The sequence below is a fragment of the Salmo trutta genome, chromosome 36 (assembly GCF_901001165.1).
Source record: "Salmo trutta chromosome 36, fSalTru1.1, whole genome shotgun sequence".
Classification (NCBI taxonomy): domain Eukaryota; kingdom Metazoa; phylum Chordata; class Actinopteri; order Salmoniformes; family Salmonidae; genus Salmo; species Salmo trutta.
Window position 1 is genome coordinate 4,991,076 of NC_042992.1, and position 72,089 is coordinate 5,063,164.

The 72,089-nt window shown below is 43.4% G+C and overlaps 1 protein-coding gene and 1 long non-coding RNA gene across 2 annotated transcripts; one reads left to right on the forward strand and one right to left on the reverse strand.

The window, feature by feature from the left end:
* Positions 1-14,350: 14,350 nt before the first annotated feature.
* LOC115176297 (histone-binding protein RBBP4-like) lies at positions 14,351-33,478 on the forward strand. The gene is made up of 12 exons (XM_029736234.1): positions 14,351-14,507; positions 18,935-19,082; positions 19,210-19,355; positions 22,354-22,527; positions 23,546-23,661; positions 26,025-26,185; positions 26,512-26,638; positions 29,030-29,107; positions 29,205-29,281; positions 32,014-32,071; positions 32,236-32,346; positions 32,451-33,478. The coding sequence occupies exons 1-12, from the start codon at positions 14,492-14,494 to the stop codon at positions 32,511-32,513; spliced, it is 1,275 nt and encodes a 424-aa protein (XP_029592094.1). The 5' UTR covers positions 14,351-14,491; the 3' UTR covers positions 32,514-33,478.
* Positions 33,479-34,088: 610 nt separating this feature from the next.
* LOC115176298 (uncharacterized) lies at positions 34,089-35,804 on the reverse strand. The gene is made up of 4 exons (XR_003872211.1): positions 35,536-35,804; positions 35,141-35,308; positions 34,702-34,826; positions 34,089-34,558 (listed from the first exon to the last, which is right to left on the reverse strand). It is a non-coding gene; the product is annotated as an uncharacterized LOC115176298 (long non-coding RNA).
* Positions 35,805-72,089: the final 36,285 nt, after the last annotated feature.

Genomic DNA, 72,089 nt, shown 5'->3' on the forward strand with positions numbered 1-72,089 from the left:
AAAATGGAGACATGTGCCAATCATTTTGGACCTGACTGAATAATGTCATGATGGGGCATCATGAGTCAAATCTCCATAACCCTCCATGTTGTTGAGGCCCTACGCTCCACTAAGAGACTGAACCCTCCATGTTGTTGAGGCCCTACGCTCCACTAAGAGACTGAACCCTCCGTGTTGTTGAGGCCCTACGCTCCACTGAGAGGCTGAACCCTCCGTGTTGTTGAGGCCCTACGCTCCACTGAGAGGCTGAACCCTCCGTGTTGTTGAGGCCCTACGCTCCACTGAGAGGCTGAACCCTCCGTGTTGTTGAGGCCCTACGCTCCACTGAGAGGCTGAACCCTCCATGTTGTTGAGACCCTACGCTCCACTGAGAGGCTGAACCCTCCATGTTGTTGAGACCCTACGCTCCACTAAGAGGCTGAACCCTCCGTGTTGTTGAGGCCCTACGCTCCACTAAGAGGCTGAACCCTCCATGTTGTTGAGGCCCTACGCTCCACTAAGAGCCTGAACCCTCCATGTTGTTGAGGCCCTACGCTCCACTAAGAGACTGAACCCTCCGTGTTGTTGAGGCCCTACGCTCCACTGAGAGGCTGAACCCTCCGTGTTGTTGAGGCCCTACGCTCCACTAAGAGGCTGAACCCTCCGTGTTGTTGAGGCCCTACGCTCCACTGAGAGGCTGAACCCTCCGTGTTGTTGAGGCCCTACGCTCCACTGAGAGGCTGAACCCTCCGTGTTGTTGAGGCCCTACGCTCCACTGAGAGGCTGAACCCTCCGTGTTGTTGAGGCCCTACGCTCCACTGAGAGGCTGAACCCTCCGTGTTGTTGAGGCCCTACGCTCCACTGAGAGGCTGAACCCTCCATGTTGTTGAGACCTACCTTCCACTGAGAGGCTGAACCCTCCATGTTGTTGAGACCCTACGCTCCACTAAGAGGCTGAACCCTCCGTGTTGTTGAGGCCCTACGCTCCACTAAGAGGCTGAACCCTCCATGTTGTTGAGGCCATACACTCCACTAAGAGACTGAACCCTCCGTGTTGTTGAGGCCCTATGCTCCACTAAGAGGCTGAACCCTCCATGTTGTTGAGGCCCTACGCTCCACTAAGAGACTGAACCCTCCACGTTGTTGAGGCCCTACGCTCCACTAAGAGACTGAACCCTCCGTGTTGTTGAGGCCCTACGCTCCACTGAGAGGCTGAACCCTCCGTGTTGTTGAGGCCCTACGCTCCACTAAGAGGCTGAACCCTCCGTGTTGTTGAGGCCCTACGCTCCACTGAGAGGCTGAACCCTCCGTGTTGTTGAGGCCCTACGCTCCACTGAGAGGCTGAACCCTCCGTGTTGTTGAGGCCCTATGCTCCACTAAGAGGCTGAACTCTCCGTGTTGTTGAGGCCCTACGCTCCACTAAGAGGCTGAACCCTCCGTGTTGTTGAGGCCCTACGCTCCACTAAGAGGCTGAACCCCCCGTGTTGTTGAGGCCCTACGCTCCACTAAGAGGCTGAACCCTCCGTGTTGTTGAGGCCCTACGCTCCACTAAGAGGCTTTTGAGGCCCCCCCCCGTTTGCCCTCAGAACAGCCTCAATTCGTTGGGGCATGGAATATACAAGGTGTTGAAAGCACTCCACGGGGATTTTGGATGTCCTTTGGGTGGTGGACCATTCCTGATACACACAGGAAACTGTTGAGCGTGAAAAACCCAGAAGCACAAACCGGTGCACCTGGCACCTACTAACATACCCTGTTCAAAGGCACTTAAATCTTTTGTCTTGCCCATTCACCCTCTGAATGGCACACATACACAATCCATGTCTCAATTGTATCAAGGCTTAAAAATCTATCTTTATTAACCTGTCTCCTCCACTTCATCTACACTGATTGAAGTGGATTTAACCGGTGACGTCAATAAGGGATCATAGCTTTCACCTGGATTCACCTGGTCAGTCTATATCATGGAAAGAACAGGTCATAATGTTGTATGCACTTTTAAAATAACATCTTGAAGACTCAGTGTTATTCTTTCCCTTAAAAACTTCTCTAGGATAGGTGGGACGGCAGCGTCCCACCTGACCAACATCCAGTGAAAGTGCAGGGTGCCAAATTCAAACTACAGTATTGTAAATATTTAACAATCTTGAAAATACACGTGCAATATGTCAAAATAAAGCTTAACTTCTTGTTAATCCAGCCGCGGTGTCAGATTTCAAAAAGGCTTTACGGCAAAAGCAAACCATACGATTATCTGAGGACAGCGCCCAGCACACAAATGCATAACATATCATTTTCAACCAGGCAGGTGGCGACACAAAAGTCAGAAATAACGATATAATTCATGCCTTACCTTTGAAGATCTTCTGCTGTTGGCACTCCAATATGTCCCAGAAACATCACATATGGTCCCTTTGTTCGATAAACTCCTTTTTTATATCCCCAAAATGTCCATTTATTTGGCGCGTTTGATTCAGAAAAACACCGGTTCCAACTCGCCCAACATACCTTGTAGTTATCTAATGAGTTACCTGTAAACTTTGTCCAAACATTTCAAACAACTTTCCTAATCCATCCTTAGGTATCCTAAAATGTAAATAATCGATAAAATTTAAGACAGAATATACTGTGTTCAATAGCGGATAAAATCAAAGTGGAGCGAGCTACAGGTCGCGCGCAACAAACAAAAAAGTACACTTGGCGTGACTGTCATTCTGAACAGCCGTACTTCTTCAGTTCTCAAAGGAAAAACATCAACCAATTTCTAAGACTGTTGACATCTAGTGGAATCCATAGGAACTGTAACCAAGTGCCTCATAAATCCAGTTTACCATAGAAAACCACTTAAAAACACAGTCAACTCAACAACAAAAACAAAAATCCTGGATGGTTTGTCCTCGGTGTTTCGCCTGCCAAATAACTTCTGTTATACTCACAGACATAATGTTAACAGTTTTAGAAACTTTAGAGTGTTTCCTATCCAAATATACCAATCATATGCACATCCTAGCTTCTGGGCCTGAGTAGAAGGCAGTTTACTTTGGGCATGCTTTTCATCCGAACGTCAAAATACCGCCCCCTATCCAAAAGAAGTTTAATGGCCCCCTATGCATTCAGGTTGTACAACTGATATACAATTAATTTGACACAACGGATGTGTAAATACATCCTGGGGTTTACATCCTGGGGTCTACATCCTGGGGTCTACATCCTGGGCTCTACATCCTGGGCTCTACATCCTGGGGTTTACATCCTGGGCTCTACATCCTGGGGTCTACATCCTGGGGTTTACATCCTGGGGTTTACATCCTGGGGTCTACATCCTGGGGTTTACATCCTGGGGTTTACATCCTGGGGTTTACATCCTGGGGTTTACGTCCTGGAGTTTACATCCTGGGGTTTACATCCTGGGGTTTACATCCTGGGGTTTACATCCTGGGTTTTACGTCCTGGAGTTTACATCCTGGGGTTTACACCCTGGGGTCCAGATCCTGGGGTTTACATCCTGGGGTTTACATCCTGGGGTCTACATCCTGGGGTCTACATCCTGGGGTTTACATCCTGGGGTTTACATCCTGGGGTTTACATCCCCGGGTTTACATCCCGGGTTTTACATCCCGGGGTCTACATCCCGGTGTCTACATCCCGGGGTTTACATTCTGGGGTTTACCAAGCACCTCCAGTATCACAGCCATCACCACAGCAGTCAGATAACTTGCAAAGCAAGACTCCAAGCCAAACGTACTGCCAGCCAAACACGTTGAATAGCAGGTTTATTCATAGGGTCACAGTCATCATGTGACTCCCTAATGGATTACAATGGAAACCTTGTAGGCCGATATAGGACACTTTTATCCAAAAGTGAATAGTTTTAAACTGCATTTTCCTCATGATGTAAAGTATGTGTCAAAGAAGTCAAGCTGGGAACCACTATGTCTAATTCTCCAAACAGATTTAATCCATCATGTGGCGCCTGTCCTTATTCTCATGACATTAAGGGCAGTGAAAACAAGGAACACTATATTATGGAATGTATCACTGCTGCTCCATCCTGTTCTAATCAAAAAATGTTTATTTAACCTTGTTTTAACTATTTAACATGACCTTATGGTGAGAGTGACAGATGTGATGATGAAGTGAGACTAGATGATTGGTTTATTATTTACATTCTTTAATTCAAGTTCTCCCTGTACACGTCTCCCTGTACACGTCTCTCTGTACACGTCTCCCTGTACACGTCTCCCTGTACACGTCTCTCTGTACACGTCTCCCTGTACACGTCTCCCTGTACACGTCTCTCTGTACACGTCTCTCTGTACACGTCTCCCTGTACACGTCTCACTGTACACGTCTCTCTGTACACGTCTCACTGTACACGTCTCTCTGTACACGTCTCTCTGTACACGTCTCTCTGTACACGTCTCTCTGTACACGTCTCACTGTACACGTCTCTCTGTACACGTCTCCCTGTACACGTCTCTCTGTACACGTCTCTCTGTACACGTCTCCCTGTACACGTCTCACTGTACACGTCTCTCTGTACACGTCTCACTGTACACGTCTCTCTGTACACGTCTCACTGTACACGTCTCTCTGTACACGTCTCTCTGTACACGTCTCTCTGTACACGTCTCACTGTACACGTCTCTCTGTACACGTCTCACTGTACACGTCTCTCTGTACACGTCTCACTGTACACGTCTCTCTGTACACGTCTCACTGTACACGTCTCTCTGTACACGTCTCTCTGTACACGTCTCTCTGTACACGTCTCTCTGTACACGTCTCACTGTACACGTCTCTCTGTACACGTCTCACTGTACACGTCTCTCTGTACACGTCTCCCTGTACACGTCTCCCTGTACACGCCTCCCTGTACACGTCTCCCTGTACACGTCTCCCTGTACACGTCTCTCTGTACACGTCTCCCTGTACAAGTCTCCCTGTACACGTCTCCCTGTACACGTCTCTCTGTACACGTCTCACTGTACAAGTCTCCCTGTACAAGTCTCCCTGTACAAGTCTCCCTGTACAAGTCTCCCTGTACACGTCTCCCTGTACACGTCTCCCTGTACACGTCTCCCTGTACACATCTCTCTGTACACACAAAAACAACCCTAATATGAATGAAGAAAAGATCCATGGAAGGGTGATCCAAAGGGGAATGTTAGTTGATTGTATCTACACAGTGAAAAACATAGCCAAATTTGGCTTTGTATTCACACACATCCATTCCCTGCTCTCAAGCAAGAGGACTGAGCTCATTACATCCCCCATGGTCTTAATAACTTTAATATATGAAGTTTTGACCAGTTCAAAGCCAGGCTGAAACTCTCCCCAAAAGAGTCTTTAGCAACAGGATCATATCGCCCTGTCAGGTTACAATGTGTTTTAAACATCAAGGAGTAAAACTGTGGTTTAACTGGGACCACTGTGGGTTAACTGAGACCACTGTGGGTTAACTGAGACCTCTGTGGGTTAACTGAGACCTATGTGGGTTAACTGAGACCTCTGTGGGTTAACTGAGACCTCTGTGGGTTAACTGAGACCTCTGTGGGTTAACTGAGAGCTATTCTTCGATTTTCAAGGAACGGCCTTGCATGTACTGTAAGTCCATCTCTAGTGAGGAATTAGCTACAATATCTGCTGTACAGAAACTATTCCACAATGGGTGGTGAGTGGTGCCACATACAGTGCCTTGCAAAAGTATTCATCCCTCTTGGCATTTTTCCTATTTTGTTGCATTACAACCTGTAATTTAAATGGATTTTATTTGGATTTCATGTAATGGACAAACACAAAATAGTACAAATTGGTGAAGTGAAATGAAAAAAATAACTTGTTTCAAAAAATTTAAAACAGAAAAGTGGTGTGTGCATATGTAATCACCCCTTTGCTATGAAGCCCCTAAATAAGACCTGGTGCAACCAATTACCTTCAGACGTCACGTAATTAGTTAACCTGTTTGGGATAGGGGGCAGTATATTCACGTCCGGATGAAAAGCGTGCCCAAAGTAAACTGCCTGCTACTCAGGCCCAGAAGCTAGGATATGAATATAATTGGTAGATTTTGGATATAGAACACTCTAATGTTTCTAAAACTGTTAACATTATGTCTGTCAGTATAACAGAACTTATTTGGCAGGCGAAACCCCGAGGACAAACCATGCAGGATTTATTTTTTTGAGTTCACTGTGGTTTTCTATGGGAACGTAGATTTCTGTGGCACTTGGTTGCAGTTCCTATTGCTTCCACTAGATGTCAACAGTCTTAGAAATTGGTTGATGTTTTTCTTTAGAGAAATGAAGAAGTAAGGCTATTCAGAATGAGGGTCCAGCCTAGTGCGCTCTAATGTTTTGGTGCGCGCGACCTTGAACGTGCTTCACTTTGTTTTCATCCAGGTATTGAGCACAGTTTATCCCATCTTAAATTTTATCGATTTATTTACGTTTTAAAATATCTTAAATTTGATTAGGAAAGTTGTTTGAAATGTTTTGACAAAGTTTACAGGTAACTTATTAGATATTTTGTAGTCATGTTGGGCGAGCTGGAACCGGTGTTTTTCTGAATCAAACGCGCCAAATAAATGGACATTTTGGAGATATAACGATGGAATTAATCGAACAAAAGGACCATTTGTGATGTTTCTGGGACATATTGGAGTGCCAACAGAAGAAGATCTTCAAAGTTAAGGCATGAATTATATCTTTATTTCTGAGTTTTGTGTCGCGCCTGGCGGGTTGAAATATGATTGTCATGTGTTTGTTTGATGGGGTGCTGTCCTCAGATAATCGCATGGTTTGCTTTCGCCGTAAAGCCTTTTTGAAATCTGACACAGTGGCTAGATTAACAAGAAGTTAAGCTTTAATTTGGTGTATTGCACTTGTGAATGTATGAAAGTTAAATATTTATAATAATTTAATCTGAATTTCGCACTCTGCCATTTCACCGGATGTTGTGGAAACGTTCCGCTAGCGGAACCCCTAGCCATAATTAAATAAAGTTCACCTGTGTGCAATCTAAGTGTCACATGATCTGTCACATGATCTCAGTATATATATACACCTGTTCTGAAAGGCCCCAGACTCTGCAACACCACTAAGCAAGGGGCACCACCAAGCAAGCGGCACCATGAAGAGCAAGGAGCTCACCAAACAGGTCAGGGACAAAGTTGTGGAGAAGTACAGATCAGGGTTGGGTTACAAAAAAAAATATCAGAATCTTTTAACATCCCACGGAGCACCATTAAATCCGTTATTAAAAAATGGAAAGAATATGGCACCACAACAAACCTGCCAAAACTCACGGACCAGGCAAGGAGGGCATTAATCAGAGAGACAACAAAGAGACCAAAGATAACCCTGAAGGAACTGTAAAGCTCCACAGCGGAGATTGGAGTATCTGTCCATAGGACCACCTTAAGCCATACACTCCACAGAGCTGGGCTTTATGAAAGAGTGGGCAGAAAAAAGCAATTGCTTTAAAACTTCTTACGGCTAGCGGGACACCTGTCGACAACTTCCGGTGAAATTCAAATAAATTATTATAAAAATTATGGATATTAAACATTTAGCTACATACAAGTGTCTTTTATCGGTTAAAAGCTTAAATTCTTGTTAATCTAACTGCATTGTCCGATTTACAATAGGCTTTACAGCGAAAGCATGCCATGCAATTGTTTGAGGACGGCGCCCCACATCAAAATATTTTTCAACCAGCACAGGTTTCATAAATTCACAAATAGCGATTTAAATATTCACTTACTTTTTTTACATTTTCCTCTGATTTGCAATCCAAAGGGTCCCAGCTACAACATGCAGTGTCGTTTTGTTAGATAAAGACATTCTTTATATCCCAAAAAGTCTGTTTTAGTTGGCGCCATCGATTTGAGTAATCCACACGTTCAATGTGCAGAGAAAGGAATCCAAAAAGCTACCGCTAAACTTTGTTAAAACAAGTCAAAATACGTTCCTATTTAACCCTCAGGTACCCTAAAATGTAATTAAACTATAATATTCCATACGGAAAGAAGAAGTATGTTCAATAGGAAAACGATATTAGCAGGTGTGCGTCCTCTTCATCGCGTACGCACAGACTGATTTCCAACTCTGAGTCTTAGTACTAAAACTCATTATTCTTCCTCGTTTTGAAAGAAACGAGTCTGAAACCTTGACAAAGACTGTTGACATCTAGTGGAAGCAATAGGAATTGCAATCTGGGAGCTGGATTTGGATACGCCCCTATACTTTCCATTGTAAGAGCATGGGCTCTCAAAAAAAAAAAGAATTTGGTTGGTTTTTCTTTGGTTTTTCTCCTACCATATCTATTGTGTTATAGTCTCCTACATTATGTAATCATTTCTACAAACTTCAGAGTGCCTTCTTTCCAATGGTACAAATTATATGCATATCCTGGCTTCAAGGCCTGAGCAACAGGCAGTTTACTTCGGGTGCTTCAGTCAGACAGGAAGTGGAGAAAATAGACTCTAGCCTGAAGAAGGTTTAAAGAAAAAAATAAGCAAACATGTTTGGTGTTCGCCAAACGGCATGTGGGAGACTTCCCAAACATATGGAAGAAGTTACTCTGATCAGATAAGATTAAAATTTAGCTTTTTGGCCATCAAGGAAAACGTCTGGTGCAAACTGGTGCAAACTGGTGCAAACCCAACACCTCTCATCACCCCAAGAACACCATGTTTTACAACGGCAGGGACTGGGAAACTGGTCAGAATTGAAGGAATGATGGATCACGCTAAATACAGGGAAGATTTGAGACTGGATTAGAGGTTCACCTTCCAGCAGGACAATGACCCTAAGCATACTGCTAAAGCAACACTCGAGTGGTTTAAGGAGAAACATTTAAATGTCTTGGAATGGCCTAGTCAAAGCCCAGACCTCAATCCAATTGAGAATCTGTGGTATGACTTAAACATTGCTGTACACCAGTGGAACCCATCCAACTTTGAAGGAGCTGGAGCTGTTTTGCCTTGAAGAATGGGCAAAAATCCCAGTGGCTAGATGTGCCAAGCTTATAGAGACATACCACAAGAGACTTGCAGCTGTAATTGCTGCAAGAGGTGGCTATAAAAGTTTTGACTTTGGGGGGGGGAGTGAATAGTTATGCACGCTCAAGATTTCATTTTTTTTGTCTCATTTCTTGTTTGTTTCACAATAAAACATATTTTGCATCTTCAAAGTGATAGGCATATTGTGTAAATAAAATGATACAAACCCCCCCAAAAATACATTTTCATTCCAGGTTGTAAGGCAACAAAATAAGAAAAATGCCAAGGGGGGTGAATACTTTCACAAGCCACTGTAGACATAATAGTTTTGCAGTTAAAAACACATGTTGCCAGTTAACGTACATGAGGACCTGTCTAATATAATCTAGTCAGCCCTCTGATCATGCAAGATCAATCCTCTATCAACCCAATGTCACAGGAAGGCCAAAAAAGATCATCAAGGACATCACCTGTTCACCACGCTACCATCCAGAAGGCGAGGTCAGTACAGGTGCATAAAAGCTGGGACCGAGAGACTGAAAAACAGCTCAAGGCCATCAGACTTGTTAAATAGCCATCACTAGCCATTACTCATCCCTGCACCTTAGAGGCTGATGCCCTATTTACGATGGCGCCGGAGGGGAGGGCTGCCATCTTATCGGCTCTTAACCAACCATACTATTTTTATTTTTTTTAAATTGCGTTGTTCGTAACTTGTTTAGTACATAATGTTGCTGCTACTGTCTCTTTTGACCGAAAATTGCTTCTGGACATCAGCACTGCGATTATTCAACTCAAACTGGACGAAAAGTTCTTCAATGAGTCGGACGGGATGGATATACTACACACACCCGACCAGGCCCAGATGATTTGCTGGAAAAGGAAACAGGGATTTTGTGGAAAAAGATCAGGGTGCCTTGCAAGGATCAGGCAACAAGTGACTAGTCTGCCTTTGCTTTCCGTCCTGCTAGCTAATGTTCAATTACTGGAAAATAAATGGGATGAGCTGAAAGCACAAATATCACACAAATGGGACATTAAACACTGTAATATCTTATGTTTCACCGAGTCGTGGCTGAACGACGACATTAAGAACATACAGCTGGCAGGTTTTACACTCCATCGGTAGGACAGAACAGAAGCCTGTTAACAAACTATAGTTTTGGCAAGTATTCACTGACATTTTCAACCTCTCCCTGTCTGAGTCTGTCATACCAACATGTTTCAAGCAGACCACCATAGTGCCTGTGCCCAAGAACACTAAGGTAACCTGCCTAAATGACTACCGACCCATAGCACTCACGTCTGTTGCCATGAAATGCTTTGAAAGGCTGGTCATGGCTCACATCAACAACATTATCCCAGAAACCCTAGACCCACCCCAATTTGCATACCGCACCAACAGATCCACAGATGATGCAATCTCACTCTACACTGCCTTTTCCCACCTGGACAAAAGGAACACATATGTGAGAATGCTATTAATTGACTACAGCTCAGCGTTTAACACCATAGTGCCCTCAAAGCTCATCACTAAACTAAGGACCCTGGGACAAAACACCTCCCTCTGCAACTGGATCCTGGACATCCTGACGGGCCGCCCCCAGGTGGTGAGAGTAGGCAACAACACATCTGCCATGCTGATCCTCAACACGGGGGCCCCTCAGGGGTGAGGGCATGGCCAGGCATGACTCCAACACCATCATTAAGTTTGCTGATGACACAACAGTGGTAGGCCTGATCACCGACAACAATGAGACAGCCTATAGGGAGGAGGTCAGAGACCTGACCGTGTGGTGCAAGGACAACAACCTCTCCCTCAACATGATCAAGACAACGGAGATGATTGTGGACTACAGGAAAAGGAGGACAGAGCACGCCCCCATTCTCATCGACGGGGCTGTAGTGGAGCAGGATGGACTGTAGTGGAGCAGGATGAGAGCTTCAAGTTCCTTGGTGTCCACATCAGCAACAAACTAACATGGTCCAAGCACACCAAGACAGTCGTGAAGAGGGCATGACAAAACCTATTCCCCCTCAGGAGACTGAAAAGATTTGGCATGGGTCCACAGATCCACAAAAAGTTTTACAGCTGCACCATCAAGAGCATCCTGATGCGATGCATCACTGCCTGGTACGGCAACTGCTCGGCCTCTGACCGCAAGGCACTACAGAGGATAGTGCGTACGGCCCAGTACATCACCGGGGCCAATTTTCCTGCCATCCAGGACCTCTATACCAAGCGGTGTCAGAGGAAGGCCCTAAAAATTGTCAAAGACTCCAGCCACCCTAGTCATAGACTGTTCTCTCTGCTTCCGCACGGCAAGCGGTACCGGATGCGCCAAGTCTAGGTCCAAGAGGCTCCTAAATAGCTTCTACCCCCAAGCCATAAGACTCCTGAACAGCTAATCAAATGGCTACCCAGACTATTTGCATTGCCCCCCCTCCACTCTTTTACGCCGCTGCTACTCTCTGTTATTATCTATGCATAGTCACTTTAATAACTCTACCTACATGTACAAACTACCTCAATTACCTCGACACCAGTGCCGTTGGACATTGACATTGACTCTGTACCGTAATACCCTGTATATAGCCTCCACATTGACTCTGTACCGGTACCCCGTGTATATAGCCTCCACATTGACTCTGTACCGTTACCCCCTGTATATAGCCTCCACATTGACTCTGTACCGGTACCCCCTGTATATAGCCTCCACATTGACTCTGTACCGGTACCCCCTGTATATAGCCTCCACATTGACTCTGTACCGGTACCCCCTGTATATAGCCTCCACATTGACTCTGTACCGGTACCCCCTGTATATAGCCTCCACATTGACTCTGTACCGGTACCCCCTGTATATAGCCTCCACATTGACACTGTACCGTAACACCCTGTATATAGCCTCCACATTGACTCTGTGCCGGTACCCCCCTGTATATAGCCTCCACATTGACTCTGTACCGTAACACCCTGTATATAGCCTCCACATTGACTCTATTCCGGTACCCCCTGTATATAGCCCCGCTATTGTTATTTACTGCTGCGCTTTAATTATTTGTTTTTCTTATCTCTTACTTTTGTTTTGCATTTTCTTAAAACGACATTGTTGGTTAAGGGCTAGTAAGTAAGCATTTCACTGTAAGGTCTACACCTATTGTATTCGGCGCATGTGACAATTAACATTTGATTTTGATTTGATATACATAGACATAGAATAATTGATCACTTTAATAATGGAACACTAGTCACTTTAATAATGTTTACATACTGCTTTACTCATCTCATATGTATATACTGTTTTCTATTCTACTGTATTTCTACTGTATTTTAGTCAATGTTGTTTGTCCTAATATGTATATATAGCATCATGGAGTCCCTCTTCCCTCCTCACCACCCTGGGTTCTTAACATGCCTGCTACATCTGGTGGCGGAGTGCTGGAACAACATCTCTGTGTTCCGGGCCAGACTGGGAAGTTTCTCTGGGTCCACAGGTAAATGGTAGGAAAGTTATTGGTTGGCCACACTCCAAGTGCTGATCAGACACAGCTGGTTGGATGGCAGTGGTAGGGTTAGGGTTAGGTTAGAGGGTCCTGTTCTGCCCCACCAGTCCGCACTCTGGGAGCAGCCCCCCTCAACTGGAGACTCTGAAACAGAAGGACAGGAAGAGATCAGGACCAGACACACTGTGATCTTGGAAATCAAAGATCTTTACTAAAACGTTACTAGTTCTAGTGAGGGAGAACTAGCATAGTTTTAGGAAGTGAGACAGACACCCACTAGCTATATGTCATCCTGATGGGTGGTGCTGAATGAACAGCGCCACCAGCAAGGTAGAGGAAGAGCAGGAACTCAAACAGCAGGTTGCTGTCCAATGGGAGGATCCGGGAGGGACGGACAGATTCTGGGGTGTTGAGGACTGAGAGGGGCGGGGCCGAGAGACCTACTGCTCCAAGACGGATGGGGACATAGACGTAGTGGGTTAGTGTGTGTTACTGCTTATTCCACAAAATAACTTTATGCGGAGAAAAAAGTGCAGGAAAAATATTTCCCAGGACATTAAAGCTTGTTGGTGAAACCTAGTCAATTTAGCGGGTAATCTTTCAGGAAAAATTTTATTTCAGTAAAAACTGAAGACCTCCCTACTTATTAAACACGTATTAATACCACATTGATAATGTATTGAGAAAACATATTTTCAACCAATTGATCTTGGAAGTGTTATTTATGTCAACAAAATCCAACACTTCCGAACCTCCTTCACCTATTTTATTACAGAGGACTGACTTTTTTTTAGTTTGTGAGACTTATTTTTTCCAGATAAAATCAAGAAACTACTTATTGATCTCTTTACAGGTAGAGGGATTTACAAATAAAGATAATGAGGGGTACACAAAGCAAGACAGTCCCTCTGCCTTGGACAGAGGCACTCTCCCAAGTATAGAAAGATCCATTTGTAGCAAATTATTAAATATGTTCTTGCTTTTCTTAATTTTAGGAGAGAAATGAATATGTTGTCTGACAAGTGTTTTTTTTTTAATAGATGTATTCCTAAATATTTAACACAGTCCTTTTACAGGAATATTTTATATTTCTTTATCATCAGAGTCAAATTTTGATTTCTCTGTTAAAAATGGATAAGCCATGCAGATTTGCATCATTCAGAATATCTAGAGGTAGAAGTTCCACAACCAAAATGAATAAAAAGGGAGAAAATGGGCATCCCTGTCGTACACTTCTGTTGATACTGAATATTTTGGATGTATTACGGTTTAGTATCACAGAACTATTTATATCTTTGTAAAAAAAAGCTAATGACTTGTTCACAGAAACCAAAAAGTTTAAGAGACCGAAAGAGAATTTCATGTTCAATTATGTCAAAGTCTTTACAGAAGTCCAAAATTAAAACAGCATCTGAGTCAAATTGCATCTGAATAATGTAAAAGGTCCAAGACTAAACAAATATTGGAGTTTATGTCACGGCCCTTCATAAATCCTATTTGAGTCTAATTTATAATATTATCTACTCCTTTCTTTAATCTTTTTTGGCAGAAACCAGAGCAATCAACGTGTAATGTTGAATCAATATTTAATAACATAATTTGTCTCCAAGTGTCAATGGGAGAAGGGTCTTTATCTGGCTTCAGGATCAGTGAAATAAGGCCCTGTTTCATAGTGGACACAATATCACCATTTTCAATTCAATCTTGAAACACACAAAAAAAGTAAAAAAAAAATAGGGTAATCTAGTAACTTCCAAAAGTGCCTATAGAATTCAACTGACAGACCATCAGGTCCATGTGAAACTTCCGCATTTTGTGTTTTGGTACCAAAATGACGTCAGACCAGGCTCTCTTGCTGATTGGTGGTCCAGCGCCTCTTTGCCCTGTCGGTTGTTAAGCGCATTTTGTGACATTTTAGCCAACTAGCTAATGTGTCCCCCCCATTGGAGTTAGCCTGACGAATTCAAGATTCCCCTAGTCTGTCCCGTGGGATTCGTTATAATGGCCGACAAGGAAGGTAAATGGTCATCTTGTTGCTATGTTACTGTTCACATAGTGTTGATAACATCTTGCTAATCAGCTAGCTAACAGATTAATTCTAACGTTAGCTTGCTAGCGTGCTAATGCGCCGGGTTTTGCACCACTCTTTTTTTTTACGGAAGTCTGGTCGGAGACATTTAAAACACACTTGCGGCTTGCTCTCTGGCCAAAGATACTCGTTTAGTCTGTGCTCTGACTTTATGTAGCTAGCGAGCTAACCAGCTAGTTACGAAGGTATTCCCATACCTTGTCTTAGCTTAGGCAGCTACCTGGTTAACTTTGCTAGGTGGCATTGAAGTCTGATCAAACTGTATTCGTCACGTACAGTTTACAGGAGGAATAAAATATGTATTGAAATGGTTACGTGCTAACTCCCTAAACATTGCAGTACAATAATCAATAGTAAAAAGTCAACTAACAACAGGTCAGTGACGTTAGAAGGTAGCTAAAATGCATAGTAATAAACTGATATGTACACAATATAATACACCGTTAGGGATGAGTGATATTATGATAGTATCGACGATTATTGACAGCGGTTGTCGATGGTGAAGACCTCGTAGTTTAACAGATGATGGTTTTAGCCTATTTGAACTTGATTGAGAATAACACCAAAGCGGCTCAAAATGTCCAGTCAGAAAATATTCTCTCTCTTTCTCTGATGCATGGCCCTATACCCTAAAGTAAACCTATTCAGTTTTTATCCATACATACAGGTCCGTCATTGCTGGCACCCTTGATAAAAATGAGTAACAAAGCAAATTATATATATTTTTTTATGCTAATACAATTGCTCAGAGAAATATATTTTTATTTAAAAAGTAATGAAAATAATTATTTAAAAGTTAAGGGTTAAAATTATTGACACCTCTGTTTGCAATACTCTAGCACCCTCCCCACTGCGAGGATAACGGCACAGCCCTTTTCTGAAAATGTTTTCTGATATTGGAGAACACCTTCACCGGGATCTTAGACCAGTCCTCCATACAAAATCTTTACAGATCCTTAATATCCTTTGTCTGTGCTTGGACTGCCCTCTTCAATTATTGTTGTCTCTCAACAATGACAAGCCAGTAGCGGACGATATTTCCACTCCTATTTGCTATGTTTTCAATTTAAGCCTACTAGAAAGTGTGTTCCTCCAGGCCTGGAGGGAAGCAAAAGTCATTCCACTACCTAAGAATAGTAAAGCCCCCTTTACTGGCTCAAATACCCGACAAATCGGCCTGTTACCAACCCTTAGTAAACTTCTGGAAAAACTTGTTTGACCAGATACAATGCTATTTTACAGTTAAACAAATTGACAACAGACTTTCAGCACGCTTATAGGGAAGGACATTCAACAAACACAGCACTTACACAAATGACTGATGATTGGCTGAGAGAAATTGATGATAAAAATATGTTTGGGGCTGTTTTGTTAGACTTCAGTGCTGCTTTTGACATTATCAATCATAGTCTGCTGCTGGAAAGGACTAGGGCCTGTAGGACCTGCCTTGTTGATAGTGTTGTTAAGAAGGTAGAGCAGCGCTTTATTCCATTAAGTGTAAAGTGTAAAGCCACTTGTTATGGCTTTACACCCCCTGCTATAATGTGGATAAAGAGTTACCTGTCTAATAGAAGACAGAGGGTGTTCTTTAATGGAAGTCTCTCCAACATGGGGCAGCAAGGTAGCCTAGTGGTTAGAGCGTTGGGCTAGTAACAAAAAGGTTGCACGTTCGAATCCCCGAGCTGACAAGGTACAAATCTGTCGTTCTGCCCCTGAACAAGGCAGTTAACCCACTGTTCCTAGGCCGTCATTGAAAATAAGAATTTTTTTCTTAACTGACTTGCCTAGTGAAATAAAGATAAAATAAAAACATCATCCAGGTAGAGTCAGGAATTCCCCAGGGCAGGTGTCTTAGGCCCCTTGCATTTTTAATCTTTACTAATGACAAGTGTCTATGTATGCGGATGACTCAACCCTATTGCAGTTAGTTTCAGAGTGGGTGGCAAGGAATAAGTTAGTCCTAAATGTTTCAACAACTAAAAGCATTTTATTTGGGACAAATCATTCACTAAACCCAAAACCAACTAAATCTTGTTATAAATTATGTGGAAATTGAGCAAGTTGAGATGACTAAACTGCTTGGAGTAACCCTGGATTGTAAACTGTCCTGGTCAAAACATATTGATACAACAGTAGCTAAGATGGGGAGAAGTCTGTCTATAATAAAGCACTGCTCTACCTTCTTAACAACACTATCAACAAGGCAGGTCCTACAGGCCCTAGTTTTGTCAAACCTGAAACCTGGACTACTGTTCAGTCGTGTGGTCGGGTGCCACAAAAAGGGACTTAGGAAAAGTGCGGTTGGCTCAGAACAGGGCAGCACGGCTGGCCCTTAAATATACACAGAGAGCTAACATTAATAATATGCATGTCAATCTCTCCTGGCTGAAAATGGAGGAGAGATTGACTTCATCACTACTTGTATCTATGAGAGGTATTGACATGTTGAATGCACCGAGCTGTCTGTTTGAACTACTGGCGCACAGCTCAGACACCCATGCATACCCCACAAGACATGCCACCAGAGGTCTCTTCACAGTCCCCAAGTCCAGAACAGACTATGGGAGGAGCACAGTACTACATAGAGCCATGACTACATGGAACTCTATTCCACATCAGGTAACTGATGCAGCAGTAAAATAAAAAAACGGATAAAAATATACCTTATGGATCAGCGGGGACTGTGAAGCAACACAAACATAGGCACACACACAGATTTAATACTGTAGATATGTGGTAGAGTAGGGGCCTGAGGGAACACAGTGTATTGTAGATATGTGGTAGTGGTGGAGTAGGGGCCTGAGGGAACACAGTGTATTGTAGATATGTGGTAGTAGAGTAGGGGTCTGAGGGAACACAGTGTATTGTAGATATGTGGTAGTAGAGTAGGGGTCTGAGGGAACACAGTGTATTGTAGATATGTGGTAGAGTAGGGTCCTGAGGGAACACAGTGTATTGTAGATATGTGGTAGAGTAGGGGCCTGATGGAACACAGTGTGTTGTGAATGCGTTGTAATGTTTTTTTTTTATGTTGCTGGACCTCAGGAAGAGTAGCTGTGGGGGTCCATAATAAATACAAATTAAACCACAGGTTTTCAATAGGGTTCAAGTCCGGAGACTGAGATGGCCATTGTAAATGGAGATTTCCTTTTTTTGGGGGGGGGTTATTGTCTTGCTGGGAGATCCACTTGTAGCTAAGTGTCAGCCTCCTGGCAGACACAGCCAGGTTTTTGGATAAAGTGACCTGTTACTGGGTAAAGTTCCTGATGCTGTTAACCTTAACAAGGGTCACAGGACCAGTGGAAACAAAATAGCCCCTTAACATCAAAGATCCAGCACCATATGTACAAGCTACTTTTCTGCATTTGTTTTTTCAACACCAAAACCCCCACCACTGTCTCTATGTTCATGTCATCTGACCATAGCACTGATACCAATCCAAGTGCCAATGCCGTTTATCAAACTCCAGGCAGTGCTGTGGTTGGATGGTCTATAGAGCTGGGCCTCCCGTGTTGAGTCAGAGTAGCCTACCACCTAGCTTGCTGCGGCTAGCCAAACTATGCAATGCAATGTTTTTTTTATTTGGCTAGTTATGTCCTCTTTATTCAAATGTCACTTGTACAGAAAGTTAACGTCATACACTTGAGTGAACAAAACATTAAGAACACCCTGCTCTTTCCATGACAGACTGACAATGTGAATCCAAGTGAAGGCTATGATTCCCTTATTAATGTTAATTCCTCTTCAGTGTAGATGAAGGGGGTTTAAAGAAGTATTTTCAAGCCTTGAGACATGGTTGAATGGACAAGATGAGATTTAAGTGCCTTTTTAACAGGGTATGGTAGTAGGTGCGCTGCGTTGCGCACCGGTTTGTCAAGAACTGCAACGCTGCTGGGTTTCCCCCCATGATTAACAGTGTCCCGTGTGTATTAAGAAGGGTCGGACACCCAAAGGACATCCAGTCAACTTGATACAACTGTTGGAAGCATTGGAGTCAACATGGGCCAGCATCCCTGTGAAATACACCTTGTGGAGTCAGTGTCCCGATGAATTGAGGATGTTCTGGGGGGGGGGGGGTGTTCTTAATGTTTGGTATACTCAGTGTATGCTGCATCCTACTCAATGTTACACTATCTTCTGTTGACAACAGAGACAGCTCACCACAGTGTCAGAGACTGGAACTGCAAAAATCTACAATATATCTGAAATTAGCTAACATTGCCCAACATTCACACCATAAATGTTCTCTCTCTCTCTCTGTCTCTGTCTCTCTCTCTCTCTCTCTCTCTCTCTCTGTGTGTGTCTCTTTCTCTCTCTGTGTGTCTCTCTCTCTCTCTCTCTCTCTGTCTCTCTAGGTGTTTTTGATGATGCAGTGGAGGAGAGGGTGATAAATGAGGAGTATAAGATCTGGAAGAAGAACAGTCCATTCCTCTATGACCTGGTGATGACCCACGCTCTGGAGTGGCCCAGCCTCACCGCACAGTGGCTGCCGGATGTATCCAGGTATACACGCACAACGCTAACAAGACATCTCAAAAACACACCTTAGTTTTGGCCTTAAACTACCCACTGATGCCACGTTCTCCGGTCCCGCGTCCTCTGTTTGGTTGCTGTCTTGTTTGTTTACCAGGCCTGAGGGGAAGGACTTCAGCGTGCACCGTCTGGTTCTGGGGACGCACACGTCAGACGAGCAGAATCACCTGGTCATCGCCAGCGTTCAGCTGCCCAATGACGATGCCCAGTTTGATGCTTCGCACTACGACAGCGAGAAAGGCGGTGAGACACTCTTTCTTCTTACAGACACACGCAAGGGGTGTGAACGTTAAAACAGAATTTAATCTTTAACGTTAAGAGAAAGAAAAAAAAAACGAACGCAAAAACAAAGTTTTTATTTTCTCCACAACATTAAAATCACAGTGCATTTATCACCACACTAACAGGTCCAGAAACATAAACAAACAGGCCTACCTAGCAACGCTGGAACGTTAGGCAGAGGATAGGCCTACCTAGCAACGCTGGAACGTTAGGCAGAGGATAGGCCTACCTAGCAACGCTGGAACGTTAGGCAGAGGATAGGCCTTCCTAGCAACGCTGGAATGTTAGGCAGAGGATAGGCCTACCTAGCAATGCTGGAACGTTAGGCAGAGGATAGGCCTACCTAGCAACGCTGGAACGTTAGGCAGAGGATAGGCCTACCTAGCAACGCTGGAACGTTAGGCCTACCTAGCAACACTGGAACGTTAGGCAGAGGATAGGCCTACCTAGCAACGCTGGAACGTTAGGCAGAGGATAGGTCTACCTAGCAACGCTGGAACGTTAGGCAGAGGATAGGCCTACCTAGCAACGCTGGAACGTTAGGCAGAGGATAGGCCTACCTAGCAACGCTGGAACGTTAGGCAGACGATAGGCCTACCTAGCAACGCTGGAACGTTAGGCAGACGATAGGTCTACCTAGCAACGCTGGAACGTTAGGCAGAGGATAGGCCTACCTAGCAACGCTGGAACGTTAGGCAGACGATAGGCCTACCTAGCAACACTGGAACGTTAGGCAGAGGATAGGCCTACCTAGCAACGCTGGAACGTTAGGCAGAGGAGATACGCATCTCAAATGATTTGCCAGGGATATAAACTGCACGTCATCGTGGTTAAGTTGGGTGGGCGAAAAGCGCTGATTACAGTAATGATTACAGTTGATATGTAGCCATTGTCAATGACCCTACTTGAGTCACAAGGTCATTTGCTAATTGAAAGACTGCGAGCGCCGTTTGAGCCGCGGCTCGCGCTACTGAAACATTTAATATCACTGTTCACCGTTTACTCCTGTTTCAACAAAGTGTTATTCCCTTTATAAATACAGTTAACTTTGTTATTCCCTTTATAAATACAGTTAACTGTGTTATTCCCTTTATAAATACAGTTAACTTTGTTATTCCCTTTATAAATACAGTTAACTGTGTTTAGAAAGCTACAATTTATTATTTTTAACAAGTGTATATAAAACTCCCCAAATGTGGGTATATTTTACCCTGTTTGATTTGTGAGTTTAAACTTGGTCAGAAGGCTTCTGTTGAACATGGAACAAGAAAAACAACAGACTAAGGAATCTGCTCTTTGCCTTCAACAAAACAATGTTTTTTTTGTAGCATATTTCAGTCTAGGTTACAAGGCCCCCCCCCCCCCCCCCCCCCCCCCCCAAACCTAGGTAGGTTCTAATCAAAATGGCGCACTATTGCAGTTCCCCAAAGATAGATAACATGCATTAATTGTTCCAGAGCTGCAGCTCATTGTTGGAACACATTTCCCTACTTTAATCAACCAGTCCGTATTGAATCTGTGATAAAGCTGTTGTGATTTGCCAAGGAATGTAGCTTGTCTACAGTTTTTGTTAAGTGTATGTCATCAGTTACATGGGGCAGTCGTTCCTGGAGGCCTAGTAGGGGTTTGGTTGTGCTGCGTTCGTATGTGTAGAGAGAGAATGGTTGGATCAGAATGGCGTGAGAGACCTGATTCCTACTGTGGTACCTGCCCCAAGCAGATTCCTGACCCCTACTGTATTACTGTGGTACCTGCCCCAAGCAGATTCCTGATACCTACTGTATTACTGTGGTATCTGCCCCAAGCAGATTCCTGATACCTACTGTATTACTGTGGTACCGACACCTACTGTATGACTGTGGTACCTGCCCCAAGCAGATTCCTGATACCTACTGTATTACTGTGGTGGTATCTGCCCCAAGCAGATTCCTGACCCCTACTGTATTACTGTGGTACCTGCCCCAAGCAGATTCCTCATACCTACTGTATTACTGTGGTACCTGCCCCAAGCAGATTCCTGATACCTACAGACTTACTGTGGTACCTGCCCCAAGCAGATTCCTGATACCTACAGACTTACTGTGGTACCTGCCCCAAGCAGATTCCTGATACCTACTGTATTACTGTGGTATCTGCCCCAAGCAGATTCCTGACCCCTACTGTATTACTGTGGTACCTGCCCCAAGCAGATTCCTGATACCTACTGTATTACTGTGGTACCTGCCCCAAGCAGATTCCTGATGCCTACTGTATTACTGTGGTACCTGCCCCAAGCAGATTCCTCCTACCTACTGTATTACTGTGGTACCTGCCCCAAGCAGATTCCTGATACCTACTGTATTACTGTGGTACCTGCCCCAAGCAGATTCCTGACCCCTACTGTATTACTGTGGTATCTGCCCCAAGCAGATTCCTGACCCTTACTGTATTACTGTGGTACCTGCCCCAAGCAGATTCCTGACCCCTACTGTATTACTGTGGTACCTGCCCCAAGCAGATTCCTGACCCCTACTGTATTACTGTGGTACCTGCCCCAAGCAGATTCCTGACCCCTACTGTATTACTGTGGTATCTGCCCTGATACCTACTGTATTACTGTGGTACCTGCCCCAAGCAGATTTCTGATGCCTACTGTATTACTGTGGTACCTGCCCCAAGCAGATTCCTGATACCTACTGTATTACTGCGGAAGAACTTCATTACCCCCTATCGGTCATACCATGCAATAGGATTTGACGTGGAATTTTATGAAATGTTATCGTTTTTAACGGAAACCTTTAGATTGCAGTTTTTAACGTGAAAACAAATGTTCCATTTGTCACATCCCTAACACACACACACACACACACTTCTCAATGCCGTCCAATCCAAGACCTCGGCTTGGAAAGTGAAGGAATCTACTTTGCAGTAGTACATAATGATAATAAACAGTTGCTTTCCTGTCTCCTTCTCTATGTAGAGTTTGGAGGTTTTGGCTCAGTGAGTGGAAAGATAGAGATTGAGATAAAGATCAATCATGAGGGAGAGGTGAACCGGGCCAGGTACATGCCCCAGAACCCCTGCATCATTGCTACCAAGACACCCACCTCAGACGTACTGGTCTTCGACTACACCAAGCATCCATCCAAACCTGGTAAGGCCTGAAAGGGAAGGGCCTGGTTCCATTTAGCTGTTCCCTAGCTCCTTCCCCTTTAAGACCTCCTTCCCCTTTAAGACCTCCTTCCCCTTTAAGACCTCCTTCCCCTTTAAGACCTCCTTCCCCTTTAAGACCTCCTTCCCCTTTAAGACCTCCTTCCCCTTTTAATACCTCCCTAACGCCAACCCATGCACAGATCTGGGAGTAAGTGTAAGCCATTGGATATTGGCTGCAAGTGTTTTTCCGTGGGCTTCCATTTGGTTTAGGAGAACCGCTGCCGCAGTAGTATGTCATTGGTTGAAGCTCGATGTTAAATTCAAAACATCTCTTTCATCATATCTATGCCAATTTGACACCAATGTCGATGAGTGATTGGAGGTACGGTACACAACTGTACCCTCGTCTGGCCATTTACAGAGAGGCGCGTACTGGATTATTAACAGTTGTTAGCTATTAAAGATTTTGCGCCCACCTAGCTCAAATTCTAGACGTCGAATTAAAACAAGATTATAGCGTCCATAATGGATGTAAAAAAAATAAAAAAATTTTTTTTAAATTGTCAGATTGATTAAAAGTTTGTTGGTGCAGTTTTTATAAAATGTATAAAAAAAATATATATATTTTTTAAATAAAATGTATAATTTATCGCTCTCACGTTTCTGTCCGTTAAGAACCAATGACGTGCTACCTTTTTTGTAGCATTTCTGCCAATTTAAAAACATATTTTTTCTCAGCCGACGCTCAGATGTTCTAACACCGGGTCGAGCAACTCGAGTTGCTACTGTAGTAGGTCAAAGCTGTGTACTGGAAAACCTTGGTAGAGCATGGGTGGAATAGGCGTTGTGGTGCTCGGGGAATTTCCTTGCTTTTTCGTCTTCAGACCGATGCCTACTTCTCTTTTTTTTTTAAATGTTGTTTTGTTTTTAATTGTACTATATTTTAGGTAACATGTCCAGTTCAATAAAAGGACAACATGGTAGCCAATATAACCAGTGTGTCTTGTCCTCTTCCACAGACCCTTCAGGAGAGTGTACTCCAGACCTGCGCCTGAGGGGACATCAGAAGGAGGGCTACGGCCTCTCGTGGAACCCTAACCTTTCTGGGTGTCTCCTTAGTGCTTCAGACGACCATGTAAGAGAACACACCCACAATGCAATTGGTAACCAGTAAGGCTGACATACCACAACACACAGATCATCTCAAATCATTACAGGTGAAGGAAAGGAAACACCTTTAGCCTGTTGAAATAAAACACTCCTCTTTTTCTGTCTCTCTTTCTACTCAAAGTTGCTTTATTGTCATGAAATTCAGGCAGGATGTATTCCCGAAGCATCCAAAACATTTCCAATACAAGACCTACAGATGGAAACAAAAAAACATATTAATGGGAGTGTTTTCTTCGACTGTGGAGGGTCTGGGTCGCTGTGGAGGGTCTGGGTCGCTGTGGAGGGTCTGGGTTGTTGTGGAGTTCTGTGGAGGGTCTGGGTTGCTGTGGAGGGTCTGGGTCGCTGTGGAGGGTCTGGGTTGCTGTGGAGGGTCTGGGTTGTTGTGGAGTTCTGCGGAGGGTCTGGGTTGCTGTGGAGGCTCTGGGTCGCTGTGGAGGCTCTGGGTCGCTGTGGAGGCTCTGGGTCGCTGTGGACGCTCTGGGTCGCTGTGGAGGCTCTGGATCGCTGTGGAGTTCTGTGGAGGGTCTGGGTCGCTGTGGAGTTCTGTGGAGGGTCTGGGTTGCTGTGGAGGGTCTGGGTCGCTGTGGAGGCTCTGGGTCGCTGTGGAGGGTCTGGGTCGCTGTGGAGGGTCTGGGTCGCTGTGGAGGGTCTGGGTTGTTGTGGAGTTCTGTGGAGGGTCTGGGTCGCTGTAGAGTTCTGTGGAGGGTCTGGGTTGCTGTGGAGTTCTGTGGAGGGTCTGGGTCGCTGTGGAGGGTCTGGGTCGCTGTGGAGTTCTGTGGAGGGTCTGGGTTGTTGTGGAGTTCTGTGGAGGGTCTGGGTTGTTGTGTTCGGGGGGGGGGGCTGTGTCGTTCAGTTGGGGGGATTGCTGTGTAGTTCAGCTTCCACACCACAACCCTCCACTGTGGAGTGAGGATCACTATTATGTGGAGGCAATTAAGTGTTATAAATAAATGAAAGTAAAGTAATATGTACAGTACCAGTCAAAAGTTTGAACACACCTACTCATTCAAGGGTTTTTTCTTCATTTTTACTATTTTCTACATGTTGAATAATAGTGAAGACATCAAAACTATGAAAAAACACATGGAACAAATCAAAATATATTGCATATTTGAGATTCCTCAAAGTAGCCACCCTTTGCCTTGATGACAGCTTTGCACACTCTTGGCATTCTCTCAACCAGCTTTACCTGTAATGCTTTTCCAACAGTCTTGAAGGAGTTTCCACATATGCTGAGCACTTGTTGGCTGCTTTTCCTTCACTCTGCGCTCCAACTCATCCCAAACCATCTTAATTGGATTGAGGTCAGGTGATTGTGGAGGCCAGGTCATCTGATGCAGAACTCCATCACTCTCCTTCTTTGGCAAATAGCCCTTACACAGCCTGGAGGTGTGTTTTGGGTCATTATCCTGTTGATAAACAAATGATAGTCCCATTAAGGGAAACCAGATGCGATGGCGTATTGCTGCAGAATGCTGTGGTAGCCATGCTGGTGAAGTGTGCCTTGAATTATAAATAAATAACAGTGTCACCAGCAAAGCACCATCACACCTCCTCCTCCACGCTTCACGGTGGGAACCACACATGCAGAGATCATCCGTTCACCTCCTCTGCGTCTCACAAGGACACCGCGGTTGGAACTTAAAAGCTCAATTCAAGGCACACTGAACCAGCAAGTCTCTTCTTATTGCTGTACTTTGATTTGTTTAACACTTTTTTGGTTACCACATGATTCCATATGTGTTATTTCATAGTTTTGATGTCTTCACTAGTCGAACTAAAGAAAAACCCTTGACTGAGTAGGTGTTCTAAAACTTTTGACTGGTACTGTACATCCAAAGAATAGTGTTTATCTAATGGTCACTCACTGTCCCTCACTACGACCTGATGAAACATATTTATCTAGTGGTCGGTCACTCATTGTCCCTCACTACGACCTGATGAAACATATTTATCTAATGGTCACTCACTGTCCCTCACGTGTTGGGGAAGCCTATAACCTGCTCACCAAACCTCCCCCTATACCGCTTTGGAGAAGTAAAAAAATGATCTTGTTTAAGATACTACAAAATACCTTCCCCAGATTAATGCTGACACAAATAGCCCGGTATTTATAAGGGTCTAATTTGTCTCCGCTGTTATATATTGTGGATATAAGCCCAATATATATATATATATATATATATATATATATATATATATATATATATGCTCTCAACCACAGGATTTGGTGCTTATTCTTGAAATTCAAGTGTTTTTTATTTTTTTATTTGTTGGTTCTAATATTTTGAAGATTTTCTATGTCTCGTTCGCTCTCTCTCTCTCTAGACTATCTGTATGTGGGACATCAGTGCAGTACCTAAAGAAGGGAAGATTGTGGATGCTAAAACCATCTTTACAGGACATACTGCTGTAGTGGAAGATGTATCCTGGCATCTCCTCCATGAGTCACTGTTTGGATCTGTAGCGGACGACCAGAAACTCATGATGTGAGTTGTTCAAACCTGGCAATCTGTTATTAAAATGAACTCTGAGCAGAGGTCAACTGTTGGTCCCTAACCTTTGATCTCTCTCCCTCAGATAGAATGGGAATCTTACTTGCTTATTAATCATTTCCATAATCCAGAATTTGTACAGAAACAGTCCATAACAAGATTATTTTATAGGTTGGTTTTATTTAAATGTACAAAAAGGCATAATGGTGTTATTTAGTCGTTTCGATACAGAAAACTGTATTGCACTGCAGCAACGGACTGATTTTTAGAGGTCAACTCAACCATCTGTCCCTTAACCTTTGACCCCTTGTCTCTTTCAGCTGGGATACTCGTTCCAACAACACGTCCAAGCCCAGCCACGCTGTGGACGCCCACACAGCAGAGGTCAACTGTCTCTCCTTCAACCCCTACAGTGAATTTATCCTGGCCACCGGCTCTGCAGACAAGGTTGGTTTTCGTAACGCTTTACTTGAAGGGGAAGCAAGGGTTGGAACTAGTTAAGGGAACGGAACCGAAAGCAAAAGTGATCTATACTGTTACCGCAACAAAACTATTATTTTGAAAAGCATGGGGACCGGTTAACAACTATCTTTAACGTTCTGGGGATTCTTTCCCAGTCCCACAAAGAAAACGCAACAAAGCACCCTAGGCAAAGCACTCACTTTTATCACTTCGATTCATATTCCAGTGTTCTGCCTGCCAGCTGAAAACCTTTTGCCAGTGTGTATGTGTGTAGGTTACCGGCCCATCCCTCTGAAGCATGCATAGTCTACTGTAGCTACTGACTTTACAAGCATGATTCAGAAATTAGGGAGGGAGATTTTATTAGAGGAAGGCTTTCAATTTTTCAATGCTAGTTTAAGGATACTATAGTTATCACATTTTCACATTGGATTTATTAACTACAAAAAGGTAAGACTTTAAAAAAAAAAAATTATTTTAATTCTGGTGCTGCTCTGCACACAAGCTTGTTAGCTAGCTAGCGAACGTTAGCTCTGATCTAGCTGTCAAGCTCTAGCCAGAATTATGTGTATTGGAACTGATAGTCATGATAGAAAATCCTTAATAGAAAATGACTCAAGTAAATGTCACCCAGTAAAATACTACTTGAGTAAAAGTATTTGGTTTTAAATATACTTAAGTATCAAAAGTAAATGTAATTGCTAAAATATACTTAAGTTTCAAAAGTGAAAGTATAAATCATTTCAAATTTCATATTATGCAAAGTAGACGGCACCAATTTCTTGTTTTTAAAATGTATGGATAGCCAATGGTACACCCCAACACTCAGACATAATTTACAGATAGCCAGGGGTACACTCCAACACTCAGACATAATTTACAGATAGACAGGGCCCACACTCCAACACTCAGACATCATTTACAGATAGCCAGGGCAACACTCCAACACTCAGATAGTATTTACAGATAGACAGGGCCCACACTCCAACACTCAGACATCATTTACAGATAGCCAGGGGAACACTCCAACACTCAGACATCATTTACAGATAGCCAGGGGTACACTCCAACACTCAGATAGAATTTACAGATAGCCAGGGGTACACTCCAACACTCAAATATAATTTACAAAAGATGCATTTGTGTTTATTGAGTCCTCCAGACCAGAGGCAGTAGGGATGACCAGGGATGTTCTCTGTTTAGTGAGTCCTCCAGATCAGAGGCGGTAGGGATGACCAGGGATGTTCTCTGTTTAGTGAGTCCTCCAGATCAGAGGCAGTAGGGATGACCAGGGATGTTCTCTGTTTAGTGAGTCCTCCAGATCAGAGGCAGTAGGGATGACCAGGGATGTTCTCTGTTTAGTGAGTCCTCCAGATCAGAGGCAGTAGGGATGACCAGGGATGTTCTCTGTTTAGTGAGTCCTCCAGATCAGAGGCAGTAGGGATGACCAGGGATGTTCTCTGTTTAGTGAGTCCTCCAGATCAGAGGCAGTAGAGATGACCAGGGATGTTCTCTGTTTAGTGAGTCCTCCAGATCAGAGGCAGTAGGGATGACCAGGGATGTTCTCTGTTTAGTGAGTCCTCCAGATCAGAGGCAGTAGAGATGACCAGGGATGTTCTCTGTTTAGTGAGTCCTCCAGATCAGAGGCAGTAGGGATGACCAGGGATGTTCTCTGTTTAGTGAGTCCTCCAGATCAGAGGCAGTAGGGATGACCAGGGACGTTCTCTGTTTACTAAGTCCTCCAGATCAGAGTAGGATGACCAGGGATGTTCTCTGTTTAGTGAGTCCTCCAGATCAGAGTAGGATGACCAGGGATGTTCTCTGTTTAGTGAGTCCTCCAGATCAGAGGCAGTAGAGATGACCAGGGATGTTCTCTGTTTAGTGAGTCCTCCAGATCAGAGGCAGTAGAGATGACCAGGGATGTTCTCTGTTTAGTGTGAGTTGCACCATCTTCCTTTTCTACTAAGCATTCAAAATGTATCAAGTACTTTGGGTTGTCAGGGGACTTAAGTACTTTACATCGTCGGTCGGAACAATGGAATGTAACGAAAGAATGGTTCTGTTCAGAACGAAAGGATTGGAAATGATTTTGGTCCCAATCCCTGACTATGGGGCTACACGATGCTTATAACCTGTTATGACAGCTGCGTGTCCGTTTATCCACTGGCTCTGCAGACAAAGTTGGTGTTTTGTATTCATGACACTGTCAGAGCTACATAACACTGTTATAACAGCTACATAAAACTTGTAATTTTTATTGATGTAATTAAAAATAAAGGCCAAAGGCTTATTTCCATAAGCCATGACATGTCATAAGGGTTACGTAACAGTAATGACGGCTGTATGTCATCACATGCCTGTGTTGTCTCTCCTCAGACTGTGGCTCTGTGGGACCTGCGTAACCTCAAACTGAAGCTCCACTCGTTTGAGTCGCACAAAGATGAGATCTTCCAGGTAGGACACAGTTTAGCAAGACTTTGTTTAGTCTCGTCCTCTAAGCCCTGTGATTGGTCCTGTGTCTGATCTGAGCTCGCCGATTTGGCTGCTGCAGGTCCAGTGGTCGCCTCATAACGAGACCATCCTGGCGTCCAGTGGTACTGACAGGCGACTCAACGTGTGGGACCTCAGGTAGGACATAAAGACTCTTAGCACCTTTCACTACAATAGTAATGCAGGAAGTATTCACACTTGACTTTTTCCACATTTTGTTGTTACAGCTTGAATTTAAAATGTATTAAATTAAGATGCTTTGTCACTACACACAATACCCCATAATGTCAGTGGAATTACAGTACCAGTCAAGTTTGGACACACCTACTCATTCAAGGGTTTTTCTTTATTTTTACTATTTTCAACATTGTAGAATAATATTGAAGACATCAAAACTATGAAATAACACACATGGAATCATGTAGTAACCAAAAAAGTGTTAAACAAATCCAAATATATTTGAGATTCCTCAAAGTAGCCACCCTTTGCCTTGATGACAGCTTTACACACACTTGGCATTCTCTCAACCAGCTTCTTTTCCAACAGCCTTGAAGGAGTTACCACATATGCTGAGCTCTTGTTGGCATCTTTTCCTTCTCTCTGCAGTCCAACTCTTCCCAAACCATCTCAGTCGGGTTAAGGTTGGCTGATTGTGGAGGCCAGGTCCTGATGCAGCATTCCATCACTCTCCTTGGTAAAATAGCCCTTACACAGCCTGGAGGTTTGTGTTGGGTCATTGTCCTGTTGAAAAACAAATGATAGTCCCACTAAGCTCAAACCAGATGGGATGGCGTATTGCTGCAGAATGCTGTGGTAGCCTTGCTGGTGAAGTGTGACTTGAATTCTAAATAAATCACTGACAGTGTCACCAGCAAAGCACCCCCACACTATCACACCTCCTCCTCCATGCTTCACGGTGGGAACCACACATAAGGAGATCATCTGTTCACCTACGCTGCTTCTCAAAGACACAGCGGTTGGAACCAGAAATATCAAATTTGGACTCATCAGACCAAAAGACTGATTTCCTCCGGTCTAATGCCCATTGCTCGTGTTTCTTGGCCCAAGCAAGTCTGTTCTTCTTATTGGTGTCCTTTAGTAGTGGTTTCTTTGCAGCAATTTGACCATGAAGGCCTGATTCACACAGTCTCCTCTGAACAGTTGATGTTGAGATATGTCTGTTACTTAAACTCTGTGAAGCATTTATTTGGGCTACAATTTCTGAGGCTGGTGACTCTAATGAACTTATCCTCTGCAGCTGAGGTAACTCTGGATCTTCCTTTCCTGTGGTGGTCCTCATGAGAGACAGTTTCATCATAGCCCTTGATGATTTTTGCGACTGCACTTGAAGAAACTTTCAAAGTTCTTGAAATGTTCTGGATTGACTGACCTTTATGTCTTAAAGTAATGATGGCCTGTCATTTCTCTTTGCTTATTTGAGATGTTCTTGCCACAATATGGACTTGGTCTTTTACCAAATAGGGCGATGTTTTTCTGCTATCCCCTACTTTGTCGCAACACAACTGATTGGCTCAAAAGCATTAATTTGTGGAATTTATTTCCTTCTTAACTTTTAACAAGGCACACCTATTAATTGAAATATATTCCAGGTGAATACCTCATGAAGCTGGTTGAGAGAATGCCAACAGTGTGTAAAGCTGTCATCAAGGCAAAGGCTGGCTACTTTGAAGAATCTCATATAAATATATTTTGATTTGTTTAACACTTTTTTTTTGGTTAACTACATGATTTCATATGTTATTTCAGAGTTTTGATGTCTTCACTATTATTCTACAATGTAGAAAATAGTACAAATTAAGAAAAATCCTTGTATAATCGGTGTGTCCAAACCTTTTAATTACACTTTGGATGGTATATCAATACACCCAGTCACTACAAAGATACAGGTGTCCTTCCTCTCCGGCAACTGAGTTAGGAAGGAAACCGCTCAGGGATTTCACCATGAGGCCAATGGTGACTTTAAAACAGTTAGAGTTTAATGGCTGTGATGGAAAACTGAGGATGGATCAACAACATTGTAGTTACTCCACAATACTAACCTAAATTACAGAGTGGAAAGGAAGCCTGTACAGAATAAATAATATTCCATAAACATGCAAATCCAAAACAACACATTACTGAGTACCACTTTCCATATTTTCAAGTGTTGTGGTTGCTGCATCATGTTATGGGTATGCTTGTAATCAGCAAGGACTGGGGAGTTTTTCCCAGGATAAAAAATAAACGGAATGCAGCTAAGCACAGGCAAAAACCTAGAGGAAAACAACATGATTCAGTCTGCTTTCCACCAGACACTGGGAGACATCCACCATTCAGCAGGACAATAACTTAAAACACAAAGTCAAATATACACAAGTTGCTTACCAAGATCACATCAAATGTTCCTGAATGGCCTAGTTAGTTTTAGATTTAAATTGTCTTGAAAATCTATGGCAAAGACTTGAAAATGGCTTTCTAGCTATTATCAACAACCAACTTAACCAAGCGTGAATAATTTTTGTTCAAAGAATAATGTGCAAATATTGTACAATCCAGGTGTGCAAAGCTCTTAGACTCACAGCTGTAATCTCTGACAAAGGTGACACTAACGACTCGGGTGTGAATACTTATGTAAATGAGAGATTTCTGCATTTCATTTTCAATAGATTTCTAAAAACGTGTGTTCATTTTTGTCATTATGGCTTTATTGTGTGAAGATGGCTGAGGGGGAAAAAACAACAAATGACAATCCGTTTTGAATGTAGGCTGTATCACAACACAGTGTTCAATAAGTCAAGGATACTGTGTACATATTATTGTATTATCTCTAGGCCTTCGGTAAAAGTCATTGCTGTGTTTTTGTTTTGTAGTAAAATAGGAGAGGAGCAGTCTGCAGAGGATGCAGAGGACGGTCCCCCTGAGCTACTGGTGAGGTTTACAGTGATGGCACCTTCCGAAGCTTCATGTTCCGTTGATAGGGAACTTGTTCCATTGAAAATGATTGGTTTGACCAGGAGTTGAGCAGCAGCTAGGCCAGGAAGCAATAGTGAGGTAAACACTGTCAATTGAAGGTTTCCCAACCCTTTCCCTAGTTCATCCATGGAGGACACACAGCCAAGATCTCTGACTTCTCGTGGAACCCCAACGAGCCCTGGGTCATCTGCTCTGTGTCTGAGGACAACATCATGCAAGTCTGGCAGATGGTGAGACACACACACACACACACACACATTCAAGGTCTCACCACACACACTCACACAGTCTCCCAGGTTTACTCCCTCCACACCACCTCTGTCTCTCCCTCCAGGCTGAGAACATTTATAACGATGAGGATCCAGAAGCAGGAGGAGACCAGGAAGTCACAGCCTGAGTGATCCAATCAGGCGTGACTCCACCCCCTTTCCAAATCCAAGTACTCCGCCTTCCTTTTGTACTCTGAACAATATCATGAGGCACAAAATGCCGCTGGGTTGTCCCCCAATAATGTATGCGTTCACCTGAAATGCGCACTCATTCACTACTTCCCACAAATCTAAAAGGATTGGATTGATGGAGGTATGGGAATGTTCTACCCTATTTCTTATACCACTTATTTCCTTTCAAATCAGTGAAGAGAATTGAACAAGTGTATACTTTGTGAGGAAGGTGAGATCATTGGGACGTAGCCAGAAACTACTTTTCCCTTGACTCAACAGATGAAGGTGTCACAGGAGCAAACTCCTCCCTCTGTCTCGCTTGCTTGCTCGCTCTCTCTGCATTGTAAAAGAGTAATTTATTGTCTAAGAAAAATCTCTCTCTTCTAGAACTGGTTTTGTACTGTAATATAAAGAGTATTTTTTTATAATCCCTCGATTGCCCCCACCCCACCCGTGGCGATACGACAAACTCCCATTTGACTAATTCTGTTAGAAGCGCCATTTCCCGCTGAATAGGATACAGCCAATAGTGAGTCTCTGTCCCAGTTCTTCTTCTTCTTCTTGTTTAACAATGATGGTTAAAGAGCTGAGTTAGTATCCTCTCTAAGAAACTACTATCTGTACCAACCATTATGCAGAATGTCACATTTACATTCAATAGGCCCATGAAGCCAGATAATTAATATATATGAATATATATATTTTTATCATTTTGTGTTTGGTTGAAGTGTTTTAGCTAGTCCTCGGTGGATGTGATGTCTGTTTTTGGATATTGTAATGTCTGTTTTTGGATATTGTGATGTTTGGATTTTGTGATGTCTGTTTTATTTTATTATTATTATTATTATTATGTCTTTTCCTTGTCATCTTACTCTCCTCTATTCAGATGTGCTTTCTGAATAAAATGTTTTTCCATTCAGCTTTGACTTGGCGTTCATTTGAAATGAGAATCATGATGGGTTAAATGTTTTTTTTTTCCGTTATTAAGCTTGTTGACTCTTAATTCACTCAGCTGATAATGCTTTGTTCTTTATCTAATACTCACGGGTCAATTCCACCTGAGACTGCCCCCGCTCCAGTGTGTCACCAGTGTTTGTTACGTGAGCTATATTGTTCTATTTATTGGTGAAGTATGTTTCCATCAGGTGAGTGAGCAGAATCAACAACGTCTGCATCATCAAGACAGGTGCTTTGTGGGAAGGTGTTAACCCATGTTCAGTTAGCCATTGTCATGTAAATGAAATTAAAAAGTAGTGCTCTACATAGGGAATAGGGTGCCATTTGGTACACTGCGTCTGGGCTCACTCTCACTCCGTTAGCCTCTGTTATTGTTTAAAAACATTCCACCATGTTGCCCTTATATGCACACCATCCCTCTCCCTCCTTCTGTCCCATATGGTACCCTAATCCTCACATAGTGCACTACTTTTGACATAGGGCCCTAATCAAAAGTAGGGCCCTATGTAGGGAATAGGGTGCCGTTTTGGAGCACAAGTCCCTGTGCTCTGACTCATCACTCACACAGTTTAGTTTAAAAGGACACCTTTTATTTGTTGCACTATGAAGAATGCATTACATCTATCTTCAGACTGTTCCAGAACCTTCTTCTCTACAGATGTTTTACCATGTCTTTTTAAATATAGAATGAGAATGATGGCGAGCTTGTTTTCTCTAGATACCCTTCCCAATCTGATGGGAATTCCCTGCAGATTTCAGCTACCAGTGTACAAAACTGCCTTGCTTTTTCCTGGTTTTCTACTTCCTGGTTTTCTACTTCCTGTTTTTTTTTTTTTTTTTTTTTTTTTACAATCGGGTAGAACCTTCTGAAAGGTGTATTAAAGTACATTTGTAAGGATGGTATGATTGTTGGAAAGGAGTAACTATGAACTGAGAAAAGGTTGTTTGTGTCCTGTAACCTAAACTGAAAGACTTATTTGTCCCGGTGATTTTCTCTTGCACTCTGGTTACATCATTCTTGTTATTGTCTTTGACAATACCTCTAAAGAGGAAACAAAACACCAGATTACAGTCAATATTTACAACCTTGTTAACCATATTATAAACTAGTGTCTAGTTACATTATAATTCACTGATTCTAATAGCAAATGTGAGTTAGGAGTGTGAAACGGTCAATTGTCTCACCTGTACAGGTAGAGTTCTTTAGTAAGTCTGTCTCTCAGTTCCTCCATCTCCTTGGTTTCCCTCTTCTGGATTTGTAGCTTTGTCTTCTGCTCTCTGTTAGTGTCCTCCAGCCTGTCCTCTGTTTCCTGTGGGGAGGGAGACGGAGGGCTAAATACGGCTTCAGAAACGTTTCATAAACCTGCCATAAGTGTTCATAAACCTGACATGAGTGTTTATAAACCTGACATGAGTGTTTATAAACCTGACATGAGTGTTTATAAACCTGACGTGTTAATAAACCTGACATGAGTGTTTATAATGAACTGATAGGCTGGTGTTTTAATCTATGTCTGTGTATGTTGGAGGGATTTGTTATGAGTGTGAAGCATTTCTGGACAGCCTTGTAATTCCTACCCTGTCTACTGGACCTTATTCCATCTCTCCCTTCATCCCTCCATACCCTGTACTACTCCATGTCCTCTCTCCTGTGGGTCTCTCCTCCAGGCAGGCTCTCTGCAGCCCCAGCCTCTGTCCCTCCTCCCTCAGGGGCCCCCGATGGGCCCTCAACTCCTGGGCCTCTGACGTCCTCTCCCTCCGCTTCAACAGGGCCAGCAGCATTGGCTCATACCTGGGGGAGGAGGAGAGATGATGATGCATTTAGTTGCACCTGCCATAACATCTGTAAATATGTGTACGTGACCAATAAACTTTGATTTGATTTAATGGAAGTTGGTATCATGATAAATAAGTATTGATTATAGTATCAATCATGATAATTGTGTACATCATAACTGTTGTGTCAATCCTAGTGCCATGCTTAACTAGAGATCACCTTTGAGTTATGAGAGAGAATACCTTTCCTCCAGGGCCTTGAGACCCCCCCTGCAGGTACTGCTGTATGTCCCCACACGAGGTCCTCTTGCTCTGGGTCATCTCCTCTATGGGGTTGGGTGTCTGGCTGGGTGTCTGGAGCTGGGACTGCAGAGTGGAGAGCTGGGTCTGGTGGGTGGAGAGCTGGGTCTGGTGGGTGGAGAGCTGAAACTCAGAAGAACCCGCATTGCCTTCTCTGGTGGGTGGAGAGCTGGGTCTGGTGGGTGGAGAGCTGGGTCTGGTGGGTGGATTGTTGGGACTGCAAGGTGGAGAGCTGGGTCTGCAAGATGGAGAGCTGGGTCTGGTGGGTGGAGAGCTGGGTCTGGTGGGTGGAGCGGAGTTGAGACACCTCCCCAGTCAGCTGGATGATCAGTGTGTCGAGTTCCATCTGGGGAAGAGAGAGAGAGGGAGGGAGAGGGACATGAGAGAAACTCAGAAGAACCCGCATTGCCTTCTCTGAGCTCTGATGAAGAAGTAGTTATTCTCGAACACAGGTGGTTCTGAAACACCAAGGTTCCAGAATTCTCTGACGGTTCTGGAGCACTCTATTCTGGAACATTTAGAATGCTCCAGAACACTCTCATAGATCCTAACTCCCCGGAATTATATAGAACGCTCAGAAGGTTCTAGAATGCACATAAGGTTCTGGAACATTCAGAAGGTTGTCGAACGCTCAGAAGGTGCTGGAACACCCAGATGTTTCATGAATACTCATAAGGTTCTGGAATGGTCAGAAGAACACTCTTGTCCCTCCCTAACTGTTCCTTGTTGAGCTGGGCCACCTCACGCTGCTGGGTTGCCAGGATGACCTGCTTGTGAGCACACTCCCTGGCGACAGAGAACAGCCTCCTCTTCAGCCTCCTCATCTTCTCCTGAAGACACTGCCTCTCCAGACGCACACTGGACAGCCTCCTCTTCTCCTCACTCCTCTCAGCCCTCAAAGACTGCCACTCCCTCATCCGCGCCTCCCTCCTCCCATCTGCCTCAATATTCAGCCGCTGCCTTAACTGTGCCGCCTGCCCTCCTTCTCTCCCTTCCTCTGTCCCCGTCTTCTCCTCTCTTAGTGCCTGCAGCTCTCCCATCAGTTCACCCCGTCGCTTCTCCATTCTCCCCACCTCCTCGATACACTCCTCCAGCACAGTACCCAACTCCTGCACGGAACCCCTCAACTCCACCCTACCTCCACCCCTCCCCTCAACTCCACCCCTCCCCTCAACTCCACCCTACCTCCACCCCTCCCCTCAACTCCACCCTACTTCCACCCCTCCCCTCAACTCCACCCCTCCCCTCCACCCCTCCCCTCAACTCCACCCTACCTCCACCCCTCCCCTCAACTCCACCCTACCTCCACCCCTCCCCTCAACTCCACCCCTCAACTCCACCCTACCTCCAACCCTCCCCTCAACTCCACCCTACCTCCACCCCTCCCCTCAACTCCACCCCTCCCCTCAACTCCACCCCTCCCACCCCTGTCTCTAGTTGTTGATCTCCCCTCAACTCCACTCCACCCCTCCCCTCAACTCCACCCCTCCTCTCAACTCCACCCCTCCTCTCAACTCCACCCCTCCCCTCAACTCCACCCCTCCCACCCCTGTCTCTAGTTGTTGGCCTCCCATCATGTCCCCCTCTATGTCCCCGTCTGTGTCCTCTTCACACACCATGGACATGGGTCCTCTTGTGTGTCTCTCCACAGTCTCCTAACTCATCTGAATGTCTTTTTGTCGAGATAGCTTGATAGCTTGGGGGCTCAAATTGGCCAAAGGTACTGCCCAAATATGGTTTCAGATCCACACCTCTGCCAGACTCCAGTCCTTCAGTCTTGGTATTCCCCACAGACTCCATGAGTCCTTGTGTTGCTAGTCCTCTCTCCATGAGTCCTTGTGTTGCTAGTCCTCTCTCCATGTGTCCTTGTGTCCTCTCTCCATGTGTCCTTGTGTTGCCAGTCCTCTCTCCTCTCTCCATGTGTCCTTGTGTCCTCTCTCCATGTGTCCTTGTGTTGCTAGTCTTCTCTCCATGTGTCCTTGTGTTGCTAGTCCTCTCTCCATGAGTCCTTGTGTCCTCTCTCCATGAGTCCTTGTGTTGCTAGTCCTCTCTCCTCTCTCCATGTGTCCTTTGTGTCCTCTCTCCATGTGTCCTTGTGTTGCTAGTCTTCTCTCCATGTGTCTGTCTTGTGTTACCTTATTCATGTTGTGGTTGGGTTCGCCATATCCTTTGGGTAAGCTAGGGTAAGTCCACTCTAAAGGGTCAAAGGTAATCCCTGCCTCCTCCGTACAGTTCTCTAACATGGCCAGCATCCCCATTAGCTCTGTCTGATACTCAGCCATAGTGCCACTCAGCTGAGTGCCTGCTGAGGTAAGAGGAGGCAACTGAGGCTGGACAGCGGATCCTGTGGCTCCACTCTGATCCAAAATGGATTCCACCTCCTTCAGGTGACTTTGGCACTGGCTCCTAGACTCCTCCATGTGTGTGTCTGTGTAGGTCAAGATGGAGGCACCTGTGTGACAATCATTACCACCACGCTCCTCATCATAGCATCCATCTTCTGTATGTCTGACTGGTTCTGGTTCTGAGCTGGCCCAGTCAGGTGTGTGTCTGACTGGTTCTGGTTCTGAGCTGGTCCAGTCAGGTGTGTGTCTGACTGGTTCTGGTTCTGAGCTGGCCCAGTCAGGTGTGTGACTGACTGGTTCTGGTTCTGAGCTGGTCCAGTCAGGTGAGTGTCTGACTGGTTCTGGTTCTGAGCTGGTCCAGTCAGGTGTGTGTCTGACTGGTTCTGGTTCTGAGCTGGTCCAGTCAGGTGTGTGTCTGACTGGTTCTGGTTCTGAGCTGGCCCAGTCAAGTGTGGGTCTGACTGGTTCTGGTTCTGAGCTGGTCCAGTCAGGTGTGGGTCTGACTGGTTCTGGTTCTGAGCTGGTCCAGTCAGGTGAGTGTCTGACTGGTTCTGGTTCTGAGCTGGTCCAGTCAGGTGAGTGTCTGACTGGTTCTGGTTCTGAGCTGGTCCAGTCAGGTGAGTGTCTGTGTACCTGGTGGACAGGCGGGAGTTGAAGAACACACCTGTCATGTCCTCACAACTCTTCAACAGGTCATCCATCTCCCTCAGGTGTGGCTGGATCTGTCCTAACCCATTAAGGTGTGGCTGGATCTGTCCTAACCCATTAAGGTGTGGCTGGATCTGTCCTAACCCATTAAGGTGTGGCTGGATCTGTCCTAACCCATTAAGGTGTGGCTGGATCTGTCCTAACCCATTAAGGTGTGGCTGGATCTGTCCTAACCCACTAAGGTGAGGCTGGATCTGTCCTAACCCACTAAGGTGAGGCTGGATCTGTCCTAACCCACTAAGGTGAGGCTGGATCTGTCCTAACCCACTAAGGTGAGGCTGGATCTGTCCTAACCCATTAAGGTGTGGCTGGATCTGTCCTAACCCATTAAGGTGAGGCTGGATCTGTCCTAACCCACTAAGGCGTGTGTTGGTGTGGGTTGTCGTCGACAGGTAAGGCCCAAAAGATTCTGTAGTTTCTCCTACACAACTCCTAAACGTGGTGTCCATGTCCTTAAACTGGGCTTGTGTCTCATCCAGGTGTGTCTCTCTGTAGGTATCCGATAGGGAGGTATCCGATAGGGAGGTGTCCGAGACTGAGCCAGTCAGGAGTGTGTTTGTACTGATGAACAGCGGATCCAAACAGATTTCGGGGTCCATCGGCAGCTCAGACTCTTGATCCTACATGCCCTGTGATGAAGAGGAAGAAGATGAAGACAAATGTTGCAGAAGTTGTGATTAATCAAATCAAATGTTATTTTTCACACGCGCCAATTACAACAGGTGTAGAACATACTGTGAAATGCTGACTTACAAGCCCTTACCAACAATAAACTCTATTAATATCATATTATAAATGTATTAATAACATATTATAACTCTACTAATGATAAATTATAACTCTATTAATGATAAATTATAACTCTATTAATAACATATTGTAACTTTATTAATATCACAACTCTGTTAATAACATATTATAACTCTATTAATATCATATTATAACTCTATTAATATCATATTATAACTCTATTAATAACATATAACTCTATTAATAACATATTATAACTCTATTAATAACATATTGTAACTCTATTAATATCTCATAACTATATTAATAACATATTATAAATATATTAATAACATATTATAAATATATTAACATATTATAAATATATTAATAACATATTGTAACTCTATTAATAACATATTGTAACTCTATTAATAACATATTGAAACTCCATTAATAACATATTGTAACTCTATTAATAACATATTATAAATATATTAATAACCTATTGTAACTCTATTAATATCACATAACTATATTAATAACATATTATTACTCTATTAATAACATATTGTAACTCTATTAATAACATATTATAACTCTATTAATATCTCATAACTATATTAATAACATATTATTACTCTATTAATAACATATTGTACCTCTATTAATAACATATTATAACTCTATTAATAGCATAGCTAGTTGTGACTTTCTATCTCCTGAACATCTGATCAAATAGAACAACCCTCTGTTATCAAGGAGGGCTTTCTAACATGGTTAATACACAACCCTCTGTTACCTAGGAGGGCTTTCTAACATGGTTAATACACAACCCTCTGTTACCTAGGAGGGCTTTCTAACATGGTTAATACACAACCCTCTGTTACCTAGGAGGGCTTTCTAACATGGTTAATACACAACCCTCTGTTACCTAGGAGGGCTTTCTAACATGGTTAATACACAACCCTCTGTTACCTAGGAGGGCTTTCTAACATGGTTAATACACAACCCTCTGTTACCTAGGAGGGCTTTCTAACATGGTTAATACACAACCCTCTGTTACCTAGGAGGGCTTTCTAACATGGTTAATACACAACCCTCTGTTACCTAGGAGGGCTTTCTAACATGGTTAATACACAACCCTCTGTTACCTAGGAGGGCTTTCTAACATGGTTAATACACAACCCTCTGTTACCTAGGAGGGCTTTCTAACTTGGTTAATACACTTGGCAGACTTGGTGGCGTTGCCTTTGAGTGCTGTCTAAGTGAGCACCCTGTAAACTGAGGTTGATGGTCAGGAACAGATGAAGGGGTCAGGCGGGGTAAGGGTTATGGGGGGGGGTTATTACAGCAATATGCAAAAAACAACTGTCTCATTCTTAGGAACACACACATTCACTCAGATCCTCATACTCAAGCATTCACAAAAACACTGTGATGCCCTCTGGCCTGGCTGTGACACCCTCTGGCCTGGCTGTGACACCCTCTGGCCTGGCTGTGACACCCTCTGGCCTGGCTGTGACACCCTCTAGCCTGGCTGTGACACCCTCTAGCCTGGCTGTGATGCCCTCTAGCCTGGCTGTGACACCTTCTAGCCTGACTGTGACACCTTCTAGCCTGGCTGTGACACCCTCTAGCCTGGCTGTGACACCCTCTAGCCTGGTTGTGACACCCTCTAGCCTGGCTGTGACACCCTCTAGCCTGGTTGTGACACCCTCTAGCCTGGCTGTGACACCTTCTAGCCTGGTTGTGACACCCTCTAGCCTGGCTGTGACACCCTCTAGCCTGGCTGTGACACCCTCTAGCCTGGCTGTGACACCCTCTAGCCTGGTTGTGACACCCTCTAGCCTGGCTGTGACACCTTCTAGCCTGACTGTGACACCTTCTAGCCTGGCTGTGACACCCTCTAGCCTGGCTGTGACACCCTCTAGCCTGGCTGTGACACCCTCTAGCCTGGCTGTGACGCCTTATAGCCTGGCTGTAACACCCTCTAGCCTGACTGTGACACCTTATAGCCTGGCTGTGACACCCTCTAGCCTGGCTGTGACACCCTCTATTCTGGCTCTGACACCCTCTAGCCTGGCTGTAACACCTTATAGCCTGGCTGTGACACCCTCTAGCCTGGCTGTGACACCTTATAGCCTGGCTGTGACACCTTATAGCCTGGCTGTGACACCTTCTAGCCTGGGCTTGTATAAGCATGCATGAAAACCTTCGGCTCTGACACTCTGACTACTAGCATAGATTACATTACAGAGTACATTATCATAACACGTCATGTGGCAGAATCCAATCAATGGACAAGCTATTCATAACGCCTCAGGAAGACCAGCTGTAATGACAGAGCTTGATAAAGCTAGGCAGAGCTAACCTTAGCCTTCTCTGCAAGTTAAGAAATGCAGACTCGTTTGTGCTCTTTTGACCTATCTTAAAAGTGTTTTTAGTTTCTTTGTGATCCCACCAAGTAAACAAAAGTCAACGTTTCTAAGCAGGACCTAATGTTCAGCAGTGACCCCCATAAAATAATTAGTCATGTATTACACACGACTCAAACGTAGGTCCTGACAATCATCGTCAACCTTTTGAGATTCACTGATACCTAGTCTGTTCCCTGTGTCAATCTATGTGAATGAGATTCACTGATACCTAGCCTGTTCCCTGTGTCAATCTATGTGAATGAGAATCACTGATGCCTAGTCTGTTCCCTGTGTCAATCTATGTGAATGAGAATCACTGATACATAGTCTGTTCCCTGTGTCAATTTATGTGAATGAGAATCACTGATACCTAGTCTGTTCCCTGTGTCAATCTATGTGAATGAGAATCACTGATACCTAGTCAATATGAAGTATCAATATTACGTGAGGACCCCTGTTTTCAGTGCCAGTTTCTCCGTAGAAGTTAAACTAACTGCAGTGTCACCAGACTGGGATTGACAGTTACCGTGACAGGCGTGGCAGGGGAACCATCTGTCTCTCTCTCTCTGTGCCTGGGCAGGATACCCTTGGAGAGGACACATTCCTACAGAGCCTCTGCTGCTTAGATGATGTCTGACTCTGTTCACAAACAAGCTTGTCCTGCAGTTAGTGAACATCCGTTAACTATTCTACAGTTTCAATTCACAGACTCTACTAATTAGTTTATATCCCACAGTTCATGTCTGTTCACAAACAAGCTGTCCCAGAGTTGGCTATCCTGATTCAGAGAGGAAAAAGCCACACCAGTAAAACTATTAGTAGGATGTTGTAACTAACGAGTGTTGAGAAAAGTAGTGATTATCCCACTGGCTCACTGACCTCTTCTGATCCTGTTTGAAGACACTCGTTATGAACTCGCCGTTCACCAGACCGCTCAGAAACATTTCTCTTCTGCCCTCAGTCCTATCCTCTGTATATCCACTGGACAAATCTTATACAGTGGATCTGAGTGAGGGAGAGCGGAAGAGAGATAAAGAGGAAGGGAGGGATGAAATGGGGGGGAAGAGAGAGAGAGAGAGAGAGAGGACTGACCTGGCCTCTTTTCTAACAGTTCCTGTGCTGCTATGCGTCACCATGACTACCCTGATTCTGTTTGTTTATTAATAAGCACTGGTCCACAGGGAGAAAGAGGAGAGAGTGTGGACTGGGTCTGTAGCCCACAGCCAGAGAACAACTGTAACGTGTACGCTGGGAATCGGGATGGAAGTACAGAGAGGACAAATTGAACAAGAAATAAAACATAGTACAAAACAAGAAACAGGAAAAGCGTACAGACATGAAACAGAAACAGAGTCAGTGACACCTCAGGAAAGAACCAAAGGGAGTGACAGATATAGGGGAGGTAATCAGGAAGGTGATGGAGTCCAGGTGGGTGTCATGAGGTGCAGGTGCGTGTAAAGACGGTGGCAGGTGTACGTAATAATGAGTAAACTGGCGACATCGAGCGCCGGAGAAGGGGAGCAGGAGACGACGTGAAGAATCGTAAAAATAAAATATATTTTTATTTGTTTACATTTTTTGGGTTACCACATGATTCCATATGTGTTATTTCATAGTTTTGATGTCTTTGCTGTTATTCTACAATGTAGAAAATAGTAAAAAGAAAAGAAAAACCCTGGAATGATTAGGTGTGTCTAAACTTTTGACTGGTACTGTGTATGTACAGTGCATTAGGAAATTATTCAGACCCCTTCACTTTTTCCACATTTTGTTACGTTACAGCCTTATTCTAAAATTGATTAAATTAATGTTTTTCCTCATCAATCTACACACGATACCCCATAATGACATCACAATACCCCATAATGACATCACAATACCCCTTAATGACGTCACAATACCCCTTAATGACATCACAATACCCCATAATGACAAAGTGAAAACTTTTTTTATTTTTTATTATTGCAAATGTATTACAAATAAAAAACAGAAATAACTTATTGACATAAGTATTCAGACCCTTTGCTATGAGACTCGAAATTGAGCTCTGGTGCATCCTGTTTCCATCTGTGGTAAATTAAATTGATTGGACATGATTTGGAAAGGCACACACCTGTCTATATAAGGTCCAACCATTTGACAATGCATGTCAGAGCAAAAAACAAGCCGTGAGGTTGAATTAATTGTCCGTAGAGCTCCGAGATGTGTCGAGGCACAGATCTGGAGAAGGGTATTGTGTCTACAGCATTGAAGGTCCCCAAGAACACAGTGGCCTCCGTCATTCTTAAACGGAAGAAGTTTGGAACCAAAGACTCTTCCTAGAGCTGGCCGCCTGGCCAAACTGAGCAATCTGGGGACAAGGGCCTTGGTCAGGAAGGTGACCAACAACCCGATGGTCACTCTGGCAGAGTTCCTCTGTGCAGATGGGAGAAACTTCCAGAAGGACAACCGTCTCTGCAGCACTCCACCAATCAGGCGTTTATGATAGAGTGGCCAGACGGAAGCAACTCCTCAGCAAAAAGCACATGCCCGCTTGGAGTTTGCCAAAAGACACCGAAAGAACTCTGACTCTGACCATGAGAAACAAGATTATCTTGTATGATGAAACAAACATTGAACTCTTTGTCCTGAATGCCAAGTGTCATGTCTGGAGGGAAACAGGCACCGCTCATCACCTTGCCAATACCATCCCTACAGTGAAGCATGGTGGTGGCAGCATCATGCTGCAGGGATTTTTTTCAGTGGCAGGGATTGGGAGACTAGTCAGGATTGAGGGAAAGATGAACGGAGCAAAGTACAGAGAGATCCTTGATGAAAACCTGATACAGAGTGCTCAGGACTTCAGACTGGGGTGATGGTTCACCTTCCAACAGGACAACAACCCTAAGCACACAGCCAAGACTATGCAGGAGTGGCTCCGGGACAAGTCTCTGAATGTCCTTGAGTGGCCCAGCCAGAGCCTGGACTTGAACCCGATTGAACATCTCTGGAGAGACCTGAAAATAGCTGTGCAGCAATGCTCCCCATCCAACCTGACAGATCTTGAGAGGATCTGCAGAGAAGAATGGGAGAAACTCTCCAAATACAGGTGTGCCAAGCTTGTTGCGTCATATCCAAGAAGACTCGAGGCTGTAATCTCTGCCAAAGGTGCTTCAGCAAAGTACTGAGTAAAGGGTCTGAATACTTATGTAAATGTCATATTTCCCCCAAAATTAAAAGGTTGTTTTTGCTTTGACATCATGGGGTATTGTGTGTAGATTGATGAGGGGGGAAAAAAGTTTGAATCAATTTTAGAATAAGGCTGTAACGTAACAAAATGTGGAAAAAGGGAAGTGGTTTGATTACTTTCCAAATGCACTGTATGTATATATCAATTTAACCTGAAGAGAGTCCACAAGTGTGTCAATCTAATGAACATAATAAAAACATCCACATCAGCAGCAGATCCACAAGGTGACTGTATAGTTCCCTTAAGGAAAAGCACCTTTAGTAAATCCGCTTTCTCTGTGAGAGCTTCCCATGTCTGGAATACACTGCCATCAGACACACATAACTGCACCACATATCACACTTTCACAAAATGCATGAAGACATGGCTAAAGGCCAATCAGATTTGTGAACATAATCACTAGCTGTGTATTGCCACTTTCCATGTTGTCTGTAGCTTGTGAGGTGTGGAAACACTTTGTTGTTTTTATGGATTTTGTCTTGTTGCTTTTTGTTCTATGTTGCTCTGTCTGTATGCTACATCTTGCTTGTCCTATGTTGCTCTGTCTGTATGCTATGTCTTGCTTGTCCTATGTTACTCTGCGTGTGCTCACTGTTCTATGATTGTCTGTATTGTAATTGTTTTTAATAACCTGCCCAGGGACTGCGGTTGAAAATTAGCCGGCTGGCTAAAACCGGTACTTTTACTGAAACGTTGATTAATGTGCACTGTCCCTTTAAAAATAAAATAAACTCAAAATCCGTCAGTTTAAGGGACGCACATTTACAGAACGGTTACCTGGAGGAAAATGGGAAGGGGCTTTTTAAATTTCACTCAAGGGGATGATTTAGTATTTTTTTAATCTAGTCCAGGGGAGGGTCATGTAATTTGTAATTGATGAAATGTCAATATTTATCAGTGTTTTAGAATTAGATGCTTATTAGGCTACATATTGATGTGTGCCCAATGTTGTCCTTCATCTCTGATTCTCCACTGTATCAATTGCGCTTATAGGATATTTAGTGTGGTCTCAATCACATGATCCATAGCCTATAGGTTATAGTCTACGAAGCGCATGCTCAGAGAAGCACAGAGCAAAGTTATATTTCTAAGATAGCTGCTGGGATGGTGTAATTAAAACTAGGCTGCATTACACACTACAAAGGAGTCCCGGCCTGCTCTGCTCTTACTGATCCAACACGTTTTCATGTGCTGCCAAACCAATGGCTGTGCTGCCTAACCAATGGCTGTGATGCTTAACCAATGGCTGTGCTGTGTAGGGCTACGGTGGCAGTTCAGGAGGAGAGTCAAAGGTTCTTCAGAATTTTGGGGGGATTAGCCCAAGTCCAAAAAATGTTACTACCTTGCACATGGACTAGCCTAGTGACTATATTCTGTTCACTTTGAGAAGAAGAGCACAAAGCTGAGAAGGGGGACCAGAGGTCAACTTTGATAGCTTGCAATTTAATCCAGCCGCTTTGTCAGATTTCAAAAAGGCTTTATGGCAAAAGCATACCGTGCGATTATCTGAGGACAGCGCCGCGTAGAAAAGCATTAAAAACATTTTCCAACCAAGCAGAGGCATCACGAAAGTCAGAAATAGCCATAAAATAAATCACTTAACTTTGAAGGTCTTCCTCTGTTTGCAATCCAAATGGTCCCAGCTACATCACAATGTCACAAAATGTGCCGTGTTGAATTGACCAAAATGCAGCGGGTATGTGGATACTCATTCTTTTAATAATGGAAAAAACGAAAAGCATCCACAGGAAAAACAAAACAATAAACAGTACTCACGACTAGACAGTGTTGCAGGCTCAATAAACGCAGTGCTCACCAACAATTACCCACAAACACACAGACAAACACACCCTACTAATATAGGACTCCCAATCAAAGGCAACTCAACACACCTGCCTTCAATTGGGAGTCCAATCCCAATGAACTCTACATTGAAAACAAACCTAGAACCTATACCCACAACTAACTAACTAAACCTAGAAATACATAAACACAGAGCAGTGCCCCAACCCCCCGGAATACATAAATAAAACAACCTACTACCTACACCACCACCCCAAACCCTATAAAACAAATACCCTCTGCCACATCCTGACCAAACTCCAACAACAAATAACCCTTAACTGGCCAGGACGTGACACACAAATGGTCGTTTTGTTCGATAAAGTCCTTCTTTATATCCCAAAAAAGTCAGTTTAGTTGGCGTGCTTCATTCAATAATACACCGGTTTCCCTCGTTCAAAATGCATACAAAATGAATCCCAAACATTACCAAAAAACGTAGTCCAAACAAGTCAAACGACGTTTCTAATCAATCCTCAGGTACCCTAATATGTAAATAAACAATACAAATTGAAGACAGAGAACCGGAGACCATTACCGGAGATAAATAAGGAAGTGTGCGCCCTCACCGGAACGCGCTACAAACACTACAGCCAAAATGGGAGCCATTAAGAAAAACGACAAATTCTAGCTAATTTTTCAAAAAACAAGCCAGAAACTCTTTCTAAAGACTGTTGACATCTACTGGAAGCCTTAGGAACTGCAATCTGGGAGGATTTCCATTGATTTTCCCATAGACAGGCATTTTAAATGGTGTTACCTCCAAAAACAAAATTCCCGGATGGATTCTCCTCAGGTTTTTGCCTGCTATATCAGTTCTGTTAGACTCACAGACATTATTTAAACCGTTTTGGAAACTTTAGAGGGTTTTCTATCCAATAATACTATTATTTACAAATCCTAGCTACTGGGCCTGAGTAACAGGCAGTTTACTTTGGGCACCTCATTCATCCAAACTTCCGAATACTGCCCCCTATCCCTAAGAAGTTAACAAGAAGTTAAGCTTCTAACCAATGTATAACACTTGTATTTTCATGAATTTTTAATATTACCAATTTTGTATTTAGAATTTCGCGCACTGCAATTTCACCGGATGTTGTCGAGGCCGGGCGCTAGCGGTACGCCTTTCCCAAAGAGGATATACCATAATTTTATTTATTAAAAACAATACTGTTGAAATCGGAAGTTTACATACACCTAGGTTGGAGTCATTAAAACTCGTTTTTCAACCACCCACAAATTTCTTGTTAACAAATTATAGTTTTGGTAAGTCGGTTAGGGCATCTACTTTGCGCATGACACAAGTAATTTTTCCAACAATTGTTTACAGACAGATTATTTCACTTATAGTTCACTAAACAGCTTGGAAAATTCCAGAAAGGATGTCATGGCTTTAGAAGCTTCTGATAGCCTAATTGACATCATTTGAGTCAATTGGAGGTGTACCTGTGGATGTATTTCAAGGCCTACCTTCACATTCAGTGCCTCTTTGCTTGGCATCATGGGAAAATGAAAAGAAATCAGCCAAGACCTCAGAAAAAGAATTGTAGACCTCCACAAGTCTGGTTCATCCTTGGAAGCAATTTCCAAATGCCTGAAGGTACCACGTTCATCTGTACAAACAATAGTACGCAAGTATTAACACCATGGGACCACACAGCCGTCATACCGCTCAGGAAGGAGACGCATTCTGTCTCCTAGAGATGAACATACTTTGGTGCGAGAGGTGCAAATCAATCCCAGAACAACAGCAAAGCACCTTGTGAAGATGCTGAAGGAAACAGGTACAAGTATCTATATCTACAGTAAAAGTCCTATTTGGACATAACTTGAAAGGCCGCTCAGCAAGGAAGAAGCCACTGCTCCAAAACCACCATAAAAAAGCCAGACTACGATTTGCAATTGCACATGGGGACAAAGATAGTACTTTTTGGAGAAATATCCTCTGGTCTGATGAAACAAAAATGTAACTGTTTGGCCATAATGACCATTGTTGAAGTTTGGAGGAAAAAGGGTGAGGCTTGCAAGCCGAAGAACACCATCCCAACCGTGTAGTACGGGGGTGGCAGCATCATATTGTGGGGGTGCTTTGCTGCAGGAGGGACTGGTGCACTTCACAAAATAGATGGCATCATGAAGAGGGAAAATTATGTGGATATATTGAAGCAACATCTCAAGACATCAATCAGGAAGTTAAAGCTTGGTCGCTAATGTGTCTTCCAAATGGACAATGACCCAAAGCATACTTCCAAAGTTGTGGCAAAATGGCTAAAGGACAACAAAATCAAGGTATTGGAGTGGCCATCACACAGCCCTGACCTCAATCCTATAGAAAATGTGTGGGCAGAACTGAAAAAGCATGTGCGAGCAAGGAGGCCTACAAATCTGACTCAGTTACACCAGCTCTGTCAGGAGGAATGGGCCAAAATTCACCCAACTTATTGTAGGAAGCTTGTGGAAGGCTACCCAAAATGTTTGTCCCAAGTTAAACAATTTAAAGGCAACGCTACCGAATACTAATTGAGTGTATGTAAACTTCTGACCCACAGGGAATGTGATGAAATAAATAAAAACTGAAATAAATCATTCTCTCTACTACTATTCTGATATTTCACATTCTTAAAATAAAGTGGTAATCCTAACTGACCTAAAACAGGGAATTTTTACTAGGATTAAATGTCAGGAATTGTGAAAAACTGAGTTTAAATGTATTTGGCTAAGGTGTATGTAAATGTTCAACTTCAACTGTATTTTTGTTGATGTATTTATCGGCGTTATTGACCTCACTATAAGCCAAATTCGAGTAACTTACATTGTGATGCTGAAACTTGAAGCAGCAGCCTCGGCACAATAAATCAGAAATGGACAGTTCATGGTGCTGAAAGGAGGCAAATTCGAGTAGCCTAAGCATAATTAATTTCAACCGTCTTTATTTTAATTAGTCTTTACTAACAACAAGAGGGCTTTGTTTTGGAGTCTATCTTTCCTATTTAAGAAGTAAGAGGTAGGTCTACCTGTTTGACAAATTAAATTAGGCTATAGGCCGTTATATATAGGCTGTTATATCCATAGATTTATCAGTCAATTCCTCCACCCACAATGCATTTTTTAAATCACCTACCTCTGTGTTAGTGAAGGCCTGTTAAGTTAAAACCAGGACCTGAGTTAAAGGGGTCCGAGAAAGTATGCCATAGGCCTTCTATTAAACAAAATAGCAAAAAGCACAGGCCTACCCCTTGTTCGCTTAAGATTTGGATGAAAATAAAACGGATGCGATTGTATAAAGTGATCTATAACAGCGCTTTGGTCGGTGATGCTAGAAACAAGCTGTAAAATACCCGGGAAAAATGTGACTCTGATGCATATGGGGGTTGTCATGACTGTCCTGGGGTGCTCCCGAGTGACACAGTGGTCTAAGGCACTGTGTCTCAGTGCTGGAGGTGTCACTACAGACAACTGGTTCGAATCCAGGCTGTATCACAACCGGCCGTGATTGGGAGTCCCGCGGCGCATAGTTGGCCCAGCAACGTCCGGGTTTAGCCGGTGTAGACCTTCATTGTAATTTAGAATTCGTTCTTAACTGACTTGCCTAGTAAAATAAAATCAGAATGGGTCAGATCAGCTTGGCGGGGATGACACTAACCAGACCCTCTCTCGCCCACAGAGGGGGGAGGAAGCTGCTAGATGGTTGTAAATTACAGAAGAAGAGGACTCTTTTTTCCCCCGCCAGAATTAACCAAAGGAATGTCTTTGTTAACAGACAGTCTTTCCGCCGAAATTCTAACAGTTTCTAAAGCGAATACTTGAACAATATTGCTAACAGAAGAATGTGGTCAGAGATGATCTATAGAAATCTGTCACATTGTTTTTTAATTTGTGATGTCATTAAAAAGGTTACAAAGGAAATACTTTAACCTGAGAAGTATTTATACCACATGTATGAAGTTTCCATCCTTAACGTTGTATATGAAATATGAACAACTATGAAAGTATTTTTGTTAAGATAAGATTTTAGGAGCCATAGGATAATCTATTGCCTAATAACCTGTGCATACTAAGTAGCCACGCCCTTGAGTGAGGTCAGAGAGCGTGTCAGCTTGACGGAACCGCCCCTTTGAATGATCAATATAAAATGGTTATTATGCGTAATAATGTCGACAGTTGGACTGTTACCTGTAACCAGAATTGCCAATGCATTACATTACATTTTTGTTAAGCAATTATTATTTTAGCAAACAATTATTGTGATTCCTCATATGTTGTCCGTAACATCCTTAACCCCCATGCAACAGATGTTGCATATTTAGTTATTTGCAAAAAGGGACAATTTAGTTGCAAACAAGACATACTATCGATACATTTTTTTCAGAGGTCTGATTTTGTCAATGTAACCCTTATTATAAACAAATTTCACTCCCTAAGCTAGGGATATCTGATCTGTGGCAGGAAGTGGCCGAGCTAAAGCGCTGTTTGTCAGACCAGGAGACATCTGATGTCACGGTTGTCGTCGGTGAAGGAGGACCAAAACGCAGCAGGTACGTGTATGCTCATCTTGATTTTTAATTACTCTCAAAAAATGAACATACAAAAATAACAAAGAAACGAACGATCAACAAAACAGTCTGGTAAGGCACAAGGCTAAACACAGAACAATCACCCACAAAATCCAAACACAAACACACCCTACTATATGGGACTCTCAATCAAAGGCAGATAGACAACACCTGCCTTCAACTGAGAGTCCCAACCCCAATTAACCTAACATAGACATACACTTACTAGACTCCACATAGAAATACTTAAACATAAACCAAAACCCGGAATTACTAAATCAAACACCCTTTTAACAAAACACACCACCCTGAACCACATAAAACAAATACCCTCTGCCACGCCCTGACCAAACTACAATACTAATTAACCTTTATACTGGCCAGGACGTGACATCTGATCCCGAAAATTGATCCTCTCACGAAAACGTCTGTAGCGTCTGAATAGTACAGATGTTATACTGCAGTATATATTATATCAGTTTAATAATGCAGATGTTATACTGCAGTATATATTATATTAGTTTAATAATGCAGATGTTATACTGCAGGATATATTATATTAGTTTAATAATGCAGATGTCATACTGCAGTATATATTATGTTAGTTTAATAATAGATGTTATACTGCAGTATATCTCTCTCCTCTCCTCTCCTCTCCTCTCCTCTCCTCTCCTCTCCTCTCCTCTCTTCTCCTCTCCTCTCCTCTCCCCTCCTCTTTCTCTCCCCTCCTCTTTCTCTCCTCTTTCTCTCCTCTTCTTTCTCTCCTCTTCTTTCTCTCCTCAAGGCTATTCGCTAAAAGAAGTGGCAATAACTCTCATGACATTTTGTTCTTGGAGCACAATGTTGAAACACTGTGTCCAGAACTGGAAACACCCTCACACACATTTTGATCACACACACACACACACACACACACACACACACACACACACACACACACACACACACACACACACACACACACACACACACACACACACACGCACACACACACACACACACGCACACAAACCAGGTGGGACTCAACTGAACTCAAGTGAAACTCCACAGCACAGCAAGGACAACAGCCAACACACTCATCAATGACTGTCAGAGTTACTATGGTTACGTTAATCCCACGCCTGGACTCTGCAGACATCTCCCTGACCTTGGAGGGAGAAACACACACACACGCACGCACGCACACACACACACACACACACACACGCGCGCACGCACGCACACACACACACACACATACTCTCTCCCTCTCTCTACCTCTCTCTTTCTCTATGTCTCTCTACCTCTCGCTCTATAGCTCTCACGCTCCCTCACTCTCTTCCATACACACACACATTACCATCCCTCCTCTTCACCTGTTAGTTATTATCCCTCAATTCTGACTAGACTCCCAGTCCCTGCCGCTGAAAAACATCCCCGCAGCATAATGCTGCCACCACCATGCTTCACCGTAGGGATGGTGCCAGGTTTCCTCCAGACGTGGCGCTTGGCATTCAGGCCAAAGAGTTCAATCTTGATTTCCTCAGACCAGAGAATCTTGTTTCTCATGGTCTGAGAGTCTTTAGGTACCTTTTGGCAAACTCCAAGCAGGCTGTCATGTGGCTTCCGTCTGGCCACTTTACCATAAAGGCCTGATTGGTGGAGTGCTGCAGAGATGATTGTCCTTCTGGATGGTTCTCCCATCTCCACAGAGGAACCCTGGAGTTCCTTCACTGACTATCGGGTTCTTGGTTACCTACCTGACCAAGGCCCTTCTCCCCGATTACTCAGTTTGGCCGGGCGGCCAGCTCTAGGAAGAGCCTTGGTGGTTCCAAACTTCTTTCATTTAAGAATGATGGAGACCACTGTATACTATCGTTTCCCACGGGGGGCCAGTATGTAAAAATGTAATAAAAATGTATGCACTCTACTGTAAGTCGCTCTGGATAAGAGCGTCTGCTAAATGACTAAAATGTAAAATGTACTTGGGGACCTTCAATGCTGCAGAAATGTTTTGATACCCTTCTCCAGATCTGTGCCTCGACACAATCCTGTCTCGTAGCTCTACGGACAATTCCTTCGACCTCATGGCTTGGTGTTTGCTCTGACATGCACTGTCAACTGTGGGACATTATATTGACAGGTTTGTGCCTTTCCGTATCCTAAATAGCTTTTTATTTGTAATAAACTTATTTGCAAAAAACTTTTTTCACTTTGTCATTATGGGGTATTGTGTGTAGATTGATGAGAAAAAAATATATGATTAAATCCACTTCAGAATGTAACGTTTGTCGTCGGGAGACGAGGAAGCGGACCAAAACGCAGCTGGGAGCGAATACATGTTTATTTAACACACTAGAATTAAACATGTACACAAAATCAAGGAAAAACTGCCAATACGTTATGTGCTCAAATAACGAGACAACAACCCACAAACATCGTGGGGGAAAAGGAACTTAAATGTGATTCCCAATCAGACTTCACAAGCGACAGCTGTCTGATTGGGAAATCACCCCCGAGCCCAACATAGAAATAAAACACAAAGAAAGGCTATAACCAAAACATAGAAAATAAAGCATAGAAATGCCACACCCTGACCAAAATAGCAGAGTTCACCTGGTCAGGGCGTGACAGTACCCCCCCTCCAACGGTGCGTACTCCCGGCGCACCAAACTAAAGTCTATTAGGGGGGGGGACCCGGGTGGGCGCCTCACCCTCGGTGGAGGCTCTGGCCCCGGGCGTGTTTCTCCCCCTGCCTCCACCCTAGCCCTACCCCTCTGGCCCGGACTGGACCACTGTGGAGCGGCATGCTCCGGCTCCGGAGCGGAGCCGTCGACCGGAACAGGATTGGGCACCGGTGGACCAGACACGGGCCGTGCCGGACTGTGGACACGCACCGTGGGCTTGGTGCGGGGAACAGGAACGGGCCGGACAGGACTGTGGACACGCACCGTGGGCTTGGTGCGGGGAACAGGAACGGGCCGGACAGGACTGTGGACACGCACCGTGGGCTTGGTGCGGGGAACAGGGACGGGCCGGACAGGACTGTGGACACGCACCGTGGGCTTGGTGCGGGGAACAGGGACGGGCCGGACAGGACTGTGGACACGCACCGTGGGCTTGGTGCGGGGAACAGGGATGGGCCGGACAGGACTGGGGACACGCACCACTAACCTGGTGCGGGGAGCAGGGACGGGCCGGACAGGACTGGGGACACGCACCACTAACCTGGTGCGGGGAGCAGGGACGGGCCGGGCCGGACTGGGGACACGCACCACTAACCTGGTGCGGGGAGCAGGGACGGGCCGGACCGGACTGGGGACACGCACCACTGACTTGGTGCGGGGAGCAGGGACGGGCCGGACCGGACTGGGGACACGCACCACTGACTTGGTGCGGGGAGCAGGGACGGGCCGGACAGGACTGGGGACACGCACCACTAACCTGGTGCGGGGAGCAGGGACGGGCCGGACAGGACTGGGGACACGCACCACTAACCTGGTGCGGGGAGCAGGGACGGGCCGGACAGGACTGGGGACACGCACCACTAACCTGGTGCGGGGAGCAGGGACGGGCCAGACAGGACTGTGAACACGTACTGGTGACCTGAAGCGTGGAGCCGGTTTAGCCACTCGTCCTGGCTGGATGCCCATCCTAGCACGGCATGTGCTGGGCATGTCCACCGGACGCACTGGGCTGTGCGGGCGCACTGGCGACACAGCGCGCAACTCTGCATACCATGGCTTGGTGCGGGGAGCAGGGACGGGCCGGACAGGACTGGGGACACGCACCGTGGGCTTGGTGCGGGGAACAGGAACGGGCCAGACAGGACTGTGAACACGCACTGGTGACCTGAAGCGTGGAGCCGGTTTAGCCACTCGTCCTGGCTGGATGCCCATCCTAGCACGGCATGTGCTGGGCATGTCCACCGGACGCACCGGGCTGTGCGGGCGCACTGGCGACACAGCGCGCAACTCAGCATACCATGGCTCCTCCTCCAGATCTTCCCTCTGCAGGTCCTCAATCAAACGCCTCATCTCCTTCTCTTCCTCCGCCGTCATCCCCCACGAGAGCAGTGGTCTGGGCTCTTCCTCTGCCCTTCCGGACCACCCCATTAGCCCCCCCAAAAAAATTTCTTGGGGCTGTTTTCCGGGCCTCCTCAACCGCCGCCTGCGACTCCGTCTACCGGCTGGCTTTTCCTCCTCGACCTGGGAGTCCGTCCGCCAGGGTCCTTTCCCCGACATGATCTCCTCCCAGGTCCAGAACTCCTTTCCCTCGCGAGCCCATCTCTCGCGCTCCTTTTCCTCCCGCTGCTTGGTCCTGGTTCGGTGGGTTGTTCTGTAACGTTTGTCGTCGGGAGACGAGGAAGCGGACCAAAACGCAGCTGGGAGCGAATACATGTTTATTTAACACACTAGAATTAAACATGTACACAAAATCAAGGAAAAACTGCCAATACGTTATGTGCTCAAATAACGAGACAACAACCCACAAACATCGTGGGGGAAAAGGAACTTAAATGTGATTCCCAATCAGACTTCACTGATTGGGAAATCACCCCCGAGCCCAACATAGAAATAAAACACAAAGAAAGGCTATAACCAAAACATAGAAAATAAAGCATAGAAATGCCACACCCTGACCAAAATAGCAGAGTTCACCTGGTCAGGGCGTGACACAGAATAAGTTTGTAATGTAACAAAATGTTATCTCCCGCCTGGACTACTGCAACTCACAAGTGGAGTGAGCGGAGGAGCGGGGAGGGAGAATTTGGGAAGGTTGAACACCAGGCGGGCTGCAGCATTCTGAATAAGTTGCAGGGTGTACAAGTGGGAAGCCCAGCTGCAACCAGCTTCCCCCTGAAGCTAGGACAGCAGAGTCCCTGTCAATTTTCCAAAAACATCTGAAACTCCACCTCTTCAAAAGGTATCTTAAATAATCCTACAGCACCCCCTCCTCAACCTCTTCCCCTCCCCCCCCAAAAAACGCATTGTGAACAAACACTAACACTTTTACTTGACTCTTTTTCCCCCTTACTAACTCTGACTTTGCTGATAGCTACTTTATTGAGGAAAATGTTACTTACTATGACTGTGATATGTGGTTGTCCCACCTAGGTATCTGAAGATAAATGCACTAACTGTAAATCGCTCTGGATAAGAGTGTCCGCTAAATGACAAACATGTTCATGAAAAAGTCCCAGACTATTTCTCTCTTTCAATACACATCTCTTGGCGCTTATAAGCCTGGCTGATCATTTCCCCAGTAACCAATGCAGATCACAAGGCGGCCTGTTACCCGCCTAAAGCATCTGCTTCCTATCTCCTAACCTCCTCAGGGCCACTCCGAGTCGTAAAGGAAGAGACGTTTATTGGTCTTGTGATAAGGGGTCTGACGTTAATAACAGAACTGTAAATCTTGGCCTGGAATGTTCTGTTCTATATCAACCCCCCCCCCCCCCCACTGAGAGTGTCACTTCACTTTGTGAGTTCTCATCACAACATCATGATTTGGTTGAGTCTAATTGTATTGCTGTCCTGGGGCTCTGTGGGGTCTCTGAGTTTGTGATCATAGCCTCAGGAACAGTTTGCTTAGGGGGCTCTTCTCTAGGTTAATCTCTTTGTAGGTGATGGCTTTGTTATGGAAGGTTTGAGAATCGCTACCTTTTAGGTGGTTGTAGAATTGAATTACTCTTTTCTGGATTTTGATATTTAACGGAAACTGTCCTTCATTATTTGGTGGATGTTTTTAGTGTTTGTCTCATTTTGCGAATTCTTGGTTGGTGAGCGAATCCCAGACCTCACAACCATAAAGTGCAAAGGGTTCTATAACCTATTCAAATATTATTTTTTGCCAGATCCTGAATCGGATGTCAAATGTTAGAATTATTTGGATGGTGTAGAAAGCCCTTGTTGCCTCAGATCATTTAGAGCTTTGTGGAATTGACCTGTGGTGCTGATGTTCAGGCCAAGGGAGGTATATTTTGTGTGCTCTAGAGCAACGGTTTCTAGGGGGAGTTCAGGTGGGCCTTTGTGCTTCAGCAAACAGAAAAGTCCAGATGGAATTTGTATTTGTGGTCAGGGCAACTGGATCTTTTATGGAACACCATTATTATTGTCTTCCTGAGATTTACTGTCAGGGCCCAGATCTGACAGAATCTGTGCAGAAGATCTAGGTGCTGATGTAGGCCCTCCTTGGTTGGGGACAGAAGCACCAGATCATCAACAAAATGTTGACTCCAATCAGTGTACATGAAGGGGAGGAGACGGTTTAAAGAAGGATTTTTATTGAGCCTTGAGACATGGTGTATGTGTGGCAATTCATAGGGTGAATGGGCAAGATAAAAGGTTTAAGTGCCATTGAACGGGGTATGGTAGTAGGTGCCAGGTGCACCGGTTTGAGTGTGTCAAGAACTGCAAGGCTTCTGAGTTTTTTTCACACTCAACAGTTTCCCGTTTTGTATCCAAATATGGTCCTACACCCAAAAGGACATCCAGCCAACTTGACACAACTGTGGGAAGCGTTGAAGTCAACATGGGCCTGCATTCCTGTGGAACGCTTTAGACACCTTGGTGGAGGTCCATACCCCAACGAATTGAGGATGTTCTGAACTCAATATTCTTGATTTGTTCACTCAGTGTACGTATATGCCACTGTCTGTGCTCCATTTGGATTCCAAATTCACCATGAAAATATTTAAATATTTACATTTTTAGATGCTCTTGAAAATGCCTTTGCACTACTATGAAGATAAAACTGTTATTAAAGATGAGAATTTTCTCTGGATTCACCTGGTCAGTCTGTCATGGAAAGAGCATTATGTTCTTAATGTTTTGTTCACTCAGGGTATAACGTTATTAGTCATTACCTGTAGCCGTTGTCCACACCCCGTTTTGTTTTCATAAAGTTCAGTTGAGACAAGTCAAAGGTCACATCATACTTCCTGATTGTGATGTCATTGCCCTGTGTAATGACCCCCCTGGAGAGGATGGAACCAGCCTGTTAGTTCCTGTAGTGAGGGATGAGAGGGACGAAAGGAGAGAAAGAGAGAGAGAGAGGGAGGGAGGAGAGGAGAGATTAGAGGGAGCAGAGGGATGACAGAGAGGAGAGAGAGAGAGAGAGAGAGAGAGAGGGGGGAGAGATTAGAGGGAGCAGAGGCATGAAAGGGAAGAAAGACAGAGTGAAAGAGAGGGAGGAGAGGAGAGATAAGAGGGAGCAGAGGGATGACAGAGAGGAGAGAGAGAAAGAGAGGGAGGTGAGGAGAGACAAGAGGGAGCAGAGGGATGACAGAGAGGAGAGAGAGAGAGACAGAGAGAGGGGGGGCAGAGATTAGAGGGAGCAGAAGGATGAGAGGGAGGTGCGAGAGACAAAGAGAGAGACAGAGAGGTGGGAGAAGAGAGGAGAGATAGAGAAATACTGTGTGGATGGAAAACCAGTCCTGTTTTTGTCCAGTCCCTAAAAAGCCCACGGAGCCACACCCTTCAACTCCAAAACATTTTATGTTCATGTTTTTGAAGTGATGGGTCACCCATAGTTCATTTACTTTAATCTAGTGTTTTTATAGATCAGTAACACACAGTGGGATCTACACAACAAGGGGCACAGTATGGAATATTGTCTGTGTCCCAAATGGCATCTTATTCCCTATAGGCTGTGTTTATACAGCCACCCTAAGAACCCACTTCTGATTTTATTTCCATATCCAAACTTTTTTTCTGACTGTCCATCCATTATTTTATATGTGACCCATATCAGATTTGTGCATTCACACTGATGTAGCCTCTGAGGTAGCACACAGATGCAATCCTCACTTCCTGTCATTGTTCCTAAAATGTTTTAGGTGGTTGTCGTGGTAACGTGTAAAAAAACAAAAAAACAACACTTCAGAGCAAAAATATCTGATCTGAGTTTGCAGACTGAGGAGCAGACCTGAGGTTCATATACTATTTACAATATCTCAGTTACTTTCATTTCCATTCCAAAGTAAGATTCAGGTAACCTTTATTTGGGAAAAACAAGTCGTTTGAATGTTTTTGGAAATAAATAAATAAAATAAATAAAGAATCTGAAAATACTCAAATACACTCCCAGACAGGTCTTTTTTGTAAATAGTATTTGAAGTAAGTGTTTGAAAATAATACTGTAAGGTATATAGACTACAGTGGGGGAAAAAGTATTTGATCCCCTGCTGATTTTGTACGTTTGCTCACGGAAAAATAAATGATCAGTCTATAATTTTAATGGTAGGTTTATTTGAACAGTGAGAGACAGAATAACAACAAAAAAATCCAGAAAATGCATGTCAAAAATGTTATAAATTCATTTGCATTTTAATGAGGGAAATAAGTATTTGACCCCTCTGCAAAACATGACTTAGTACTTGGTGGCAAAACCCTTGTTGGCAATCACAGAGGTCAGACGTTTCTTGTAGTAGGGTTGAGTTGAGCGTTCTGACCTTACAACATCAGTCAAGCACCCAAATGAACTATAAATTCATATTTTCACTATATATTTTACCTCTTGTGGATGTCATTTGAAAAGATCATGTTAAATTTCACTGCTATGCGGATGACACACAGCTGTACATTTCAATGAAACATGGTGAAGCCCCAAAATTGCCCTCGCTAGAAGCCTGTGTTTCAGACATAAGGAAGTGGATGGCTGCAAATGTTCTACTTTTAAACTCGGACAAGACAGAGATGCTTGTTCTAGGTACCAAGAAACCAAGAGATCTTCTGTTAAATCTGACAATTAATCTTGATGGTTGTACAGTCGTCTCAAATAAAACTGTGAAGGACCTCGAGGTTACTCTGGACCCTGATCTCTCTTTTGAAGAACATATCAAGAATGTTTCAAGGGCAGCTTTTTTCCATCTACGTAAAATTGCAAAAATCAGAAACTTTCTGTCCACAAATGATGCAGAAAAATGTATCCATGCTTTTGTTACTTCTAGGTTGGACTACTGCAATGCTCTACTTTCCGGCTACCCGGATAAAGCACTAAATAAACTTCAGTTAGTGCTAAATACGGCTGCTAGAATCCTGACTAGAACCAAAAAATGTGTTCATATTACTCCAGTGCTAGCCTCCCTACACTGGCTTCCTGTTAAGGCAAGGGCTGATTTCAAGGTTTTACTGCTAACCTACAAAGCAATACATGGGCCTGCTCCTACCTATCTTTCCGATTTGGTCCTGCCGTACATACCTACACGTACGCTACGGTCACAAGACGTAGGCCTCCTAATTGTCCCTAGAATTTCTAAGCAAACAGCTGGAGGCAGGGCTTTCTCCTATAGAGCTCAATTTTTATGGAATGGTCTGCCTACCCATGTGAGAGATGTAGACTCGGTCTCAACCTTTAAGTCTTTACTGAAGACACATCTCTTCAGTAGGTCCTATGATTGAGTGTAGTCTGGCCCAGGAGTGTGAAGGTGAACGGAAAGGCTCTGGAGCAACGAACCGCCCTTGCTGTCTCTGCCTGGCCGGTTCCCCTCTCTCCACTGGGATTCTCTGCCTCTAACCATATTACAGGGGCTGAGTCACTGGCTTACTGGAACTCTTCCATGCCGTCCCTAGGAGGGGTAAGTCACTTGAGTGGGTTGAGTCACTGACGTGGTCTTCCTGTCTGGGTTGGCGCCCCCCTTGGGTTGTGCTGTGGCGGAGATCTTTGTGGGCTATACTCGGCCTTGTCTCAGGATGGTAAGTTGGTGGTTGAAGATATCCCTCTAGTGGTGTGGGGGCTGTGCATTAGCAAAGTGGGTGGGGTTATATCCTGCCTGTTTGGCCCTGTCCGGGGGTATCATCGGATGGGGCCACAGTGTCTCCTGACCCCTCCTGTCTCAGCCTCCAGTATTTATGCTGCAGTAGTTTATGTGTCGGGGGACTAGGGTCAGTCTGTTATATCTGGAGTATTTCTCTTGTCTTATCCGGTGTCCTGTGTGAATTTAAATATGCTCTCTCTAATTCTCTTTCTCTTTCTTTCTCTCTCTCTCTCGGAGGACCTGAGCCCTAGGACCATGCCTCAGGACTACCTGACATGATGACTCCTTGCTGTCCCCAGTCCACCTGGCCATGCTGCTGCTCCAGTTTCAACTGTTCTGCCTGCGGCTATAGAACCCTGACCTGTTCAACGGACGTGCTACCTGTCCCAGACCTGCTGTTTTCAACTCTCTGGAGACAGCAGGAGTGGTAGAGATACTCTCAATGATTGGCTATGAAAAGCCAACTGACATTTACTCTTGAGGTGCTAACTTGTTGCACCCTCAACAACTACTGTGATTATTATTATTTGACCATGCTGGTCATTTATGAACATTTGAACATCTTGGCCATGTTCTGTTATAATCTCCACCCGGCACAGCCAGAAGAGGACTGGCCACCCCTCATAGCCTGGTTCCTCTCTAGGTTTCTTCCTAGGTTTTGGCCTTTCTAGGGAGTTTTTCCTAGCCACCGTGCTTCTACACCTGCATTGCTTGCTGTTTGGGGTTTTAGGCTGGGTTTCTGTACAGTACTTTGAGATATCAGCTGATGTAAGATGGGCTTTATAAATACATTTGATTAAATTTTAACTGGCTAATGTTGGCTAGCTTGCTAGCTACTACCATAACAGCTCACTCTGACCATTTTACTCGCCCTAACAGAGCTGGTTAGGCTGTTTTCATGTTATCCAGAGCGTTGGTGACTGCAACTGTGCTACTGGCAACAATTTAATTACGTTTTTTTGTCAACGTTTACTGACACCGGCCATATTCAACGGGTGTTGAGTGTGTTGTAAATTCATCAGTTATTCTGCACTCTGATACACTTAGAAGAGAGAGCTTTGAAATCGGAGTAGATGGCCAGACTGAATTTTACCAGCTACGTTTATCAACAGTTGTCGCAATGACATTATGAACATTCTATTGAAATGGTTACTTGCATAGTGGAGTCTTTTGTTTAGACATGTAGCTAGCTAGCTAAACAATGAACCATAATCCCAACTCACAACGTCACTACCCTGCATGAATCTGCAGGTAGCTATCCAACCAGGTTCAATGTTAGCTAGCTAACATCTCAAATGTCTCTGAGATACAAATAATATTATAACACAGATCATACATGCAACTTTAGCTAGTGAGACAGCTAACGTTAGCTAGCTAGCTAACAGTACACTTTAACTTGAAATGAAAACAACTTTCTGACTAAATTAGAAGAAACGTATAATATCTGAAAATGTAGCTAGCTTGACTATCTTACTCGTATACATGGATGGACGCTTCTCCCTCTGTCACGGATGCCTTGGTTGCCCTTAGTTTGAAGATGTAATCCGTAGGCAGGTGTTTTCTCCATCTCCTTAGCTATCATACTATAATTCCACTGATTTCAAAACTCAGTCCTCCAGAAAGTGGAGAGCAACACTTATGCAGGATTACCAACACATACTGACCAGCTCAAATAGACAGAAGTGTGCTATATGGCAGACCAATCCAAACTCATCTCTCGGCATGTCCAGCCCACTCATTATCTCAGCCAATCATGGCTAGCGGGAAGGTTGCCTACTTTTTCTGTGGCTAATCTAGAATTGTAATATAACAATTTTATTTGGATTTACAGATGGCATATACATTTGTTATCAAATCAAAATCCAATGAACTTTTATTTGTCACATACATATGTTACAAATAAAGGCACATGAAAGTTTTTAAGGCATATGTAACAGTCTTCTCCTTCATCTGACGATATGTTAAAATCACTGTCAGAAAAGGTGGACCAATACGCAGCGGGTTGCGTGTTCATCATGATAATTTATTAAATAAACGTGAACACGGAAAAACAATAAACAAACGAGAACGTCAGACCGACAGTTTTACAGGCTAAGTACTTACATACAGCAGTGCAAAATCAACTACCCACAAAACCCCAAACCAAACACACACCTATATATAGGACTCTCAATCAGAGGCAACTAGAAACACCTGCCTCCAATTGAGAGTCCAACACCAAAACCTAAACATAGAAAAACTAAACTAGACAGAACGTAGAAATACATACAAAACACAAACCCTCTGCCACGTCCTGACCAAAATTAATACAATTACTCCCTCTGCTGGTCAGGATGTGACAGCATATGAAAGTTCATATGTTCCAGAATGCATTTCTGCCCAAAAAACGCATAATATTATTTTTAAGTTAGAATAGAACATAATATAATAGATTAGAATATAATACAGCCGAATATAATATAATAGAGTATAATATAATATAATATAATAGAATATAATATAATATAATAGAGTATAATATAATATAATAGAGTATAATATAATATAATAGAGTATAATATAATATAACATAATATAATATAATAGAGTATAATATAATATAATAGAGTATAATATAATATAATATAATATAATATAATAGAATATAATAGAGTATAATATAATATAATAGAGCAGAATATAATATAATATAATAGAGTATAATATAATATAATATAATATAACATATAATATAATATAATATAATAGAGTATAATATAATATAATATAATATAATATAATATAATAGAGTATAATATAATATAATAGAGTATAATATAGTATAACATAATATAATATAATATAATAGAGTATAATATAATATAATAGAACAGAATATAATATAATATAATAGAGTATAATATAATATAATAGAACAGAATATAATATAATATAATAGAGTATAATATAATATAATACAACAGAATATAATATAATATAATAGAGTATAATATAATATAATAGAACAGAATATAATATAATATAATATAATAGAGTATAATATAATATAATAGAACAGAATATAATATAATATAATAGAGTATAATATAATATAATAGAACAGAATATAATATAATAGAACAGAATATAATATAATATAATAGAGTATAATATAATATAATAGAACAGAATATAATATAATATAATATAATATAATATAATAAAACAGAATATAATATAATATAATAGAGTATAATATAATATAATATAGTATAATATAATATAATAGAGTATAATATAATATAATAGAACAGAATATAATATAATATAATATAATAGAGTATAATATAATATAATATAATAGAGTATAATATAATATAATAGAGCAGAATATAATATAATATAATATAATAGAGTATAATATAATATAATAGAACAGAATATAATATAATATAATAGAGTATAATATAATATAATAGAACAGAATATAATATAATATAATAGAGTATAATATAATAGAACAGAATATAATATAATATAATAGAGTATAATATAATATAATAGAACAGAATATAATATAATATAATATAATAGAGTATAATATAATATAATAGAACAGAATATAATATAATATAATAGAGTATAATATAATATAATAGAACAGAATATAATATAATATAATAGAACAGAATATAATATAATATAATATAATAAAACAGAATATAATATAATATAATAGAGTATAATATAATATAATAGAGTATAATATAATATAATAGAACAGAATATAATATAATATAATATAATATAATAGAGTATAATATAATATAATATAATAGAGTATAATATAATATAATAGAGCAGAATATAATATAATATAATATAATAGAGTATAATATAATATAATATAATAGAGTATAATATAATATAATATAATAGAGTATAATATAATATAATATAATATAATAGAGTATAATATAATATAATAGAACAGAATATAATATAATATAATATAATAGAGTATAATATAATATAATATAATATAATAGAGTATAATATAATATAATAGAGCAGAATATAATATAATATAATATAATAGAGTATAATATAATATAATATAATAGAGTATAATATAATATAATATAATATAATAGAGTATAATATAATATAATATAATAGAGTATAATATAATATAATAGAACAGAATATAATATAATATAATATAATAGAACAGAATATAATATAATATAATAGAGTATAATATAATATAATAGAACAGAATATAATATAATAGAACAGAATATAATATAATATAATAGAACAGAATATAATATAATATAATATAATAGAGTATAATAGAATAGAATAGAGCAGAATATAATATAATAGAATGGAATAGAGTATAATATAATATAATACAGCCGAATAGAGTATAATAGAGTATAATATAATAGAATGGAATAGAGTATAATAGCACAGAATAGAGCAGAATATAATATTGTCGTGACGTGACTAATCAAATCCTACTTTTTACTGGAATTCTCACTTCTGAGTAACATAGGATCCCCTTCAGCAAGGAAACGGTTTTACTAATAACGTCTTACGATCAAACCCTTTCGGCAATAATTTTTGCGATGTTTTACCGGGACATGCGGAAACATGGAGAAATACCTTTGATCTACTCATGTTACCGAAACGCGAGAGATGGAGAGATAACTATTCGCTTCGGTTAAGCTAATATATCTACTCAAATTTCTCTAATTGACCAGCCCATATATCTGGCTCAATAAATTTATAATGACCAACTCGCTCCTGAAGCACGAGAGACAGAAATAGTACGTTTGGCCCAATGCCCTATTTCTCACATTTCTATAAATGGCTGGATCGTGTAATAGCAATAAAAATGTTAATAACTAACCCTCATTCTAACTTAGATTCCTCACAGGGGGCACCAACATGTCGTGACGTGGGGACAAAGAGATTGGTAATGCGCGATCCCGCGAGCGCACCGTTCCTTCTTTATCTTCTTGAATGAACATGCTATTGTCCGGTTGAAATATTATCGCATTTTTACGTTAAAAATACCATAAAGAATGATTTAAAACAACATTTAACATGCTTCTAAGAAAGGTAATGGAACATTTTGACTTTTCGTCTCTGGTACTGCACTCGCGCGTTATGCCTTTGGACAATAATTAATTCGATGACTGTTATCTTATCAAATATCTTATCTTATTAACTACGTTTAATTGATAACGTGATTTAATTAATCACGTTATCAATTAACTCCTTAGTAATCTTGGGGCACCATGGAAAAAGTTTGTTTAATGAGTTGCAGTTTTCCGAATTAACTCAAGAGTATAACAGACTATATTGTTATCATATTAGTCAGCCATTAATTATTATATCATAGCAGTCTCATTCTGAACATCGTTGACTTCAAATCTGCACAAATCCTAGTCTGCATGATGATTCAGCGATACACAAATTGGCTCAATTATTTATTTAGTAAATAACTAAATAACAATACAGAATTACATAAACACACACACAGGATAGATTATACATTGATTACTAACATAATGCAATGAAAAGTCCCTAGTGGACTAACCCGATATGACAGCTTGGTACACAATGAAAGGGGGGGGGCATGTAAGGAGAGGGAGAGACAGAGAGAGTCAATTTATCGTACATACAGTTGGAAAACTATGCTGACGGGAATGTAAATACTTTACACATGAATGACCGCTCATTCAAAAATAATTGCAATGTATATATATTATATTACGCTTGTATGTCTTTGTCATCTCTCTCTGTTGACATCACCCGGTCCATCTATGGAGAGTCAGTTCGACAGAAAGTCTCTGGTTGTGTAAGTCTCTGGTTGTCCACCAGAGGTCACTATGTCCTTTGTAGTCTTGGCTTCTTGGTCTAGGAGTGTCTGTTAGAACGGATCCTCCAGAAGGTGCATCACGCAGTGTTCAGATAGGCTTGTTAGAATATTTTTTTTTTAGAGGTATCTATGGTAGTGAAAGGACATTTTCTTTGTCTCTCGTCTTCGGTCGAGTTTCCTAGACTACGGTACCTTACCCAGCTGTAGACTGAGAATGTTTGGTATAGTCTTTGCCTTCACTCGTCGAGAGTCTGAGGGTCTTACCATTTTCTGGTCTTGTAGTTTTTAAACCATTTGTCACGTTCAGCTTGAGCAGACCATTGGCTGGTCTCAATGGTTGATTATTCAGGGTACAGCTAGAACCACTACACACCGGTAGCAACCTGGCATGTTTTGGTCTAAATTTACATTTTGTTAGGAGTCCTTTTATAAGCACTCTGGAAAAAGGGGTGTTCCATCCTTTTGGCATAATTTCTGTGCTCATGTCGGCATGGTTACTGACTGGGTAAAACTTTACATGAAAACAATAATCTAATTTAGAAGGATAAAATCACATTTTATCTTATCACAAATAGTTTAATCATATACGTTTTACAACATTTAGATGTAACTCTGACATATATGTTGTGAAACCTCTTAAAGTTACATTGTTTCCGTTATAACGTCTTGTTAGGGCTAGGGTCCTTTTTTCTCAATTTCCACCTGAATGACGTGCCCAAAGTAAACTGCCTGTTACTCAGGCCCTGAAGCCAGGATATGCATATAATTGGTACCATTGGAAAGAAAACACTTTGAAGTTTGTAGAACTGTTAAAATAATGTAGGAGACTATAACACAATAGATATGGTAGGAGAAAATCCCCCAAAAAATCAACCGTCATTATTCTTTTTTTTTGGAGATACCATACTCTTACAATGGAAAGTATAGGGAAGAGTATGATTTAGGCTGTTTGAGAAGGTTTGAATCCTAAGAAACCTTCCTACACATAGTATGAAGTATAATACCAACATACTGTTGCTATTGTAGTAGATCAAAGCTGTGTGCTGGAAAACCTTGGTAGAGCATGGGTGGAATAGGCATTGTGGTGCTTGTGAATTTCCCTTCTTTTTCGGCTTCAGACCAATTTCTATTCTTACTTACAGTTGAAGTCGGAAGTTTACATACACTTAGGTTGGAGTCATTCTGGGCTAGGTGGGACGAAACCGTCACCTGTGTGCGAGCAAGGAAAAAGCGTGTGCAAGCAATATAGACCACATACATGGTTAATTTTTGCCATATACCTCTGATAGATGACATTTATCAATAAAGGAGCTATTTGATTTTTTTTAATACATTTTTTGCCAACAAAATCAATCATAATCATGACATGGGTGGAATAAATCATGTTTATCTTGAACAAATATAAATGAAACAAGGTTTTCATTACTATTGATGTTTATTGCTTTGAACTGAACAAATTGCGAAGACACATTTTACATACAGTATTTTATGGAAATGATAAATGAGCCTTACTGAATACAAATTATGGCTGGTCTTCACACCACATGAGGAATAGAGTTTTAATTTGTGTGTGTTGCAAATGTATTTCATGCAGTTGATGCATGTGTACTGTGACTTCCTGTCCTTCTTGGGTCCACACACATCGCAGAGCTTCTTCTTGTTGCTACCGGCTGCATCTAGAATGATGAAAACACTTAGTTCAGGAACTTTACTAACATCTCACTCACTCACATATATAGTTACAGCAGACCAAGGTAGGAGAGTCAGACACACACGTAACATCACTCACACTTACTTCCTGTATTGGAGTTGTTGGTTCTGTGGGTCGGGGCGGATGGGGCAGGAGCATCCTCCTCCTGAATCCTCCTCCTGATGGCTGCAGAAGCTGGGGTCCTTGGGATATGTTGCCTCCTCTGGATTTGAGGTCTTACCAATGCCTTGCCCAGCTCCTCGAGAAAGAGCTGTCTCCTCTGGAGCTTCCCTCTGTTCCAATCTGGGTTCAAAGCCTGCCAGATGACAAACGCGTTGTACGCCGAGATGTCCAAGATGTTGAAGAATATCACAAGTGGCCAGCGTAGGGTTCTTCTTTTGCAGCTGTAGCCAGTCACCAGCTTGTCTAAATTGTCCACCCCTTCTTTTGTGGCATAGTAATGGTTTTTGATGTTCCTGGCCACAGATTCTCCCATCCCTATGCAGCGTACTCATAAGTACCACATTTTTGTCTTTCTTTGGCACGTAAGATACTAGGGACGTGTCGGCCGTGAACACAAAGTTAGAGGAATTGATAGACCAGTTCCGTGTATTCAACAGCTGAGGTGGTAGCTCTGGCTGGTTTTTTTGTACTGTTCCTACCATTGTCAGCTTCCTCTTGAGGAGATCCTGTCCCAGCTTGTGCGAAGTAAAAAAGTTATTGCATGTGATGCTGTGGCCCTGTGTCACGTCCAGGACAACCCGCATCCCTTGGTTCTTCTCAGAGGCTCCTCCATCTGGCTTCCCCGTATACACTTGCAAGTTCCACGCATATGATGAAGCAGTATCACAGGTAGCCAAATCATGATTCCGTATTTTGCTGGTTTAGATGGTATGTACTCCCTGAAGGGGCAGCGGCCCCTAAATGGCATAAGCTGCTCATCAACACTAACGTTGGGTCCAGGGTTGTAAAACAGGGGAAGGCGGTCCACCCACTTGTCCCACACTGACCTGATTGCAGCTACAGTAAGTAGCTTGTCTCTCAGCCGCCGAGCTGGTCTGGTGTCTCGGTTATCGAAGCGGATAATCCTGGAAATATTGTGGTATAAATTTTCCAGAGACATTGTTGCACAGAAAAGGTAATCTGCCAGTTTCTGCATCCCACAGGGATTCTGTGGATACACCACTGGATCTGAAAACACCAGTATGGATAAGAACCCCAAAGTATGCACGTAAGTGAGTTTGGTCCATCTCCTTCCATCTCAAAAACACGCCTTCTCTCCAAATTAGTGCAGTCCAGAATTATTTTCAGGATGCTGTCTTGGATGCTGTCTTTGATGTTTCAAAAAATACTTTATGTCTTGCACATGAGTATCCGCCATCCGTATCGGCCCACATTGGCAGCCATGCTGGTCCTGGGGCAGGCTGCTGATGGGCTGGTCCTGGGGCTGGCTGCTGATGGGCTGGTCCTGGGGTTGGCTGCTGATGGGCTGGTCCTGGGGCAGGCTGCTGATGGGCTGGTCCTGGGACTGGCTGCTGACGGGCTGGTCCTGGGGTTGGCTGCTGACAGGCTGGTCCTGGGGCTGGCTGCTGATGGGCTGGTCCTGTGTCTGGCTGCTGATGGGCTGGTCCTGGGACTGGCTGCTGACAGGCTGGTCCTGGGGCTGGCTGCTGATGGGCTGGTCCTGGGGTTGGCTGCTGACAGGCTGGTCCTGGGGCTGGCTGCTGATGGGCTGGTCCTGGGGCTGGCTGCTGATGGGCTGGTCCTGGGGCTGGTTGCTGATGGGCTGGTCCTGGGGCTGGTTGCTGACGGGCTGGTCCTGGGGCTGGCTGCTGATGGGCTGGTCCTGGGGCTGGCTGCTGATGGGCTGGTCCTGGGGCTGGTTGCTGATGGGCTGGTCCTGGGGCTGGTTGCTGACGGGCTGGTCCTGGGGCAGGCTGCTGATGGGCTGGTCCTGGGGCTGGTTGCTGACGGGCTGGTTGCTGACGGGCTGGTCCTGGCTGCTGACGGGCTGGTCCTGGGGCTGGTTGCTGATGGGCTGGTCCTGGGGCTGGTTGCTGATGGGCTGGTCCTGTGTCTGGCTGCTGATGGGCTGGTCCTGGGACTGGCTGCTGACGGGCTGGTCCTGGGGCTGGTTGCTGATGGGCTGGCTGCTGACGGGCTGGTCCTGGCTGCTGACGGGCTGGTCCTGGGGCTGGTTGCTGATGGGCTGGTCCTGGGGCTGGTTGCTGACGGGCTGGTCCTGTGTCTGGCTGCTGATGGGCTGGTCCTGGGACTGGCTGCTGACGGGCTGGTCCTGGCTGCTGACGGGCTGGTCCTGGGGCTGGCTGCTGACGGGCTGGTCCTGGCTGCTGACGGGCTGGTCCTGAGTTTGGATGAGGTTCAATCTCATCCTCTTCTTCCAACTCACTGTCAGACTCCGAATTGACAGAGACATGATCCTCATATTCAGAAAATTCTTCATCTTCCAAAGTCAAAGACGTTTCTTTCCACACTAGCCTTTCTCTGCAAAAATGATTTCTAAGACCTGCTCTGAGCAGAGATTATTTTTTCCATACTGATTGATTGTGGTAAGGAGCCACACACGCAAATCTATTTATTTGTTGTGTCCCTCCCCCAATTTGCACCTGGCTGGGGTAGAGTGTTGGAAAATATTGCATTTTAATATATTGTAATAACACTCAATGAAAATGTGTTATTTTACATGTTCTTCACAGAAAATGAACTCAGGTTAAAAAAGTATTTGTTGTATCATTTTTCTTTAGGTAAACATTAAAAAGGTCCCACGGACCCAAACACCACAAAAGGGAGAGTAAGGTAGCAGCGTGACAATTTGTGCAAAGTTTGGTGTTAGCTAGCTAGTGTCACGTGTGCTCCCTCTCCGGCCCGACTCTTGGCGCACTCGTTACAGAATAACGCCTCACCTAAGGGAAGCATCAGGGAGTGTTTTTTTTCGGTGGGAATGGCGGGTCCGGGATCCGCTACAGCCTTAGACAGATTGCCAGGCACCCCTGCCTCCTTCGGCTTGTCAGGCTCCCTTGCCTCAGCCGGCTCATCGGGCTTTCATGCCTTTTCCGGATCGTCAGGCTCACCTCCCTCATCCGGTCTGTCAGGTTCCCGCTCCCCAACCGGCGATGGGTTCCCTCACATCAGCAGGGGTGACCGGTCCGCTCCTGGTCCCCGGGATCGTCCATTTGGTCGGCATCCTGTGGCTGGAGCCACACGTCGGGGAAGGGGTACTGTCACATGTGCTCCCTCTCTGGCCTCTAGGTTACCAGGTTGCTCGTTATGGCGCACACCTGTCACCATCGTTATGCGTACCTGCGCATCTTCAGACTCACCTGGACTTCATCACCTCCCTGATTACCTT

Coding starts and splice junctions, on each gene's coding strand:
- LOC115176297 (XM_029736234.1), top strand. Junction 29,282..32,013: donor CTCAACGTGTGGGACCTCAG/GTAGGACATAAA, acceptor TTTGTTTTGTAG/TAAAATAGGAGAGGAGCAGT. Junction 32,072..32,235: donor ACGGTCCCCCTGAGCTACTG/GTGAGGTTTACA, acceptor CCCTTTCCCTAG/TTCATCCATGGAGGACACAC.